Genomic DNA, 72,089 nt, shown 5'->3' with positions numbered 1-72,089 from the left:
GGAAGACAGGATTAACTCTCCTTTGTCTACATTTGAATTGAATCAACAAGATTGAACACAGGTAAGAAGCTAACAAGGTACTTAGAGAACTCACAAGTCACTTACTGAGAGAGCTCCAACCTTTTAACTCAGTCCCAAACTTGTGAATATGATGATCAGAGTTTAAACCCTCAGAAACTCAATCAGCCAGGAATCTGTGAACCTTTGTGATGAGTATTCACCCCCCCCCCCAGAAGATGAGAAATGGTTCCTATGAGCACGGCCCCCTGAGCAGTGCTAGACAATTTGGAAACTGTGACTGGCCCCTGTGAAGAGAGATAGGGACAAAAATTCAATATAAAAGCCATGAATTCTTCAGTTTGAGTCAGTCTTGAGGAGATAGACTCCTGACTGGAGAGTGTTTTCAAGGGAGCTTCACTGGAGACTGTGCATTGGATCGAGGGCTTAGAGCTTGGCTTCAACTTGGATCCTGACTCCTAGACTACTTTGCGAGGGGAGTGAAAGGTTGACTACTTTCCTAGTTTCTGGAGAGACTAGCTTCCATCTTGGAGGAAGCTGTATGGTTACTGACTACAGGCCTTCCTGGTTGAGAGCTAATTAACTTCTGCCTGGATTAAGATAGGATGGATAACCTCTCTAATCCCCTCACATTTCTCTTCTTTATTGTTTCTTCTCTATTTGTAAATAAAGTTCTGACTCAAAGTATAATAAATATTGGTGAACACATAATTTCATAAAAGTATTGTCCAACCATTAAATTCAACCTTTATAGTTCCAGATATAGAACTGTAAAAGAACATAGGAGGAATGCACCACATAAAAGGGAGCTGAGTTGCCTTTCTTCCTGAGAGTCTCCTTCAGGCCTTGTTATTTGTTTTCAGTTGTTTCCCATGATTTACAGAACTTCACCACCCTGGGCCACAGAACTGCAGGCCTAACCCTCTACTGCTGCTCTTGCTATGGGCGTGTGGCAGCCCCTGCAAGGGTCCAGAACACCAGATCACTCCATCAGAACTTGGGTCCTCAGCTGAGACCAAGCTGAAAACTTCTGTGCATGTACCCTCATTAAAGGGAGTCTCTGAATCTACCAGTGAACTTTGATCCAATATCGATCCTGACCACCATGTTGCTGTACCCTGGCCAGGGTACAGATCTCCTGTATGACAGAGCAGTCCAAGCCTAGAACTCCATCATACCACAAAGTTGAAGATTGTAATATTCTTCTCTAAGACTACACACACACATGTATACACACATATATGTTCCCTTTTCTTTCTCATATAGTATGTGGAGTCCGCGGTACATCTTTGCCACCTATCTACCTGCCACCAAACTCTTACCTTTGGCAGCAGTCACACACACACCAGTAAACTAAGCCTCAAACATGTCTGAGTGTTAGGTAGATGTCTCCCCAAAGAATGTGAAGACTTCCTCAGCTGAATGGGCAGATGAGAACAATTTCTTACAACAGTCATGAAGGCAGTGGTTGAGGCAGGGCTGGGTTTTAGGGCTCTTAGAGTTTGGTTAGACATTTTAAAAAGCCAGGGTCTTCCACTTTGCAACCGAAATATTCTAAGTCTGGGAGCAGGAGGGCAAACAGCTCTCATTCCTAGCCACTTTTTCTTTAAGAGAAATGGGCTGTCTTAAGATCACACTCAACCATCTGAGCCTTTCCCACTAAATCCTGGCTACAAAAAGGCTGTCACCAATAGTGAATATTGAGGAAATCTATTTACTCAACCAAACCCAAACCACAAAATAGATGAATTGCAAAAATTAGAGTATGGAAAACATGGCTCCCCAACTGGGATCAAGCGATTTAAGTTCAACCAACAGTCAGGTTTTCCATATCATCCTGGGGAAAAGTCTCAGAAGTCTTTAGAGAAGCCAATGGAAATCAGTGGATATACTGAGGAGCTAGCTATCTCTACATATCTGTAAGAGATCTTTCTTTCTCCTTTCTGGTGACTTTTCATAAGAAAGAACAAAGAGGGAACAGCCAGGTGATTTAGTGGATTGAGAGCCAGGTTCAAATCTGGCCTCAGACATTTCTAAGCTGTGTGACCCTGGGCATGTCCTGACCCATCCCAGTTGGGCCCCTGGGCACCTCCTGACCCAGGCAGGCTGTCTCTGGTGTTCACCCTCTGCAGGAACTTCCTAGTCTTCACTGCTCAGCCTGATATGGCCTTCAAGGCTTGGTTCAAGCCCTGCCTTTTCCCTGCCACCTTCCCCAACCAGCCAACCACACCTTCTGCAAGAATCCCTCTCGATGATCCCAGACTCTCCTGCTCATAGCTCCTGGCTGCCTGTCGTCTCACTTCTTTCTGATGGCTAGTGGCAATTTGTTTCCTTCTTTGAAAACTTCCAATTGCTTAGAGATAGTATCATTATAGATGTTGATCATAAGGTTGTTTTGGCTTTCTTCATGCACTGCTTTTCCTTCCTATAGAAACAAATTAATCTTTTTTCACAGTTTCATGTTATGTCTCATTAAGACTTTTCCCCATCATATGTGTAAAAGATTTCATATCATCTTTTATATTTTTGATGAGGATTTTCTAAAACTCGTTATGAATCCATTTGGACATTATGGCTCTGCTATGACAGGATCATCTGCTTCCTTTTCTCACCAAACTGCTTTCCAGTTTTCCAACAGTTTATTATTAATCAAAACCTTCTCCCATGTTTTGTGAGTTTGGTCTATCCAACTCCAGAATAATACCCAATATGGCAAGTGTCATAGTTCTATCTCATCATTATCTAGTCAGATTTCAGATCTTTTTCTATACTTTGTCAATATTTGCCAATTTTGCCTTGCTGTTCTCACTTCCTTACATGTTTATATACTATCTTCTTACATTTTTATCTAGTTTAATGAAGCTTAAGTGCTATTTGGATTGGATAAAACTCTCTAGATTGATTCATTTGAGTACCATCATCATCTTTATCGTGTGTATGCAGTATTTTTATCTTTTACTGCACCTGTGATTTAATGTGTACTGAGATCCTGGTAAGGAATTTTCTTTACCGTTGAGGCACCTTCTTTGCAGTTTTTAGTCTTAGAGCTTTGGAGGGACTGAGTTATTAAGTGATTTACCCAGGATCATTCAAATTTGTCAGAAGGAGAACTTGAACTCAGATCTTTAGGACTAGAAGACCAACTTTTTACCAATTTTGACATGCTGCCTAATGGTATTATTGAATATATTTTACATAATTAAATTTTAAAAATATTTTATGTCCCCAATTATATGTAACAACAATATTCAATGTTTCCTCAAAATTATAAGGTCCAAGTTGTCTCCCTTCTTCCCTTCCCTCTCCCCTCCCCAGAGGGTTAGCAATTTGATCTGGGTTATACATACATGTATTGTCATGCAAATCATACTTCCCATATTGGTCACTGTTGTAAGAGAATAGTCATATAAAACCACATCCCCAAAATAAAAACACAAAGAAAGTGAAAAATAGAATGCTTTGATCTGTATTCCAAGTCCCACAGTTCTTTCTCTGGAGGTGGATAGCATTCTTTATCATAAGTCCTTCAGAATTGTCCTGGATTATTACATGGCTGGGAATAGCTAAATCTCTCACAGTTAATCACCATGAGTTATTGATGTTACTGTGTACAATATTCTGCTGGTTCAATTTATTTCACTCTACATCAGTTCATTTTGGTATAATTCTTTCTGAAGTCATGCTGCTCATCATTTCTTATAGCACAATAGTATTCCATTAACATCATACCCCACTGTCCGTTCAGCCATTCCCCAATTGATGGATATCCCATCGATTTTGACTTCTTTTCTATCATAAAGAGTTGTAAATATTTTTGTACAAGTAGGTCCTTTTTGCTGGGGGCCATCAGTCCATGACGCCTTGACAGAATCACTCATGGTAGCTGGGGAGGCCACACAGTGTCCTTGGAGAGATGTGACTGCCCACTCTATCCCCCCTGCATGACTTCTTCCATCAATGCCCCTTACCTATGAATTGACATGATTATTATCCCCCCAGTCTCAAAAGGAATAATGCAAGAGCAAAGCACCTGTACCCTAATTCTCCTAAACATCACCAAAAGAGCAGACCCTCAAACCCAATCCCAAAAGACTATCATGGGTTACTTTTTACTTAGGTACATAATTCCCAGCAAAACCGCAGCTACAGGCCAAGCCAAAAACTCTCCCACCTACAGAAGCCTCTTCTCATGAAGGCAGCACACAAATCAGTCATAGAGGCCCAAGCGATAAGTACAAGTACATCAAGCTTCAGTATGACTCAGTGACTCGATCCCACAAATCAGTAACTCCCTAGAAGCCACCAGTCTAAATTTGAATTGTGTTCCCAGACCCCTCAGCCTCCATGATATGATTGGTGAATTGTCTTCTATGAACTGCTGATTAATTATTCCATTGTATTAAAAGCAATCCATAATTTTCCTTGATTGATTGTAAGCTCAAAACTTCTCACAAGGTAATGAGAAAATTAAGCCACCTGTGACAGAAATCATTGATCTTGTGTGCAACCTTTATTCTGTCTGTAATCACAATACAAGAATATAGAATGTTAAACAAGTGATTTGTTAAAAGTTGATGTATCACTTTTCCAATTATCTCTCTTTGATTTGTGTGTCTGCGTGCCAAGAATATGGATATAAAATAATCCCAAGCCTGGAAATGTCGGAGCAGCTGAGATGCAAAGCAGTCCCATGGCCATAATGATTACGCTGTCTTATGTTTGTTATTTATTTTATTTTATTTATTTTGACTGATCCTTTGCCACTTGTCGGGAACCCTAGAGTTGCGAGTGGGGCTGGACCATGACCTCGGCACCTTTTCTCTCCCCTTTTTTTATATCACTGGAACAGACCTAGTAATGGTATTAAGGGATCAAAGACTGCACAGTTTTATAGTGCATTTGGCATGTAATTGGGAAAAGAGCAAAAGCAGCAGCAGCAACTAGAAATACTTCCAAATTATATCTACCAATTGTTATTCTCTTAATGTTATTTTCTAATTCCTTTAGCTAACATATTGAGAAGTATGATAACAATGGGAAGCTTGAATTTCCTATTGTCCTTACTAGGAACTCTTCTTTTCTTTTCCCCATTATAAGCAGTTCTTTTTGCATTTCTATAATCAATGTCGATTTAGAGCATTTTTTTTCACATGACTTTAGATAGTTGTGATTTCTTCTTCTGAAAAGTGCTTATTCATATCCTTTGGCCATTTTTCAATTGGGGAATGCCTTACAGTCATACAAATTTGGCTTATTTCTCTATGTATTTCAGAAATGAGGCTTTTATCAGAGAATTTTGCTGTAATATTTTTTAGTTATGATTCCTATGTATTTCCCTCCATCCAATTTTCCCTATTTATCCTTCTCTCTCCTTTCACCCTATCCCTACTCAAAAAATATTTTGCTTCTGAACACCTCGTCCCCTAGTTCACACTTCCTTTAGAACCTCCTTCTATTTTCTTCCCTTCCTACTTTCATGTAGAGCAAGATTAAGATTTCTAAATCCAGCTAAGTATGCATATTATTCCCTCTTTGAGCCAATTCTCTTGAGAGTAAGGTTCGAGCATTGCCCACTAACCCCAATCTTCCTCTCTACTTTATATATAGTAATAAAATATGGCACTAGTGGTTCAGAGTCAGTTTTCCCTGGCAGGCTTTCGCTCCGGAAAGGCTGTGGTCAAGCTGGCTGCCCAGCAAACTTCCATATCCTAGAGCCAGGGTCTCCATGGCTTTGGAAAGAAAGGGAAGGTATAAGGGTGGTCATGACACAAATGTCTAGAGTGCCCTTGGGACTGTTAGTACAAACTTGCTGCCAGCAGCATGTAATGGAGCTGCAATCAGTGAGCATCAGTTCCTGGTTGTCCCTAACCTTTTGGATGTCCGAATTATAAAGCCAGCTGTCATTGTTTATGTCTTATATAAAATACTTTTGAGAAATTAAAGGGGTTGTAGAGAAAGAAAAGATCTGTTTGTCACGTTGTTCATATGACCATCTTTGCTTCTTCATAAAAGGCTCTCTATACTTGTTCTCTGTCCATGGTAGTTTGATCAGTCCCATGAGTCCAATTATCTTTAATGTAGAAACATAGCATATAAAGATGCTTTTCTCCATAGCCCAACTCTTCTTCCAAATTTGCTGTTTCTCTTGAGCAACATTATCCTTTACCTTGATTAGAATTTCTTTTATCAGTTAAAATCTTACCTTATGCCAGAGTTCTTTCCTAGTTCCAATCAAAACCAGTGCCTCCACTTGCCCTCTATGTCTTGGATGAGCATCATTGGAATGTGAGCTCTTTCCGTGAGGTGACTGTTTTTGTCTTTAGAAGCCTAGTCCTTCACCAGTTCTGGGCACACTTACTAATAATTGTTGATGTGCTGACCATCCTAATAATATATGAAAATATAGTGGTGTCCCTACGTCTCTATGCCACAAGGAAGCGTGTTGGTATTTTCTACATGACCTTCACTATTTCTCCAATTACTTTAATTTATGTTTAATGTTCTCTTTATTTAAGATAGACAGATAGACAGACAGATATATAGATAGATGGACAGACAGACATAGATAGATAGACAGACAGATATAGATAGACTGACAGACAGAGAGAGAGAGAGAGAGAGAGAGAGAGAGATCCAACTAACAAATCTAACAGACATTTATTAGGCATCCTATGCAAGGCACTCAATTAGATACAAAGAGAAAAACAAGTCTCCACCATCAAGGAGCTTCCATACAAAATTCTATTTCCTCACCTGAATCTACGTATGAAAAGTCACCTCCAAGAAAAGCTGCACATTTCTATATTCACACTTACTACTGCCAAGGAATGAGAAATGTGTGGTTGCCCTCCAATCCCGGGAAAAGTGGCTTCCCTCTTTCAAATACATCTTGAAAGCTTGAGGGGGTAAAAGCTGGGACAATCACTAATCCTAGAGCAAATTAAACAGCAAGAGGCATTCTCCTTGGACTCTATGGCTTTAAGGATAAACTTTTTAATAGACCTCATTGTTCATGACCAAAGTTCCTGTGTCTAGATGAGGAGAATGAATGTAAGAGCATTTATTAAGCACTTAAATGCTATGTGCTGGCAACACAAATAAAAAAGTGGAATGTCTCTGATCTCAGAAATTCACATTCTAATCAGGGAGACACCATATCAAAAGTTTGAGCTACAAGTCCCATGTTCCTTAGGGTACAACAGTAAAACAAGATGGTACGGCACATTCTCTAATGTGATTTCCATGGATGAAACCACATTCATTTCTAATGTTAAATCATTTGACCATGTCAAGGACTCTGGTGGTGAGAACCTGCTTTTCTGAATCCTCAGCAGTGGTTGTTATAGTTGCAAAAGCAGTTTGCCAGGTGGCATCTCCCCAAGGATTGCTATCTTGGTTAACAGGGAACAAGGGCTAAGCTAGAAGTGGTGGTCTGCGTGGCAGTGCTATTTCCAGAAATCTAGGGCCCGGAATCCTGGGCAATCTGCATTCTCACAGGAGTGAGGATGGTGATCCAAGTGGTGGTGGCATGACTCCCCTGACATGTGATCTCCTGTCTTCTCTTCAGGGTGCTTTGCCACTTCCGCTAAATTGGCTTTCTTGCCACATAGGTACCAATTGGTGGAGGTCACTGGCTCCTTTTGATTTGTCCTGCTACACTGGATGACAGCTATGGGGCTGGGCTAGAAGCAGAGTCTGTGGAGGCCTCCTAGTGCTAGGGCTCTCGCTGCCTGATACTGATAAACGACGCGTAAGTCCACTGGGCATTACATGTTTTCTTGATTTGAACCCATTGCTTTGTTGATAGTATTTGCATTCGAGTGTCCATTTAGAGTCTATCCTCTGTCATGTCCCCTCAACCTCTGTATTCAGGCAGTTGCTTTTTCTCGGTGTTTCCAATTCCATAGTTTATCCTTTGCTTATGAATGGTGTTTTTTTCTCCTGGATCCCTGCAAGTTGTTCAGGGACATTACACCGCCACTAATGGAGAAGTCCATTACGTTCGGTTATACCACCGTGTATCAGTCTCTGTGTACAATGTTCTCCTGGTTCTGCTCCTCTCGCTCTGCATCACTTCCTGGAGGTCATTCCAGTCTCCATGGAACTTCTCCACTTTATTATTCCTTTTAGCACAATAGTACTCCATCACCAACATATACCACACTTTGTTCAGCCATTCCCCAATTGTTGGGCATCCCCTCGTTTTCCAGTTTTGGGCCACCACAAAGAGCGCAGCTATGAATATTTTTGTACAAGTCTTTGTGTCCATTATCTCTTTGGGGTACAGACCCAGCAGTGCTATGGCTGGGTAAAAGGGTAGATATTCTTTTGTCGCCCTTTGGGCATAGTTCCAAATTGCCCTCCAGAATGGTTGGATCAGTTCACAGCTCCACCAGCAATGAATTAATGTCCCTACTTTGCCACATCCCCTCCAGCATTCATTACTTTCCTTTGCTGTTATGTTAGCCAATCTGCTAGGTGTGAGGTGATACCTCAGAGTTGTTTTGATTTGCATGTCTCTGATTATAAGAGATGTAGAACACTTCTTCATGTGCTTGTTGATAGTTTTGATTTCTTTATCTGAGAACTGCCTATCCATTTCCCTTGCCCATTTATCAATTGGAGAATGGCTTGATTTTTTGTACAATTGATTTAGCTCATTATAAATATGAGTAATTATACCTTTGTCAGAGGTTTCTATGAAGATTTTTCCCCAATTTGTTGTTTCCCTTCTGATTTTAGTTATATTGGTTTTGTTTGTACAAAAGCTTTTTAGTTTGATGTAGTCAAAATTATTTATTTTACATTTTGTGATTCTTTCTATATCTTGCTTGGTTTTAAAGCCTTTCCCCTCCCAAAGGTCTGACATGTATACTATTCTGTGTTTACCCAATTTACTTATGGTTTCCTTTTTTATGTTTAAGTCACTCACCCATTTTGAATTTATCTTGGTGTAGGGTGTGAGGTGTTGATCTATTCCTAGTCTCTCCCACACTGTCTTCCAATTTTCCCAGCAGTTTTTATCGAATAGTGGATTTTTGTCCCAAAAGCTGGGATCTTTGGGTTTATCGTATACTGTCTTGCTGAGGTCGCTTTCCCCCAGTCTATTCCACTGATCTTCCTTTCTGTTTCTTAGCCAGTACCAAATTGTTTTGATGACTGCTGCTTTGTAATATAATTTTAGGTCAGGGACTGCTAGGCCCCCATCATATGTGTTTTTTTTCATTATTTCCCTGGATATCCTTGATCTTTTGTTCTTCCAAATGAACTTTGTTATGGTTTTTTCTAAATCAGTGAAGAAGTATTTTGGTAGTTCAATGGGTATGGCACTAAATAGATAAATAAGTTTGGGTAGGATGGTCATTTTTATTATATTGGCTCATCCTATCCATGAGCAGTTAATGTTTTTCCATTTGTTCAAGTCTAGTTTTAGTTGTGTGGCGAGTGTTTTGTAGTTGTGTTCATATAGTTCCTGTGTTTGTCTCGGGAGGTAGATTCCTAGGTATTTTATTTTGTCTAAGGTGATTTTGAATGGGATTTCTCTTTCTAGTTCTTGCTGCTGAGCTGTGTTGGAGATATATAGAAAAGCTGATGATTTATGTGGGTTTATTTTGTATCCTGCAACTTTGCTAAAGTTGTTGATTATTTCAATTAGCTTTTTGGTTGAATCTCTAGGATTCTTTAAGTAGATCATCATGTCATCCGCAAAGAGTGATAACTTGGTCTCCTCCTTGCCTATTTTGATGCCTTCAATTCCTTTATCCTCTCTAATTGCTACTGCTAGTGTTTCTAGTACAATGTCAAATAGTAGAGGTGATAATGGGCATCCTTGTTTCACTCCTGATCTTATTGGGAATGCATCTAGTTTATCCCCATTGCAGATGATATTAGCTGTTGGTTTTAGATATATACTGTTTATTATTTTTAGGAATGACCCTTCTATTCCTATGCTTTCTAGTGTTTTTAATAGGAATGGGTGTTGTATTTTATCAAAGGCTTTTTCTGCATCTATTGAGATAATCATGTGGTTCTTGCTAGTTTGCTTGTTGATGTGGTCAATTATGTGGATGGTTTTCCTAATATTGAACCAGCCCTGCATCCCTGGTATGAATCCTACTTGATCATGGTGAATGATCCTTCTGATCACTTGCTGGAGTCTTTTTGCTAGTATCCTATTTAAGATTTTTGCATCTATATTCATTAGGGAGATTGGCCTATAGTTTTCTTTCTCTGTTTTTGACCTGCCTGGTTTTGGAATCAGTACCATGTTTGTGTCGTAAAAGGAGTTTGGTAGAACTCCCTCTTTGCTTATTATGTCAAATAGTTTGTATAGTATTGGGATTAACTGTTCTCTGAATGTTTGATAGAATTCACAGGTGAATCCATAAGGCCCTGGGGATTTTTTCTTAGGAAGTTCTTTGATGGCTTGTTGGATTTCAATTTCTGATATGGGATTATTTAGGAATTCTATTTCCTCTTCTGTTGGTCTAGGCAGTTTGTATTTTTGTATATATTCATCCATTTCTCCTAAATTGGTGTATTTATTGCCATATAATTGGGCAAAGTAATTTCTAATGATTGCCTTAATTTCCTCTTCATCGGAGGTGCTGTCCCCCTTTTCATCTTTAATGCTGTGAATTTGCTTTTCTTCCTTCCTTTTTTTAATTAGATTGACCAGTACCTTGTCTATTTTGTTTGTTTTTTCAAAGTACCAGCTTCTTGTCTCATTTATTAAATCAATAGTTCTATCACTTTCGATTTTATTAATTTCTCCCTTAATTTTTAGGATTTCTAATTTGGTTTTCTGCTGGGGGTTTTTAATTTGATCGCTTTCCAGTTTTTTCATTTGCATTTCCAATTGATTGATCTCTGCTCTCCCTTGTTTGTTAATATAAGCATTCAGGGATATGAATTTACCTCTGATTACTGCTTTGGCTGCATCCCAAAAGGTTTGAAAGGATGTTTCGCCATTGTCATTTTCCTCGATGAAATTATTAATTGTTTCTATGATTTCTTCTTTAACTAAACGGTTTTGGAGTATCATATTGTTTAATTTCCAATTGGTTTTAGATTTGGTTTTCCATGTACCATTACTAATCATTATTTTTATTGCCTTGTGATCTGAGAAGGCTGCATTCATTATTTCTGCTTTTCTGCATTTGTGTGCTATGTTTCTGTGACCTAATGTAGGGTCAATTTTTGTGAATGTGCCATGTGGTGCTGAGAAGAAGGTGTATTCCTTTTTATCCCTATTTATTTTTCTCCATATGTCTATTAATTCTAATTTTTCTAAGATTTCATTCACTTCTTTTACCTCTTTCTTATTTATTTTTTGATTTGATTTATCTAAATTTGATAATGGTTGGTTTAAGTCTCCCACTAGTATGGTTTTATTGTCTATTTCTTCCTTCAATTCTCCTAGTTTCTCCATTAGAAATTTGGGTGCTATATTATTTGGTGCATACATATTGATTAATGATATTTCCTCATTGTCTAGAGTCCTTTTTAACAAAATATAATTACCTTCCCTATCCCTTTTGATCAGGTCTATTTTTGCATTGGCTTTATCAGATATCATGATTACCACTCCTGCCTTCTTTCTATCAGTTGAGGCCCAGAAGGTCTTACTCCATCCTTTAATTCTGACCTTGTGGGTGTCAACCCGCCTCATGTGTGTTTCTTGAAGACAACATATGGTAGGGTTTTGGATTCTAATCCATTCTGCTATTTGTCTGCGTTTTATGGGTGAGTTCATCCCATTCACGTTCAAAGTTATGATTGTCATTTGTGGACTCCCTGGCATTTTGATTGCCTTCCCTAATTCTAACCTTTTCTTCTTTGGCTCTACCTTTTAGTCCAGTGATTTACTTTGAAACAGTCCCCCTTGTCCCCTCCCTTGATGTTTCCCTTTTTAGTCCCTCCCTTTTTGTTCCCTCCCCCTCCCCCCTCTCTTTCCCTCCCTTTTTGTTCTCCCTCTCCCCCTCCCCCCCTTGGTTTTCCCTTCTCCTTACCCTTGTTGGGTAAGATAGAATTCAAGATCCCAATGGATCTGGATGTTTTTCCCTCTCAGAGTTGATTTCCCTGAGATTGAGGTTTAAGTAACCCCCCCCCTCTTCCTCTCCTTCTTATAGGAGTTTTCTTCCCCTCCCCTTCCCATGTGAATCTTTGTGTGAGAACAATTATTCTATTTGGTCTTTCTTTACCCCCTATTTATACATTACATTTTCCCCACATATTAGTATACATAGATTGATATAAATGTAGTCCTTATAGAAGAGAGTTTGAGTAAAAGAAGAAGATAACATTTTCCCCTTTCCTTAATATTTACCTTTTCAGGTATTCCTTGCTCTTTGATTTTCGGTATCAAACTTTCCACAGAGCTCTGGTCTTTTCTTTGCAAAAAGTTGGAAGTCTTCTATTTTGTTGAATGCCCATACTTTCCCTTGGAAGTATATAGTCAGTTTTGCTGGGTAGCTGATTCTTGTTTGGAGACCCAGCTCTCTTGCCTTTCTGAAGATCATGTTCCATGTCTTACGATCATTCAGAGTAGAACTTGCAAGGTCTTGTGTGACCCTGATTGGCATTCCTTTATATATAAATTGTCTTTTTCTGGCTTCCTGTAGGATTTTTTCTTTTGTTTGATAGCTTTGGAATTTGGCAATTACATTCCTGGGAGTTGTCTTTTGGGGGTTTAGTGTAGAAGGTGTTCTGTGAGCTCTGTCAGTGGCTGTATTGCCCCCTTGTTCTAGAATCTCTGGGCAATTTTCTTTGATTATATCTTGTATCACCATATCCAGTTTGGTGTTTATTTCTGGCTTTTCTGGGAGTCCAATTATTCTTAAATTATCCCTTCTCCCTCTATTTTCCAGATCTATCACCTTGTCGGTGAGATATTTTATTTTCTCTTCTAATTTCTTGGTATTTTGGCTTTGCTTTATTAATTCTTGCTCTTTTACACGATCGTTGTCTTCCAGCTGCCTGATTCTGGCCTTTAAAGCCTGGTTTTCCTTTTCAGTTTCATCACACCAGTTTTGTAGATGCGTGAATTTCTTTTGCATTATTTCCAACTTTTCCTCCCAGAAGGCTTCCATCTTTTTGGTCATTTCTGATTCGAATTCTTCATAGGTTTGTGGAGAGTTTCCATTTCCTTTGGAAGGTTTTGGAGCATTTTCTTGTATATTATCTTCTATCTGCTCTGTATTTTGTATTTTGGCTCCATAGAATGTGTCCAAAGTCGCCCCTTTCTTCTTATTTTTCTTGGTATTTTGGGGCTTCTGTGCTTCTGTGGAGTTTGCCATCTCTGAATGTGGAGGATTAGCTTTTCTTATCTCTGTCTGGTGTTCAGAGGCTTTAGTCCTGGGCAGATGGTTCTATGAGCTTTCCCTGGGTTAAACTGAATATGCCTCACTGGAACTGGAATGGAAGGGTCGGACCACGTTGCTTTCCGGAAGTTGCCTTCAGAATCGCTGGCGGTGAGGCTGTTTCGTCGGCCTGCGGGGGGATGGGCTGCAGCTAAGCCAAGCTCCGAGGGCAGGGACTTTCTCTGAGACTTGGATAGCAGGATCCAGCCCGTGAGGCTGTCTTGCTCCAGGCAGTGACTTTCACTGGGACTCGGATAGAAGGCCCTGAGGGTTGTTGTTCCGAGGACCCTGCTCTCTGAGCCAGGCCGGGCTGCGGCTTCCGGGAGCCTTGGACTCTGCGCTCCTACCCCTGAGGTCCGAGGGATCTCGGGTTCTGGCTTTTGAGGGGAGCCGTACCTTTTGATCCGGGTCCAGGTCCAGGAGGAGGGTTCCCAGGGTCTGTGCTGTTGATCGTTTTGAATTTCGGAGCCTTAGGAGCTTATAGATTGAGATCGGTCGGGAAGGGTTTTCCGGAGATCTGAACTTTAGCTTTCTCTAAGCCGCCATCTTAACCGGAAGTCCAGATGTGGGCTTTTAAAAAAATACTATGTATAAGATTTCTGGAAACAACTCTGTATATAGTTTTCTTTTCCCCCAAGGACATATTTTAGTCAGAATTACCTCTTCAGAGAAGAAAGCTCTTACAACTATTCTCTACTGTCAGATTGTACAAATTCTATCAAGAGCAGAAACATTTTTCTCCCCACAGTCCTGCCAATATTTGATTGGATTGTTTTTAAGTAACTCCTTTCAGTTGTTTGTGATTTGGGAGTAAAGAGCTTGGAGATCTTTGCAGAATACTCAGAGAAAGTTTAGTTCTTATAGATTCTGCTCTTGGGATATTTTGGAAGTTTCTACAATCAGACCTTCCACTGACATCCTCAATTCAAGTCCTCCCACCCTCAAAAGCCTTTACCTTCTGTCTTAGTAGTCATTCTAATAAATGATCAACAAGAACTAGATATCTAGGGTTGTGACATGCCCACAGTCACATAGTTAAGAAGTGCCTAAACCCAGATTTGTACCCAGGTCCTCCTGACTCTAGACCATCCCTGGTGTCTTAGCTTCTATTCTGATGATTGTGGGAAGGCCTTTAATCAGAGTTCCACCCTCCTTCAACACCAGAGAATTCATACTGGTGAGAAGCCATTTCAATGTCATGATTGTGGGAAGGCCTTTAATCAGAATTCCCACCTCCTTCAGCACCAAAGAATTCATACTGGTGAGAAGCCATTTAAATGTAATGATTGTGGGAAGGCCTTTAATTGGATTTCCAACCTCCATAAACACCAGAGAATTCATACTGGTGAGAAGCCATTTCAATGTAATGATTGTGGGAAGACCTTTAATCAGAATTCCAACCTCTCTGTTCACCAAAGAATTCATACTAGTGAGAGGCCATTTCAATGTAATGATTGTGGGAAGGCCATTATTCGGAGTTCCATCCTCCTTCAATACGAGAGAATTCATACTGGTGAGAAGCCATTTCAATGTTAAGGTACTGGGAAGGCCTTTAATCAGAATTCCAACATCTATGTTCACCAAAGAATTCATAATAGTGAGAGGCTATTTAAATGTAATGATTGTGGGAAGGCCTTTAAACAGAGTTCCCACCTCCTTCAACACCAAAGAATTCATACTGGTGAGAAGCCATTTCAATGTCATGATTGCCTCCACTTGCCCTCTATATCTTGGATGAGCATCATTGGAATGTGAGCTCCTTCCGTGAGGTGACTGTTTTTGTCTTTAGAAGCCTAGTCCTTCACCAGTTCTGGGCACACTTACTAATAATCGTTGATGTGCTGACCATCCTAATAATACATGAAAATATAGTGGTGTCCCTACGTCTCTATACCACAAGGAAGCGTGTTGGTATTTTCTACATAACCTTCACTATATCTCCAATTACTTTAACTTCTGTTTAATGCTCTCTTTACTTAAGATAGACAAATAGACATACAGATATATAGATAGATGGACAGGCAGACATAGATAGATAGACAGACAGATATAGATAGACAGACAAACAGAGAGAGAGAGAAAGAGAGAGAGAGAGAGAGAGAGAGAGAGAGAGAGAGAGAGAGAGAGAGAGAGAGAGAGAGAGAGAGAGAGAGAGAGATCCAAATAACAAATCTAACAGACATTTATTAGGCATCCTATGCAAGGCACTCAATTAGATACAAAGAGAAAAACAAGTCTCCACCATCAAGGAGCTTCCATACAAAATTCTACTTCCTCACCTGAATCTATCTATGAAAAGTCACCTCCAAGAAAAGCTGCACATTTCTATATTCACACTTACTACTGCCAAGGAATGAGAAATGTGTGGTTGCCCTCCAATCCCGGGAAAAGTGGCTTCCCTCTTTCAAATACATCTTGAAAGCTTGAGGGGGTAAAAGCTGGGACAATCGCTAATCCTAGAGCAAATTAAACAGCAAGAGGCATTCTCCTTGGACTCTATGGCTTTAAGGATAAACTTTTTAATAGACCTCATTGTTCATGACCAAAGTTCCTGTGTCTAGATGAGGACAATGAATGAAAGAGCATTTATTAAGCACTTAAATGCTATGTGCTGGCAACACAAATAAAAAAGTGGAATGTCTCTGATCTCAGAAATTCACATTCTAATCAGGGAGACACCATATCAAAAGTTTGAGCTACAAGTCCCATGTTCCTTAGGGTACAACAGTAAAACAAGATGGTACGGCACATTCTCTAATGTGATTTCCATGGATGAAACCACATTCATTTCTAATGTTAAATCATTTGACCATGTCAAGGACTCTGCTGGTGAGAACCTGCTTTTCTGAATCCTCAGTCGTGGTTGTTATAGTTGCAAAAGCAGTTTGCCAGGTGGCATCTCCCCAAGGATTGCTATCTTGGTTAACAGGGAACAATGGCTAAGCTAGAAGTAGTGGTCTGCATGGCAGTGCTATTTCCAGAAATCTAGGGCCCGGAATCCTGGGCAATCTGCACTCTCACAGGAGTGAGGATGGTGATCCAAGAGGTGGTGGCATGACTCCCCTGACATGTGATCTCCTGTCTTCTCTTCAGGGTGCTTTGCCACTTCCGCTAAATTGGCTTTCTTGCCCCATAGGTACCAATTGGTGGAGGTCACTGGCTCCTTTTGATTTGTCCTGCTACACTGGATGACAGCTATGGGGCTGGGCTAGAAGCAGAGTCTGTGGAGGCCTCCTAGTGCTAGGGCTCTCGCTGCCTGATACTGATAAATGGGGTTGTTCCTTCATTGATGGGGACTAAAGAATTGAAAGAACTGGGTCTCTATGCAATCTATTTATTTCACCATAAGATGAATAAACAATTGGGAAGAACTTTCAGTAATTCACTCAACATTCTTTTTAATACCTACAATCTTGTAAGCCCTCTCCTCACTTTGCATTACACTGTGTTGATTCTTTAATATGCCTGCATGTTCCAAATGGCTTTTGCTCTATTGCATGACAGTTTCCATTGAATTGAAGTACTGATTTGCATAACCATTTCCCAATCTGGGGTCCTTACACTATTTCCAGATGTGGGCTTTTAAAAAAATACTATATATAAGACTTCTGGAAACAAATTTGTATATAGTTTTCTTTTCCCCCAAGGACATATTTTAGTCAGAATTTCCTCTTCAGAGAAGAAAGCTCTTACAACTATTCTCTATTTTCAGATTGTACAAATTCTATCAATAGCAGAAACATTTTTCTCCCCACAGTCCTGCCAATATTTGATTGGATTGTTTTTAAGTAACTCCTTTCAGTTGTTTGTGATTTGGGAGTAAAGAGCTTGGAGATCTTTGCAGAATACTCAGAGAAAGTTTAGTTCTTATAGATTCTGCTCTTGGGATATTTTGGAAGTTTCTAAAATCAGACCTTCCACTGACATCCTCAATTCAAGTCCTCCCACCCTCAAAAGCCTTTACCTTCTGTCTTAGTAATCATTCTAATAAATGAGCAACAAGAACTAGATATCTAGGGTTGTGACATGCCCACAGTCACATAGTTAAGAAGTGCCTAAACCCAGATTTGTACCCAGGTCCTCCTGACTCTAGAACATCCCTGGTGTCTTAGCTTGTATTCTGAAAGGCAATTTTTTATGCATAAGTTTGAAGAACATGATTACTAGATTCCAAACCATGCCTTTTAGGATTTATACAAATTAGGCTCTTCAAGACTTTTTGCTTATAATCTTATGATTTTTGAAGTCTTCATGATATCAGTTCTATTTTTGTTGTTTAAAGAGCTTTATTTCTATCCTTCTGGAGTTTGAAAATTTTATACAGATTTTGTGCATATGATTTTGTGTCTTTTTCCTGTTTTAAGTGTTACTGCTAATTCTTCGTAGCTATGAAGGATATTCTTCAACATAATCTTCAAGTTGAATTCTTCACAAATGGCCATTTTGGGTAGGTTGGAGAACCCAATTCATTCTCAACAACAGATTTCCCTCTGCCTTTGTATAAATCCTAGTATACCTCATCAGGTTTTTGCCCCTCTTCGGCACCTGGCACCTCCTCCTTACCCTGGTCATCTTTGTATACATCATCCTAGATATCATCAGGCTTAGAAAGTAGGGATAAGTTTCCCCTGCTCCTCGCCTTGCCTATCAAGTGACTTCTACCAACAAGATTATTCAACCAATCCACATCCCTCTATTTTTATCACTGTCTTAGATTATTTCACAAGTTGTGATATTCTTGAGTTATAAAAGAAGTCTTCTCACAAGTGGGTTCCTTTAGTCTTGACCAGAAGTTCGGCTTTATTATAAGACTGGCACTGGTGTGTAAACCTTAAAATTTCTTAGACTTATAAATGTTGGAAATTTCACCATTGGGAAATTTCATACTTGAAAATTTTCCTATTGAGAGTGGGAACTCTATTGGAATGTGAACCCCATTCGCATGGGAGGTTCTTCCTCCTTCCTTCTTAAGATTACTTTAGGACAGAAACCTTTTGCTGAACAATGGAAAGGGCTTTGACCTATGCTTAAGCATAGAACAGGAATTTCTTTGAGTCATGATTGATTTTAGAATTGATACAATGGAGATACTTGGAATGACAGAACCAGGTCTTGGAAATTGCAATCTCCACCCTACTCAGTCCTAACAGGATTTAGGAAGGGCTGCAGCATAGATCAAAATTTAATTATTCCAATCTCTACCCTACTCAGGGTAACAGGATTTAGAAAGGGCTGTACCAAAAGATAAAGAATTAATTATTTGAGAATATGACCTTCAACAGACATGTGCAAAGCCACAGACCTCTGGGCGGTACTGGGTTAAGCTAGAGCCTCCATTGGCACAGGGAAAATGATGGACAGTAATTGGTAAATGTGAGAACTGAGGGGAGGGAACTTGGATGGTTTCCTTAAAGATAGAGGGGTCTGAGGACTGAGGGGTTTGTTGGAGAGTTTTGGCTCTGAGTGGTTGGAGAAGTGCTCTGAGAAGCTTGCTCTGAAGGAAGCTGGAGGTGGAGGCCCTTGAGACTGTTTCTCCATTTTGGACACGTGAGTAATAGGGACTGATCTCCTTTCTTTGCCCCAGCTCTCTAAGGGCTTGGGCCTTTTGGCCCAGCCTAAACAGAAGGGGTATTTAAGCTCTATTCCCTTCTCTCCCCTTTCTCTCTCTCTCTCTCTCTCTCTCTCTCTCTCTCTCTCTCTCTCTCTCTCTCTCTCTTTCTCTCTCTCTCTCTCTCTCTCTAATTCCTTTCTTCCTCCTGTTTTAATTAAACTCTATAAAAGGTTGACGGCTGACTTGAGTTTTCATTTAGGAATTACATAGCTGAATTCCTTGGCGACCTTAAATGAATATATATATATATATCAGTCTTTTAATATTATTTCCTTGTCACAGGTGCAATACTATTTCTTTTTGGTTTGGAGACTTGGTTTCCCTTATTTGCATTCCTACAGTTAGAAATTATACAACACTTTACTGAATGAATGTGGGGAAAATTTCACTGACAGGTCACCATTTTCTCACCATCAGAGAATTCATACTTAAGTTTTATCTTGAGTATGAATTCTCTGATGATGAGAAAATATGACCTGTGTGTGAAGTTTTCCCCACATTCACTCATTACATTTATAAGGTTTCTCTTCAGTATGAATTTTCTGATGTTGAGAGGATAAACTGTCACTGAAAGATTTTCCACAATCAATAAACTTATAAGACTTTGGTCCTATACGAATTCTCTGATGTTTCATAAGGGAAGAGCTGGTACTAAAAGCTTTGCCACATCTACTACATTCATAGGGTTTCTCACCAGGATGAACTCTCAGGTGTAGAACCAGTAATGCATTCTGCCTGAAGGTGTAACCACATTCATTACTCTTAAAGGGTTTTTTCTCCAGGATGAATTCTCTGATGATGAGAAAGAGAAGAACTATCACTAAAAGATTTTCCACAAGTACATTTATAAAGTTTCTCTCCAGTGTGAATTCCCTGGTGTCGAGTAAAAGATGAACTGTCACTGAAAGATTTTCTACAATCATTGCATTTATTGGGCTTCTCTCCTGTATGAATACTCTGATGCTTAGTAAAAGAAGAGCTATCACCCAAGGCTTTGCCACGCCCACTCCATTCATAGGGTTTCTCACCAGTGTGCATCCTCTGATGTAGTATCAGAAATACATTCTGCCTGAACGCTTTGCCACATTCATTACAATTAAAGGGATTTTCTCCAGTATGAATTCTCTGGTGGGGAGAAAGGGATGACTGTGTGTGAATGCTGCACCACATTCAGAACATTTGTAGGGCTTCTCTCCAGTATGAATTCTCTGATGTTGAGCGAGAGACAAACTGTCAATGAAGGATGTTCCACAGTCACTGCATTTATAAGGTTTCTCTCCTGTATGGATTCTCTGATGTTTAGTACGAGAAGAGCCATCATTGAAAGCTTTACAGCATTAATTGCATTCATAAGGTTTCTCTACAGTATCAACTCTTTGATGTAGTTTTAGAGATGAAATTTACTTAAAACTTTCCCACACTCTTTACATTTATAGTGTTTCCCTCCAGTACACATTCCCTGATGTTGAGTTAAGAACTTACTGTGTAGGAATGCTTCCTCAAATTCATTATGTTTGTAGGATTTCTCTCCAGTAGCTATTTTATTACATAGAGCTGAAGAGTAATTAAATTCTGTCTTACAAACATTTTTGTTACAACGTCTCTTTCTTGAGATTCTATGTTTTTAATTACTTCTGAATACTGTTTAAAGTTATTCCCACGTATATCATATTTATGAATACTCTTTCCTAAAGAAATGTCTCTTTCTATAACAATGCTTGACTTATGAAGGAAATTCTTCCCAAATATATCACATTCACAAATTTTTATTTTATAAGGTATGTTCTTGTGGCTGATGGTTATTTGCCTCAAATTCCTTTCATGGGTCTCCTTTGGACTCCTGAATCTGCCATCACATTCCCAGTATGGTCCCAAATTGGAGTCCCATAAGTCATATTCTGCAAGTCTTCCCTGGGATAAGTCTTTCAAGGAAGTACCTTGCTTTGAAACTGAGTTCTTGGTCTCAAGTCTAGCCTCCCAATTTATGGGGAAACAAATCATTGGAGTAAAAGCCCATGTTCATATTGGAGATATTTTCTCCTCACTCAGATTAAAAATAACATTTCCTCACAAACATCACGTGAAATATTTAGACTGAGTAACATCCACATTTACAGATATAGAAAAGCCAGGGGAGACAGGGATTATTAGAAGGAGAAAGACTAAGTAATAGAAGTTCAAGGAAGGGAGGAATAAAAATAATCTGTAATAGCAAAAAAAAGGGGGGGTGGACATAAGGAAGGTGAGGCTCCAATTGACTATTAGAAGATGTAGAAGATGTAGAGTATGTGGATTACTGGAGAAGGAGCAGGACAGTTGAGGCAGGAGGCATACTCCTGTTTGTCGGTATATGAAAGAGGTTAGCTTAGATGAGAAAGAGAGTGTCCTTTCAGTAATAAAAAGTTTAAAGCAGGCAAAAGATAAGATACCATTACTAGAGAACTGCAAGGTTGTATTATCACAAGTCTGAAAAAAAAAAGACAAATGGGTGGTCTGACCATATTCAAGAAAACCAAGGGCTCCAAGTCCTACCTTCAACACATAATGGTTGAGGGAATGGCAGGAAAGAAAAGATGAGAAAGTCAGGCAGGTGATTTGATGACAATAGGTCTATGGGAACAAACTAATGTCTGAAAGTCTGGGCCCCCTCTCCAGGACTAGTAGACTGAGTAAAACTACACACCTAATACTCCAAAGACTGAGGAACAGAGCTATTGACTACAATAACTACTATCCACTTGTCTTCTCCCTTGTTACTTGGATATGTGTTTCTTGGTACTTCTTTCTCTGCTGTCCATGATACTTCTTGTTCCAACAGGGAAATCACTTCTGCTTTGGACAGCAGAAGCCTTGTTCATGAGTTTTTTAAAAAAGAAATGAAACAGAGTTCGAGAGAAGTATCAGTCTCACAATTTAATCCTAGCTAATCTTCATTAGGAGAAAGAAGGCATGATAGGAAAGCTCCAAGAGTGACAGATTTTTAAATTTTATTCTTATATTTCATTTTACAAAAAATTGGTAATTTACCAATAAGAAATTTCCAAATTATTCAAAGTTACAACATTCAAATTTTCTTCTTCCCTCCCCCTTCACAGAGCTGGCAGGCCAGCAAGCAATTCACTCTGGGTCATACACATATCATCACATTTTCCTTTCCCAACTTAGGAAACACGCATGACCCTCTTTTGGGGTTTTTGTAGATTGTTTAACTCTGGGAAGACCAAAGAAAAAACTGATCTTTGGTTTGGACTCTGAGTCTGTTAAGGTTCAGAGTCCTAACTTGATTCTTGTTGAGACTTGACCAGTAGACTTTCCTATTTTATAATTTGAAGGTGAAGTTGAGAAATATAAGGATAATAGCAGTAGTTTTTGTTTAGATAATATAAATTTGGGTTTGTCAGAACAAAGAGGACTAGTGTAACCTTCAAATCACAGGAGAAGTGGTTCACCCTGGAATCTGGGAGTTTATTTGGGTGGATTTAGAATCTCTTAGAATTAGAAGTCCTTTATTTATCCTTATATAGTTCAATAAACATTTTATGTTTATAATAAGAGTCTCTTTAACATCCTTGCACCTCGGTCTGACGGGAAGTTCACATTTGAGCTTCACTTCATCACTGAGGATACTTTTGATTATATTTATCAAAAGTATTGGAACAGTTTTAAAAAGTTTTGAACCTATATAGAAACAGTTTTTCCAGCTAAATATTTTCTTTATTTTGTAAACCTTAAAATTTCTTAGACTTATAAATGTTGGAAATTTCACCATTGGGAAATTTCATACTTGAAAATTTTCCTATTGATAGTGAGAACTCTATTGGAATGTGAACCCCATTGGCATGGGAGGTTCCTCCTCCTCCCTTCTTAAGATTACTTTAGGACAGAAACCTTTTGCTGAACAATGGAAAGGGCTTTGACCTATGCTTAAGCATAGAACAGGAATTTCTTTGAGTCATGATTGATTTTAGAATGGATACAATAGAGATACTTGGAATGACAGAACCAGGTCTTCGAAATTACAATCTCCACCCTACTCAGTCCTAACAGGATTTAGGAAGGGCTGCAGCATAGATCAAAATTTAATTATTCCAATCTCTACCCTACTCAGGGTAACAGGATTTAGGAAGGACTGTAGCAAAGGATCAAGTTTGATTATTTGAGAATATGACCTTTAACAGACATGTGCAAAGCCACAGACATCTTGGCGGTCCTGGGTTAAGCTAGAGCCACCATTGGCACAGGGAAGACATGGACAGTGATTGGTAGATGTGAGAACTGAGGGGAGGGAACATGGATGGTTTCCTTAAAGAGAGAGGGGTCTGAGGACTGAGGCGGTTGGTTGGAGAGTTTTGGCTCTGAGTGGTTGGAGAGGTGCTCTGAGAAGATTGCTCTGAAGGAAGCTGGAGGTGGAGGCCCCTGAGACTGTTTCTCCATTTTGGTCACGTGAGTAATAGGGACTGATCTCTTTCTTTGCCTCAGCTATCTAAGGGCTTGAGCCTTTTGGCCCAGCCTAAACAGAAGGGGGTATTTAAGCCCTATTCCCTTCTCTCCCTTTTCTCTCTCCCTCTCTCTCTTTATCTCTAATACCTTTCTTCATCCTCTTTGTAATTAAACTTTATAAAAGGTTGACGGCTGACTTGAGTTTTCATTTAGGAATTACATAGCTGAATTCCTTGGCGACCTTAAATTAATATATATCAGTCTTTTAAAGTGATTTCCTTGTCACAATTTTTACACTGGATTTCAAGTGGAAGTCTAGCACCATTAATGGAAACAATCCATCCTTCTAGAGGGTCTAGATTCTCCTCTAATTAAACTCCTAAACAGAAAACAGACTCATATGCACGTAAACCCTTGTGGCACATGCATACGCAAAGGCATAGAATTCCAGTCCAAGGATTCTAAACCACAGAGGATCCCAGAATCAGAGGTGGAAGGGACCTTCCCTCTAATTCTGACTCTTTACAACATCCCCAAAGGGGGGTAATTCACATTCCAGATGCTAACCTTCCCCAACAACTCCTTTTGGGCATCTCTCATATTCAGGATGGTTTCTTTCCATGTCAGAAAGATCTTCCCTTCCCTCTTTTCTTGCCAAGGCACATTCCCATGAACCTTCTACTTTCCTGGGTTAGAGGGACAGCAAAGAGACTGAAAAAAAATTTTGAGAAATTTTTATTAATTAATTTAGAATATCATTCCATGGTTACATGATTCACACTCTTTCCCTCCTCTCCTTCTACCTTCCTCCCATAGCCAACAAGCAGTTTCACTGGGTTTTATATATAATGTGAAGAGTGAAATATTGAGGGAACTGATTTACTCATGAAGGGAAATCCAAAATCAGAGAACTTATGCAGAGTATGTAGAAAATGACTCCTCAAAGGGGAGCAAGTTATCTGAGTTCAACCAAGAGACAGGCCTTCAGTATCATCCAGATGTATTAAAAATAGATGATCTGTGGAGCTATTTCTAGTTGCAGTAAATGATATACTCTGCTTCTGATTAGAGAGATACTGGGGAAAACTCAGGAAGCCCAATTGTAATGGAGATAGAGGTACTTCTGAGAGATAGAGAGATACTATTAGAGAGAGATATTCTAGGGTTGCCTATTGATCACTACTGATGTCTAATTGATTATTTTTCCTAAGCTCCTCCTCCCTCAATCCCTCCCTTCACCACCCTATTCTGTAGCCTTGTCTGATTTTGCCTTTGGCTTCGCACCACCCCCCTGAGTGGACTATAAGATTAATGAGGAAAAACTCTTTTCTCTTCCTTTTTCAAGTAAGGGGGTTTATTGGGAACAACAGGATGGAGAACTGAGGTAAGATGAGGTGAGAGGGATAAAGTGTTCCCTCATCTCTAAGGAAGGTTAGGAGGATTTTGGGAAATGTCAGTTCTGTCACAGCTGTGACACAAGTCTGTCAAGGAGATATGAAGGACAATTGATTTTCTTCTGTCTTCTTCTAATCAGCCCAGTATATAACAGTCAATGACCAACATCAGCCACACCAAAGCCTCAGCCTAGGTCAGAAGCCAAGGCAGTCTCTCAGTTCATCCCCTGGCCATGCTCCACCTGATATTCCTGGGAACATTCTATTTGAAATGTTCTTTCTTGATTGACATCTGAGGTCCTTTACTCTCTGTCTCCCATGCATGGAATTATCTCTTCCTTCATGACTCTTCCACATTGCGGAAAACTCCCAGAAGTCTTTAGGGAAGCAAATGGAAAATGGGGATAGACTAAGAATCCAACTTCCCCAACCTGTCTTTAAGAGATCTCTCTTTCTCCTTCCTGCAGTCAGTTTCAAAGAGTCTATCACCATGAGTGCTTGTCTCCAAGAAGGAATGAAAAACACTTCTTATCTGCAAAAGTCTTCTACTGATTCTGACTCTCAGGTGGGCACAACATTGGGTTTTCAACACCAATTAGTAGAGCCACATGAAGACAACCACAAGGACTCATGACAAGAAGGGCCCTCTGCCTCCAGAGAAGGAGCTGATGGAGTCTGGATGCAGACTTCCTTTTTTCTTTGCTCAGATTCTCTTCCACTCAGTGATGAGTATGGGGAACAGTTTGACAGTATTGCTTCTGTACACTCCATATCAGATTGCTTGCCCACTCTTACAGGGAAATTAGCAGGAATAAGAGATCCTGCAAGGCAGAAGAGCAAGGTTCCAGAACTCTGGAGAGTGACAGGCAGTTCCTTCTGAGAGGGACAGTTGAGCAGCCAGGAGTTGAGTTTCTGTCTAGTTCTTCTAGGAAGGATGTAGAGAGCTAGATATTCTCTCTCCTGTGGCTTTCCTGGTGATCCAGTCTGTTCTTGTGGGTCCCTGCTACTGCTGAGACTGATTTCCAACAGAGATGCTCAAGACTCCAGAGGACAACTGTCAGCGAGACCTTCCTTTGAATCCTGTTCCTGCTACCTTCAATTCCTCCCCACTTTTATATATTAACTAAGGGGGTTTCATTTCACTAGATGAAGCAAGTAGATTTGTAGGTAGTGAAGTATTAAATGGCGGAGGTAACCACTTGACTTGGGTTTTAGATAGATCATCCCAAATCCCTTCCTTCCCTTATCTGAAAATGAACTATTGTCTTAGTTAGATTTATATACATTATTTCAGTAGAGTTATTTCACCACTCAGAGAAGGGAAGGGGAAGAAGGGAGAGATGCTGTGATTCTTCCACACTCTGCCCTTCTCAAAAGGCATACTGGCTGCACTTTCCTGTCCTTTTCCTGGTCTCTCTCTTTCTCGTTGCTAGTCTCCCTAGCAGGCTAACTCTCACTCTCCAAGGCTACAATGGCCCTCAGATCCAATCAGACATGGCAGCTGAAGTAGCCAGAAACAGACATGCTCCAATCAGATTCTCCTCCAGCAGCAGGGATCCCCCACCAGCTCATCCACGCCACTCACAAGACTCCTGGCCAAGAGCAATTCTTTAGGGACACAAAAGACACAAGTGAGCAGGTGAAAAGTGGAACCAACGGATCACAGCCCCACCAAGCCAAACACCAAACCATTCCGGAGCACCGTAGGTGCCTTTCCAAAGAGACAGCCCAGTATATTTCATTTCCAAAAAGATTGCAGGAACCAGAAACAGAATCAATTCGACACAAAAGCCAGGATGGATGTAAAAAGAACTTTGACAAGGCCTGAGGATACATCCCAATGTAAGAGAGCACAAGTGCAGCCAGAGGAGAGATTGAAAGACCTGGAGAGATGGAAAGAAACAGCTTTAGCCAAGAGACACTCGAGGACTTTTCAACAACTCACTGCCAAGAAGGGTCTGAGCAGCAGTTAATCCCAGAACAACAATGATTTTAGAACACGATCACTCTGTGTTAAACCTGGTCTATGTTGAACCCTGTGTTGTCCTCTGGTGTTGTCTTATCTGGTGTGCACAAACAAAAAAACCAGGATTGAGCCTAAGAGAACTCTGATCAGAATAAGTAGAGCCCCAAACAAGAAAGTTGTTTGAGGTTATGGATTATATATGAATGAAATCAGAATGCTAATAAGAACACGTTTTTATCTCAACTGTAATGTATAAGATTTCTGATAAAAGGGTTTATGGAAATCACACCACTGGGATATTTTTACTTAAAGTCATAAAGGGAAAGATGATTAAATACCCCCCAAAATGATTTCATATTCATACGGAGTATTTAATCATTGATGAGAACATTCTAAATGCTGCTACGAGGCATTTTCATGACTGTAAAAACAAAAGGGGGACAGTAAATCTAATATAGGCAATGGACTTGATTATTGATTAAAAACTGATTTCAGATACTCTGCTTACTGTGCTCACAAAGTATCCTCAGTTTATATCAGTGAAGTGAAACTCATAAATGAACATTTCAGGGCCAGGCACAAGGATGATAAAGAGACTCTTGTTATCAAAAATAAAATATATGTTGAAATATATAAGAATAAAAGGATTTCTAACTCAAAGGGATTCCAACTCCACCCAAATGAAACACCCTGGTTCCACAAAGATCTGCTTCTCCTGTGTTTCACAGGCTACATTAATCCTCCCTGATCTGACTAACCCAAATTTATACTATCTAAATAAAAACTACCACTATTATCCTGATAAATCTTAACTTTGCCTTCAAATTATAAAAAGGCAAAGGATAGCTGGTTGAGTCTCAACAAGAACCAAGTCAGGACCCTGAGCCTTAGCAGACTCAGAGTCCAAACCAAAGACTAGATTTTTCTTTGGTCTTCTCAGAGTTAAACATTCTATAAAGACAGTAATTGATAGTCAATAGTACTGCACTCAGTCAAAGGTCATCATTAAGTCCTGAGTCCCCCCTCACTCTGGAAAGCAAAGAAGTCACTGTAATACCAAGACTGAAAGTACCACACTTGCCTTTCTCCAAGTTACACAGAAGAGATTAGCAATCACCGTTTCTCAGCTTGCTTACCTCTATAATAGCAACCCTGGTAATGCTCATGTGTGGAGTCATTTTCATAAACATTATCCTGTGGGAGAGTAGCACATCCAGCCCCCCAGGAGTGTTGTTGTGCTTAGGATATTTCTCTCTATAAACGTCTTTCTTTTAGTCACAATAAAGGAAGTCATAGCCCCAGTCATGGTGCCATGATTCTTCCCCCTGGTCCTTCTCAAAAGGCATGCTGGCTTCACCTTTCTGGTCCTTCTCCTTATCTCACTCTTTCTCTCTAGCTGCTAGTTTTCCTAGCTGGCTCACTCTCACTCTCCATGGCTACAACAGCCCTCAGATCCAATCACTCATCACCAGTCTCCCACACATGACTCCCATAGAGAGGGGAAAACAATTTGACTCAAAAAAAATTTTTAAAGAAAGTTTAGAATCATTTTTACATTTAATTAAGGGAAAAAATAGAATGTGATTTTTAAAAATGTACCAGGCTGGGCCCAAAATCTGCTACTTAGATAAAGAAATCAAAACCTTCTCAAGGTCTATGCCATCTGCTCAGGGAAGTAAATAAGCCCTAAATTAAGGGGAAATTCCACCACCTGGAGGTGATCACGATGGGGCAGGGCAGAGCTGAGGCCTGGAATAAAGGCAGAACTCCCAGAGCTTCAGAACCTTGGGAGGAAAGAGGCCAGATAAGGAAGTGAGAGGTACCAGGCCTACACTTTCTGATGGAGACTTCCTCAGGCAGCCCTCAGCCTGGATGAGTCTTTTTAGGTGGGAGCTCTTGCTCTGTCCCACTGAACTGAACCTGAGGTTACTCTATTGAGCTTCAGGGCCTTCTGGGGTCTGTTCCTGCTGTGGGTGAGTCTGCCCCATTTTCTCCTCCTCCTCCTCAAGTCCTCCTTGCTTCAGTCCCTCACCCCAAGCTCTCAGAGGGGTCTCCTCCTGCCTTAATGAGGACCAATGACCTAGAACAAGGTAGCTGAGGGTCACCCCTGATTGCAGAGGAAAGGAGGCCCTGGATTCCTCAGGGGCCTTAGTTCCCCAATGAAACCCTTATCTATGAAACCTCTGGTAGGTGCTACTCCCAGTTGGAGGTGATGGGGAATCAAAGGCCAAAGGCAAATAGAACCTTTCCTTTAGGAGTTTCCCATTTACCCTAAGGCAAACAGATAAGAATGTAGGGAATGGGAAGGGACCTCAATACTAAGAAGGGCCAGGGGAACCAGGAGATATTCCCTTGGGTATCCTGTTAATCCTATGTATAGCTTCCTTGGTATGTTTTTGTTTGAATGTTGTCTCCTGTGAGCTTCCTCAGGGAGGAGCCATTTTTTACCTCTTTCTTGGATGTCCAGCACTTAGCATAATACAAAGCTCATAATAAGCTCTCAAGACATGTCCACTGATCTATTTTTCATGTTTAGAGTGTTATCAAATCGGTTACAACTTGACATAGAAAATTTAGAAACTTCAGAAGCAGATTTAGAGATAATAGATAAATTAATGGATAAATAAAATATCGACAGCAAGTCTATTCTATGCTGGGCTGTACTGAGCACTTTATAATACTACCATCTCTTAAGATCCTCACAACAATCCTAAGAGGTAGGTTGCCACTTTACCATTGAGGAAATTGAGTCAGCAGAGGTAAAGTGACTTGGCCAGGGTCACCCAGCTAGGAAGAGTTTGAAGCCCAGATTTGAACTCAAATCTTTCTGACTTTAGGCCTTTGTGAACTCTTCCCTTCACCATCACTTCACTGCCACTAGATTAGGAGGGACCTTATCTGCAATTGGCAGATGAGTGCTGAGGGCCATCAGTGCACGAGACAGAGTCACTCGTGGTAGCTGGGAGACCACAGAGTGTCCTTGGCGAGACGTGATTACCCACCCAACCCCCTTTTACATGACCTCTTTCATCAATGCCCCTCACCTATGAATTCACATGATTATTATTCCCCCTAGTCTCAAAAGAAATAATAAAAGAACGAAGCACAAGTGCCCTAATTCTCCAAAACATCACCAAAATGTCAGACCCTCAAACCCAATCCCAAAGAGACTGTCATGGGTTACCTTTTACTTAGGAACATAATTCCCAGAAAACCTCATCTACAGGCCAAGCCCAAAACTTTCTCATGAAGTCGGCACCCAAATCAGTCAAAGAGGCCCAAAGATAAGTACATCAAGCTTCCGTGTGACTCAGGAACTCCCTAGAAGCCACCAGTCTAAATCTGAATTGTGTTCCCAGACCCCACAGCCTCCATGATATGATTGTTGAGTTTTCTTCTAAGAACTGCTGATTAATTATTCCATTTTATTAAAAGCAAGACATAATTTTCCTTGATTGTTAGCTCAAAACTTCTCACAGGGTGAGAAAATTAAGCCACCTGTGACAAAATCATTGATCTTCTGTGCAACCTTTATTCTGTCTGTAATCACAATACAAGAATATAGAATGTTAATCAAGTCATTTGTTAAAAGATAATGTATTGGGGCAGCTGGGTAGCTCAGTGGATTGAGAGCCTAGAAATGGGAGGACTTAGCTTCAAATATGGGCTCAGACACTTCCCAGCTGTGTGACCCTGGGCAAGTCACTTGACCCCCATTGCCTAGCCCATACCACTCTTCTGCCTTGGAGCCAATACACAGTATTGAATCCAAGAAGAAAGGTAAGTGTTAAAAAAAAAGTTAATGTATCACTTTTCCAATTATCTCTCTTTGATTTTGTGTATCTGCATGCCAACAGAATGGGTATAAAAATAAAGATTAGACATGGAGAAAGCAGAGCAGCAGTCAGATGCAAAGCAATCCCATGGCTGTTATGATTAAGCTCTCTTCTGTTTGTTATTTTTTTTTGACTGATCGTTCATCACTCCGGAATACCCTGGAGTCTTGGACTTCGCCCATGACACCAGTTGACCCAGTGACTACTAAGTAGGTAGTCTAATAGTTGAAGCCAGATTTCCTGACTCCTAAACTAGGGTTCTCTTTAGGCCACAGTGCTGCTTCCTATGACTGATGGTGGAGTCTGACTTGACTCTCCTATCCCAATCAGACCTTGCCATTCTCCTACTCAAGAAATGCCAGTGACTCCCATTTGCTCTGGAATTCATGGGTCCAACTATGTGACCCTGAGCAAGTCACCTAATCACCACTGTCTAGAATTTCCTGCTCTTTTCCTTTGGAACCGATACACAGTACTGATTCTGAGAGGGAAGGGAAGGGTTTAAAAAACAAAGAATTCATGAGTCTTCCTCTGTTCAGCATTGATAGGCCTCTCTACCTCATTCCAACTTCCTTTTACACAGTGTTTATTCATTACAATCATTCAGTTGTCCTTCTGATATTTCCCCTAATCGTCCTTCATCCTTGAACTCTTTTGGTAGTTCTCATGGCTTGGATTCCCAAATCTCTGATCACTCCTCATTACCCACCTCCTTCAATTCCTTCCTAGCTCTGTGTTGCCCATGGATCATGGCCACTTTTCCCTCCTAGTTCTGTTGACCTTCTCTGCCTTTTCCCCATGAGTTCAGGCTATGTTTGAGAGAACTCAAGGACATTCCTCTTAGGGCTATTGTCACTGTGGGGTATGTGCCTGGTTTTTCTCAGCTACAAGGGTCCCGTTCCCCTAGAAGAGGCCACAGAGGAAATTTGTGTTTTTCATTTCATCTCTTTCAGACTGGGAGTCCAGGTCTAAGACCAAGAAGGAAACTCCAAAATAAGGCATTCCTGAGGAAGAAGGAAGCAAAAGGATTGGTCTTGCATTCTGCTTTTGGAGAAGTAGAAATTGATGAAAACAAATTCTGTGGAGAAATCAGAGAAACCAGGAGTCACATTTGGGCCATTTCATCTTTACTCATTTCAGAAAAGTACCAACATGTATACTGGAGAGAAATTCTACAAGTGCCCCCAATGTAGGAAAGCTTTTAATAAAAGCTCAAAACTCATTTTACATCAGAGAATTCATGTTGGAGAAAACCCTTATGAATGCAATGACTGTGGGAAAGGTTTCCGTCATAGGTCAAAACTTAACATACATCGGAGGGCACATACTAGAAAAAATCCTTATCAATGCAATGACTGTGGGAAAATGTTTATTAATGACTCAAAACTCATTTTACATCAGAGGATTCATATTGGTGAGAAGCCTTTTAAATGTAATGATTGTGGGAAAGTCTTCAGTCACAGGTCAAAACTCATTATACACCAGAGAATTCATACTGGTGAGAAGCCATTTAAATGTGATGATTGTGGGAAGGCCTTTAATCAGAATTCCAACCTCTCTGTTCACCAAAGAATTCATACTAGTGAGAGGCCGTTTCAATGTAATGATTGTGGTAAGGCCTTTAATCGGAGTTCCCACCTCCTTCAACACCAGAGAATTCATACTGGTGAGAAGCCATTTAAATGTGATGATTGTGGGAAGGCCTTTAATCAGAGTTCCCACCTCCTTCAACACCAGAGAATTCATACTGGTGAGAAGCCATTTCAATGTCATGGTACTGGGAAGGCCTTTAATCCGAATTCCAACATCTCTATTCACCAAAGAATTCATAATATTGAGAGGCTATTTAAATGTAATGATTGTGGGAAAGCCTTTAAACAGAGTTCCCACCTCCTTCAACACCAAAGAATTCATACTGGTGAGAAGCCATTTCAATGTCATGATTGTGGGAAGGCCTTTAATCAGAATTTCAACCTCTCTGTTCACCAAAGAATACATACTGGTGAGAAGCCATTTCAATGTCATGATTGTGGGAAGGCCTTTAATCAGAATTCCCACCTCCATCGGCACCAGAGAATTCATACTGGTGAGAAGCCTTTTAAATGTAATGATTGTGAGAAGGCCTTTAATCGGAGTTCCCACCTCCTTCAACACCAGAGAATTCATACTGGTGAGAAGCCTTTTAAATGTCATGATTGTGAGAAGGCCTTTAATCGGAGTTCCCACCTCCTTCAACACCAGAGAATTCATACTGGTGAGAAGCCATTTAAATGTGATGATTGTGAGAAGGCCTTTAATCGGAGTTCCCACCTCCTTCAACACCAGAGAATTCATACTGGTGAGAAGCCTTTTAAATGTAATGATTGTGAGAAGGCCTTTAATCAGAGTTCCCACCTCCTTCAACACCAGAGAATTCATACTGGTGAGAAGCCTTTTAAATGTGATGATTGTGAGAAGGCCTTTAATCAGAGTTCCAACCTCCTTCAACACCAGAGAATTCATACTGGTGAGAAGCCATTTAAATGTGATGATTGTGGGAAGGCCTTTAATCAGAATTCCCACCTCCTTCAGCACCAGAGTATTCATACTGGTGAGAAGCCTTTTAAATGTAATGATTGTGAGAAGGCCTTTAATGGGAGTTCTACCCTCCTTAAACACCAGAGAATTCATACTGGTGAGAAGCCATTTCAATGTCATGATTGTGGGAAGGCCTTTAATCAGAATTCCCACCTCCTTCAGCACCAGAGAATTCATACTGGTGAGAAGCCATTTCAATGTCATGATTGTGGGAAGGCCTTTAATCAGAGTTCCAACCTCCTTCAACATCAGAGAATTCATACTGGTGAGAAGCCATTTAAATGTAATGATTGTGGGAAGGCCTTTAATCGGAGTTCAAATTTAATTGTCCATCAGAGAATTCATACTGGAAAGCTCATTAAAAAATCATGAATGTGGTAAAGATTTCAATAAGAGAACAAACTTCCTGGTAAATCAGAGAATTCACATTGGTGAGGAACCTTATAAATGTGAAGGCTGTGAGAAAGTCCTCAGTTTTCAGTCATATTTTCTTGACCATCAGAGGGCCCATATTGGTGAGAAACTTTAGTAATGTGATGAATATGCCAAAGGGCTCTGTAAGCATCTAGTACTCATTGATCATCTGATCATGTTAGATATAAACCTTTTCCGTACGCTTCTTGTGAGAATGTTTTGGTACAAAATACAAAATTTTCTACATTAGAAAACTTGTGCTGAAAAAAAACTTTCATTTGAAAAAAAAGTTTCATTTGGCTGTATGATAATCATGAAATGCGTTTCTGTTATGTAGCCCAATAATGAATTCAATTTTTTATTTCATTCTTTACCCCATTTTTGACACTCAGATAATACAAACCATTTATATTTATTAGTTTTATTAATATATTTTCTCCTCTCATTTATTCCCACTTTTATATAGGATTGATATTTATCTTTACATATTACAAACAAGGAAATGCTTTCTAGTTTGAATGTCACTTCATCTTGATATTAATATTCTAATTTCTGACGTATAATAAAATGTGATTTTTAGAATAATTGCTTATTTTAAAAATAGGGATTGTTTATCTTCAATGGTTTTTAAAACTCATAAGTGTTTTTGTTAATTGAGACATTCCACATGTCTTATTTTAATAAGAAATTCAAACTATTTCTAAAATTTTAGGAATTTCAGTTTATTTTCAATAATTTTCTTTTTATTCTTTTTGTCAATCCCATCATTCATTTATTCATTTATAGAAAAAACATATAATGGGGACAGTAAATGGACAAGTTCAGTAGCAGGAATAAGGGAACATTGCTGAACAGAATATGTCCTCTGTTGGTATATCCATACAATATCTGCACATTAGGTGGATTGTCTGTAAAGGGCTGAGGAAGAAGAGATGAGTTTGGATCTGTACTACTAGGGGCAGATGCAGACTAGTAGTAAATGGGAAGAATTGGGTGTTTAAGGAAATGATAGATTTCCAGATAATGGAGGTAGATAGTTTTGAGGGATGTTAAGATCAAGCATATAATCAACTTTATGGATGGCTAAGTCACCAAGACAATGTTAACTTGGATGTGGAGAGACTAAAGAAATGGGCGGCCAGCCCATTAGAGGGGGTATCACTATGGATTCTTCAGACTCGTAGATGAGAAGGCGATTGAGTTGGAGGAAAAAATGATGTTGTGAGCACTGGAATCGAAGAGAAGGGAAAGAAGTCTCTCAGTTTTGATGGGTTTTCCCCCCTACTATATTGCAATTCTCTCCATTTGCTTTACAAGTTGCACTTGAATGGTTCCTTCTGTCCATGGATGAATACCAGTAGTGAGGAGGTGCCAGTTTTGTAAAAAGTTTTCCAAATGATTTTAATTCCAGGTTTCCAAGCAGGCTTCACAGTGTCTTTTGGAGTGGGAGAACTTGGCAATATTCCAGAGAGATTTTTCCATTTTTTCCCAGAAGATGCATTTAGACAAATCGTATAGACTTCCTCATCTTACAAGGGCAGCCTTCATACACCTTACAGCTAATTTGGGGAGGAGGCAGAGAACTTTTCCAAGTAGGGGCCCTACTCTCCCCACATTCTTTGTTGTCCCTATAATCCATGAAAGTGAAAGATTCATAAGACCTGGCAAGAGAAGATGGGAAGGGCGGATTTCCTCCATTGATGAAAACCATATAACATGAGAGCTGCCCACAGACGGTAGAAGTGGCTTGGTGGGATAGGGTAGAGGGAAGTTGTTTCTTCACAGGTTAGTAACAGAGAAGTAACTGATCCCTCTTTGGGGATGTTGCACAGGGTCGGGAGAAGATAACTTCCAGCTCCAACTCTAGGATTCTCTGTGGTTCAGGATCTTTGGGCTAGATTCAGTCCTGGGGAGTACAACTGTTTCTGTGCTATATGGCTGGCTGTGTATATCAATCCATTTCCTGTCCAAGAGTTTCATTTGAGGGTAGTCTAGCCCCTCTAGAGGCCAAAGGTTGTTCTCCCATCCATGGGAGGTGTTAAATTTATTTGTGCTTGTGACTGAAGTATATTAATTAGGCCTTTGCCAGGGAATTAAATTCTAAATCTCAAGATGAATTACTAAAGTAAATGGAATTTATGATTTATTTATTTACAATTAGGGGAAGATTATATAGAGAGAGACAGAGACAGAGAGACATCAGGATTGGGCTTATTCTGATATCAGTTAGAATTTCTAAGGCCCGGGGGAGGGGTGGGGGGATGAATTCAAATTCTAATAAATATATTCAAGTCAGTTAGGGAATTTTTTATTTTGGTTTAATTAATATAGAGGGAAGGAATTAAGAAGAGAGAGGGAAAAGGGTATAAGATTTCTCCAGCCAAGCCTGAGCCAAGCTCTTCAGAGATCTTGCAATCATGAGGCCTCCTCCCAAGATGAGGGACCTCCAAGGAGGAAAAAAAAGGAATCAGCCTAAACTCCAAGAGAGCTCAGGAAACAGGCTTCACCTGACCCACAATATTAAGCTTCTCCCAGTTACTGTATCAAGGACACTCATCATCATACCGGGACAATAGCTGCAGCCATGCCAAGATGCCCAGCACACTGCCACAAGCCACCTCTCCACCAAAAGAGAGCTGGCAAGAGGAAGTGCCGTGAATATATAGACTTTTTTTAATATCACTTCCTGCATCTCACATGTACCAATGGTAGCTTAAGCTTGACTTAGGACAGCCTAGGGCATCTGTCAGTTGTTTCAGATTTGTCACTTGATGGCACATATCAAAGAAGGGGTGTAGACATTCCCATTTTGTTAGGATTTCCCAGAAAGTGCCCTCCTACTCCAGGCAGTCACACACAGCAGAATGTGGGCCTCTTGGCAAAGGGAGAAAGGACTACAGAGAAGGCCCAGAGATTCTTCCCTCTCTGACTGTCCAGCAGAAGCTGAAGGGCCCTTTTCCCTCCTATACTATTAAGGTTTTGGACCTGAGTAATGTAATATTTATAGAGGAAATGGGTGGGATATGAAGAACAGGAGATGCTACAGGTTTTGGGACAGAGAATGGAGGAGTTGAGGGGAGAGAGGAAATATGGCTGCTGATGAGGGAATAGGAGATATGCCCTGCTGAGGCTATTTTTGAAAATGATAGCCTGAGGGGACATCTTCTCTATTTGGATTGATGTTTGATATACCCCAGAGCAGGAAGGCATGGGACACTCCTGAGGCACAAGGCTCCCTCCAGTCTTAGTTGCCCTGCCGGGGTCAAGGACTATTGATTGTTGAATAACTGTCCTGAGATTCAGCTCCCTCTATGTCCCCTGAAATGACAGTCCTCTTATCTGACTGCAAAGATAAATTTTAATAACAATGTTGGATTGGGGAAGGTATCAGGGAAGAAGAGGGATTTCCCTAGATGAGGTTTGAGTCTCTCTCAGCTTTTGAGCTGAGGCCAGGTCTCACAGAGGGATGGAGGGTTTCTTTTATTCCTGTCTATGCAATTCTGTGCTAGTTTTCTTAAATTCAAAGTCTTAGCAGTAGACAGCAAGAGGAAGAAAAGTTCTGATCTTCAGAGGTGGTTGGGCCTGTTTCTTCGGGCTGATGCCCCTAAATACTGGCCTTACAATCCAAACTGTTTCCACTGAGTCCTTTTGTCTGATGAATATGATCACAGTGATCCAGGTAGAGCACACAGTTGGGAAATTTGTGAATAGAGGCACTTCTATCTAGAAACAGGAAGAGAGTGCTCCTCACACTCAACCATCTGAGCCTTTCCCACTAAATCCTGGCTACAAAAAGGCTGTCACCAATAGTGAATATTGAGGAAATCTATTTACTCAACCAAACCCAAACCACAAAATAGATGAATTGCAAAAATTAGAGTATGGAAAACATGGCTCCCCAACTGGGATCAAGCTATTTAAATTCAACCAACAGTCAAGTTTTCCATATCATCCTGGGGAAAATTCTCAGAAGTCTTTAGAGAAGCCAATGGAAATCAGTGGAAATCAGTGGATATACTGAGGAGCTAGCTATCTCTACATATCTGAAGGAGATCTCTGTTTCTCCTATCTGGTGACTTTTTATAAGAAAGAACAAAGAGGGAACAGCCAGGTGATTTAGTGGATTGAGAAACAGGTTCAAATCTGGCCTCAGACATTTCTAAGCTGTGTGACCCTGGGCATGTCCTGACCCATCCCAGTTGGGCCCCTGGGCACCTCCTGACCCAGGCAGGCTGTCTCTGGTGTTCACCCTCTGCAGGGACTGCCTGGTCTTCACTGCTCAGCCTGACATGGCCTTCAAGGCTTGGTTCAAGCCCTGCCTTTTCCCTGCCACCTTCCCCAACCAGCCAACCACACCTTCTGCAAGACTCCCTCTCAGATGATCCCAGACTCTCCTGCTCATAGCTCCTGGCTGCCTGTCATCTCACTTCTTATACTTATACACTTAATGTGTACTGAGCTCCTGGTAAGGAATTTTCTTTACCGTTGAGGCACCTTCTTTGCAATTTTTAGTCTTAGAGCTTCGGAGGGACTGAGTTATTAAGTGATTTATCCAGGATCATTCAAATTTGTCAGAAGGAGAACTTGAACTCAGATCTTTAGGGCTAGAAGAACAACTTTTTACCAATTTTGACATGCTGCCTAATGGTATTATTGAATATATTTTACATATTTAAATTTTAAAAATATTTTATGTCCCCAATTATATGTAACAACAATATTCAATGTTTCCTCAAAATTATAAGGTCCAAACTGTCTCCCTTCTTCCCTTCCCTCTCCCCTCCCCAGAGGGTGAGCAATTTGATCTGGGTTATATATACATGTATTGTCATGCAAATCATACTTCCCATATTGGTCACTGTTGTAAGAGAATAGTCATATAAAACCACATCCCCAAAATAAAAACACAAAGAAAGTGAAAAATAGAATGCTTTGATCTGTATTCCAACTCCCACAGTTCTTTCCCTGCAGGTGGATAGCATTCTTTATCATAAATCCTTCAGAATTCTCCTGGATTATTAAATGGCTGCGAATAGCTAAATCAATCACAGTTAATCACCATGAGTTATTCTTGTTACTGTGTACAATATTCTGCTGGTTCAATTTATTTCACTCTACATCAGTTCATTTTGGTATAATTCTTTCTGAAGTCATGCTGCTCATCATTTCTTATAGCACAATAGTATTCCATTAACATCATACCCCACTATCTGTTCAGCCATTCCCCAATTGATGGATATCCCATCAATTTTCACTTCTTTGCTATCATAAAGAGTTGTAAATATTTTTGTACAAGTAGGTCCTTTTTGCTGGGAGCCATCAGTCCATGACGCCTTGTGTGACAAGGAAATCACTTTTAAAAGACTGATATATATTAATTTAAGGTTGCCAAGGAATTCAGCTATGTAATTCCTAAATGAAAACTCAAGTCAGCCGTCAACCTTTTATAGAGTTTAATTACAGACAGGAGGAAGAAAGGAATTAGAGATAGAGAGAGAGGGGGAGAGAGAAATGGGGAGAGAAGGGAATAGGGCTTAAATACCCCTTCTGTTTAGGCTGGGCCAAAAGGCCCAAGCCCTTAGATAGCTGGGGCAAAGAAAAGAGATCAGTCCCTATTACTCACGTGACCAAAATGGAGAAACAGTCTCAGAGGCCCCCACCTTCAGCTTCCTTCAGAGCAAGCTTCTCAGAGCACCTCTCCAACCACTCAGCGCCAAAACTCTCCAACCCCCCTCCCAGTCCTCAGACCCCTCTCTCTTTAAGGAAACCATCCACGTTGCCTCCCCTCAGTTCTCACATCTACCAATCACCTGTCCATCATTTTCCCTGTGCCAATGGTGGCTCTAGCTTAACCCAGGACCACCCAGAGGTCTGAGCTTTGCACATGTCTGTTGGAGGTCATATTCTCAAATAATTAAATTTTGATCTATGCTGCAGCCCTTCCTAAATCCTGTTAGAACTGAGTGGGGTAGAAATTGGATTTTCCAAGACCTGATTCTGTCATTCCCAGTATCTCTATTGTATCAATTCTAAAATCAATCATGACTCAAAGAAATTCCTGTTCTGTGCTTAAGCATAGGTCAAAGCCTTTTCCATTGTTCAGCAAAAGGTTTCTGTCCTAAAGTAATCTTAAGAAGGGAGGAGAAGGAACCTCCCATGCCAATGGGGTTCACATTCCGATACACTATCAGAAAGAAATTTTCCAAGTATGAAATTTCCCAATGGTAAAATTTCCAATATTTATAAGTCTAAGAAATTTTAAGGTTTACAATCCCCCCTGATGATCATTGGGAGACTAGTCTCCCCATTGATCATTTAACATAATCATTTTGTAGTTCTAAATTCACTTCTAACTAAAGATATACACAATATTCAATTTTCTAAGAGAAATTAGAATAGTGAGAGAGGAAATAGAAAAGAAAAGAATGCAAAACCAATGTTTGCTAGGAGCATTGACAGAAAGCCAAATTAGGGGCAGTCCCTTTTGGCATAAATGTGTACAGTTACAATAAATGTTCAATCAAAAGTTCAGTCCAATCAATCACATCCAAAGTTCATTCTTGATCTTCTTGATGAAGTGTAGGGTTTCAGCATCTTTCTGCAACAGTTCATTCTCTGGATATAAAAGTTTCAAGCTTCTTTCTTGAAGATCTTTTCTCAAACAGAATCAAAATCTTTGAATTTTTTTATAAAAGTAAAATCTTAAACAAAATTCTTGGATTTTTATAAAAATACAATCTCAAACGAAAAAAAATTCAAAAATTCTTAGATTTTAAATTAAAATACAATCCCCCCTGAAGTATTTAAAAAAAATCAAGTTTAGCTCAGAATGCAATGTTCAGTTATGGGGGTGTATGGGTCAATTATCAAAAGAATAGAAAAATAAGAAAAAACATAAGAAAAATTCAAAATAGGTCTTGTATAGGTCCAGTTTAAAGTAATTTCTATCCCACAAGTATGTAGGACAGAATGCAGTAATATTTCACTTAGCCATTTGTAGCCAAGACTACAGGAAGTTGCCATAATATAAGAAGAAAAGAATTAGAATTCTATTTTGATGGGGAAATGTCATTCCCTTGTCTGATTTTTTCCTCAGGGATATAGGGAGCCAGCATGATAGTCAAGCTTTGTACTTGTTTGAGTACTTCACAAAGAGTGTAGATACAAGGAAGTCCTACGACTTAAACATAAGTTAAGCTTCGCAACCTCGAGTCTCACTTTAATATTTCTTGTGTGCTCTATTCGCACTATTCAGGTTTAGTCTGTGCTCCTTGTTTTTATCCCTTTTCCTGGAATCAGACACAAACTTTAATCACAGTCCTATAATATTTTATCAATAAATGGCAGGTTCCCATAGTTTAAAGCTTTTAGGCATATATTGATATTATAGCAAGAGTATATATATTAACTTGTATTACTGCAGGGAAAAAATATTAATATTAATTATGTGTACCTTCAGTACAAAAAATGAGAAAAAATATCAAATATTCTGATCAAAAAATAAAGGAAAAGAAATAAGAAAAATAAGAAAAAAATCAGTAATTCAATATATTCTTAAAAAAAACAGCATCCATTTGTCTATGGATTATTATCTCCAATTCATATGATAAGTCACAATTCATATGATAGGATAGAGTCAATCAGTCTCAGCAGAAGATGCTTTCTTCACATGTGAGCAGTGAATCCAAGAGTCTTTTTCTCCAATCTTTATAGATGTTGGAGTAAATAATATTTGGAATGGTCCTTCCCATGAAGGTTGAGTTGCTCCAGTTCACTTGAAATTTTTGATATGAACTTTATCTCCTGGGTTCAGGTCATGGAGAGAAAAGTCTAGTGGTCCGGCTTGTACTGCAGCTCCGGATTCATGAAGTTCACGTAGTTTGTGCTGTAACTCCTGTATATAGGAAGCAATAGTAATATCTCCCCCTGAATAGCGATGTATAAGCCGGGGAGAAAGGCTTGGCCTGTATAGGTGGATGTCCAAAAAGCATCTCAAATGGTGAAATATGTAAGTCTCCTCTAGACCTGCTTCTAAGATAAAATAGGCGGATGTCCAAAAAGCATCTCAAATGGTGAAATATGTAAGTCTCCTGTAGGCCTGCTTCTAAAAAAAAAATTCTCCAGAGGGAGAATTTCAGGCCATTTTAAATGGGTCTAAGTGCATAATTTGCCAATCATAGTCTTAAGTTCTCTATTCATCCTCTCCACTTTGCCTGAGCTCTGGGGGTGATATGGAACATGGAATTTTGGAGTTATCCCCAAGCAAGAATATATTTGATTTAAGACTGAATTGGTAAAATGACTCCCTGTATCCGAGTCAATACGTGCTGGCAGGCCAAAACGAGGAATAATTTCTTTTAAAGGTATCTTTGCAACAAAATCTGCTGTGGCTCGGGTCGTAGGAAATGCTTCCGGCCATCTGGTTAGTTGATCTACAATTACTAGACAAAATTTATAACGTCCAGCCTTTGGCATCTTTATGAATTCTATCTGTAGATGTTCAAAAGTTGTGTAAGCCAGAGGACGTCCCCCAAAGGCTTTTCCACGATATGCATGTTGGATATATGCCTGGTAGATAGGGCAGGCTGAACATACTTTAGAGGCTATAGTAGTTATACCAGGGGCTATCTGTACTCTCTTGACAGAGTCCACGATGCCCTGGGTGCCAAAATGACCATTTTTATGAATAGATTGGCAAATTTGGTTATAGAAACTTCTAGGGAGCAGGGGTTTTCCTTCAGATGACACCCATACTCCATTAATTTGTTTTGCTTTAAATTTTTGTTTCCATTTTTCCACTTCCTTTTCATTATAGGAGAGTGATAAATTTAAATTATCAGTGGTTGTTAATGTTAAAATTAATCCAGGTCCTTATATGGCTGCTAGTTTTGCAGCGGCATCTGCTCGGTCATTTCCTCTAGAGACAGGGTCAGAGCCACCTGTATGGGCAGAGCAATGAACTACAGCTAGGGCTTTAGGCAGTTTGAGAGCAGAAAGAACTTCATTAATAATTTCTGCATTAGCTATGGATTTTCCAGCTGAGGTTAAAAATCCTCTTTGGAGCCATAGCATCCCGACTGAGTGACAAATGCCGAAAGCATATCTAGAATCCGTATAAATTGTTGCCTTTTTATCCTTGGCAATTACACAAGCTTGTGTTAGAGCTATGAGTTCTGCTCCTTGAGCACTAATGTTAGAAGGTAGTGAAGCTGACCATTCAGTGGCAAATTCTGAGACTTCGGTAGCTCCAGTGTAACGTATGCCATCCCTCATAAAAGAGGAACCGTCAGTAAATAAAATCAGATCTGCATTGTCTAAGAGAGTGTCCAAGAGATTATCTCGAGGCTTTTCTGCCATGGACACTAATGTTTCACAGTTATGTAATGGTTCTCCTGAAGTAGGTAAATCTGGAAGCAAGGTGGCAGGGTTAAGAGTTGAACAGCGTTTCAAGGTAATATTTTCACTATTTAATAAGGTTATTTCATACCTTGTAATTCTCTGATCCGAGAATGCCTGTGTTCTATGTTTTATCAATAATGCTTCTATCTCATGTGGGCAGATTATTGTTAATGGACATCCCAATACTAAATCAACGGTTTTGTTACTAGTAAGGCTGTAGCAGCTACTCCTGTAAGGCATGGTGGTATTCCTGCTGCTACTGGGTCTAGTTGGGCAGAATAATAAGCAATTGGGCGCTGAGAAGGTCCCAAAGTCTGAGTTAACACACCAGAGGCCACTCCTCTTCACTCATGCACATATAAAGTAAATGGCTTGTTGTAATCTGGGATGCCTAGAGCAGGGGCAGACATGATAGCCTTTTTTAGATCTGATAGAGCTGACAAATGTTCAGGCTCTAATTTGAGGGGTTCAGGAACCGAATCCCTTGTTAATGTTGTAAGGGGTTTAAAGATTTCCCCATAGCAAGGAATCCATTCTCTACAAAACCCTGTTGCTCCTAAAATTGCTTTCAGCTGTTTCTTAGTGGTAGGAGCACTCAATTTTTGAATATTTGAATTTGAAGGTGAAGTTGAGAAGTATAAGGATAATAGCAGTAGTTTTGTTTAGATAATATAAATTTGGGTTAGTCAGATCAGGGAGGAGTAGTGTAGCCTGCAAAACACAGGAGAAGTGGTTCCTCCTGGAATCTGGGAGTTTATTTGGGTGGATTTAGAATCTCTTAGAATTAGAAGTCCTTTATTTATCCTTATATAGTTCAATAAACATTTTATGTTTATAATAAGAGTCTCTTTAGCATCCTTGCACCTGGGCCTGATGGGAAGTTCACATTTGAGCTTTACTTCATCACTGAGGATACTTTTGATTACATCTATCAAAAGTATTGGAACAGTTTTAAAAAGTTTTGAACCTATATAGAAACAGTTTTTCCAGCTAAATATTTTCTTTATTTTTACACTGGCTTTCAAGTGGAAGTCTAACACCATTAAGGGAAACAATCCTTCCTTCTGGAGGGTCTAGATTCTCCTCTAATTAAACTCCTAAACAGAAAACAGACTCATGTGCACGTATACCCTTGTGGCACATGCATACACAAAGGCATAGAATTCTAGTCCAAGGGTTCTAAACCACAGAGGATCCCAGAATCAGAGGTGGAAGGGACCTTCCCTCTAATTCTGACTCTTTACAACATCCCCAAAGGGGGGTAATTCACATTCCAGATGCTAACCTTCCCCAACAACTCCTTTTGGGCAGCTCTCATATTCAGGATGGTTTCTTTCCATGTCAGAAAGATCTTCCCTTCCCTCTTTTCTTGCCAAGGCACATTCCCATCAACCTTCTACTTTCCTGGGTTAGAGGGACAGCAAAGAGACTGAAAAAAATTTTTCAGAAATTTTCATTAATTAATTTAGAATATTTTTCCATGGTTACATGATTCACACTCTTTCCCTCCTCTCCTTCTACCTCCCTCCCATAGCCAACAGGTAATTCCACTGGGTTTTATATATAATGTGAAGAGTGAAATATTGAGGGAACTGATTTACTCATGAAGGGAAATCCAAAATCAGAGAACTTATGCAGAGTATGTAGAAAATGACTCCTCAAAGGGGAGCAAGTTATCTGAGTTCAACCAAGAGACAGGCCTTCAGTATCATGCAGGTGTATTAAAAAGAGATGATCTGTGGAGCTATTTATAGTTGCTGTAAATGATATACTCTGCTTCTGACTAGAGAGATACTGGGGAAAACTCAGGAAGCCCAGTTGTAATGGAGATAGAGGTACTTCTGAGAGATAGAGAGATACTATTAGAGAGAGATATTCTAGGGTTGCCTATTGATCACTACTGATGTCTAATTGATTATTTTTCCTAAGCTCCTCCTTCCTCAATCCCTCCCTTCACCACCCTATTCTGAAGCCTTTGGCTTCCCAACCACCACTGCCCCCCCCCCCCGAGTGGACTATAGGATTTATGAGGAAAAACTCTTTTCTCTTCCTCTTTCAAGTAAGGGGGTTTATTGGGAACAACAGGATGGAGAACTGAGGTAAGATGAGGTGAGAGGGATAAGGTGTTCCCTAATCTCTAAGGAAGGTTAGGAGGATTTTGGGAAATGTCAGTTCTGTCACAGCTGTGACACAAGTCTGTCAAGGAGATATGAAGGACAATTGATTTCCTTCTGTCTTCTTCTAATCAGCCCAGTATATAACAATCAATGACCAACATCAGCCACACCAAAGCCTCAGCCTAGGTCAGAAACCAAGCCAGTCTGCCCTTGGTCAGAAGCCAAGGCAGTCCCTCAGTTCATCCCCTGGCCATGCTCCACCTGACATTCCTGGGAACATTCTATTTGAAATGTTCTTTCTTGATTGACATCTGAGGTCCTTTACTCTCTGTCTTCCATGAATGTAATTATCTCTTCCTTCATGCCTCTTCCACATTGGGGAAAACTCCCAGAAGTCTTTAGGGAAGCAAATGGAAAATGGGGATAGACTAAGAATCCAACTTCCCCTACCTGTCTTTAAGAGATCTCTCTTTCTCCTCCCTGCAGTCAGTTTCAAAGAGTCTATCACCATGAGTGCTTGTCTCCAAGAAGGAATGAAAAACACTTCTTATCTGCAAAAGTCTTCTACTGATTGTGACTCTCAGGTGGGCACAATGTTGGCTTTTCAACACCAATTAGTAGAGCCACATGAAGACAACCAAAGGACTCATGATAAGAAGGGCCCTCTGCCTCCAGAGAAGGAGCTGATGGATCTGGATGCAGACTTTCTTTTTTCTTTGCTCAGATTCTCTTCCACTCAGTGATGAGTATGGGGAACAGTTTGACAGTATTGCTTCTGTACACTCCATATCAGATTGCTTGCCCACTGTTACAGGGAAATTAGCAGGAATAAGAGATCCTGCATGGCAGAAGAGCAAGGTTCCAGAACTCTGGAGAGTGACAGGCAGTTCCTTCTGAGAGGGACAGTTGAGCAGCCAGGAGTTGAGTTTCTGTCTAGTTCTTCTGGGAAGGATGTAGAGAGCTAGATATTCTCTCTCCTGTGGCTTTCCTGGTGATCCAGTCTGTTCTTGTGGGTCCCTGCTACTGCTGAGACTGATTTCCAACAGAGATGCTCAAGACTCCAGAGGACAACTGTCAGCGAGACCTTCCTTTGAATCCTGGTCCTGCTACCTTCAATTCCTTCCCACTTTTATATATTAACTAAGGGGGTTTCATTTCACTAGATGAAGCAAGTAGATTTGTAGGTAGTGAAGTATTAAATGGTGGAGGTAACCACTTGACTTGGGTTTTAGATAGATCATCCCAAATCCCTTCCTTCCCTTATCTGAAAATGAACTATTATCTGAGTTAGATTTATATGCATTATTTCAGTAGATTTATTTCACCACTCAGAGAAGGGGAAGGGGAAGAAGGGAGAGATGCTGTGATTCTTCCACACTCTGCCCTTCTCAGAAGGCATACTGGCTGCACTTTCCTGTCCTTTTCCTGGTCTCTCTCTTTCTCGTTGCTAGTCTCCCTAGCAGGCTAACTCTCACTCTCCAAGGCTACAATGGCCCTCAGATCCAATCACACATGGCAGCTGAAGTAGCCAGAAGCACACATGCTCCAATCAGATTCTCCTCGAGCAGCAGGGATCCCCCACCAGCTCATCCACGTCACTCACAAGACCCTGGTTCCACAAAGATCTGCTTCTCCTGTGTTTCACAGGCTACACTAATCCTCCCTGATCTGACTAACCCAAATTTATACTATCTAAATAAAAACTACCACTATTATTCTGATAAATCTTAACTGTGCCTTCAAATTATAAAAAAGCAAAGGATAGCTGGTTGAGTCTCAATAAGAACCAAGTCCGGACTCTGAGCCTTAGCAGACTCAGAGTCCAAACCAAAGACCACATCTTTCTTTGGTCTTCTCAGAGTTAAACAATCTATAAAGGCAGTAATTGATAGTCAATAGTACTGCACTCAGTCAAAGGTCATCATTAAGTCCTGAGTCCCCCCTCACTCTGGAAAGCAAAGAAGTCATTGTAATACCAAGACTGAAAGTACCACATTTCCCTTTCTCCAAGATACACAGAAGAGATTAGCAATCACAGTTTCTCAGCTTGCTTACCTCTATAATAGCAACCCTGGTAATGCTCATGTGTGGAGTCATTTTCATAAACATTATCCTGTGGGAGAGTAGCACATCCAGCCACTCAATGTTGTTGTGCTTAGGATTTTTCTCTCTATAAAAGACTTTCTTTTAGTCACAATAAAGGAAGTCATAGCCCCAGTCATGGTGCCATGATCCTTTCCCCTGGTCGTTCTCAAAAGGCATGCTGGCTTCACCTTTCTGGTCCTTCTCCTTATCTCATTCTTTCTCTCTAGCTGCTAGTTTTCCTAGCTGACTAACTCTCACTCTCCATGGCTACAACAGCCCTCAGATCCAATTACTCATCACTAGTCTCCGACACATGACCCCCATAGAGTGGGGAAAACAATTTGACTCAAAAAAATTTTAAAGGTGCTTAAAAATCATTTTTACATTTAATTAAGTGAAAAAATAGAATGTGATTTTTAAAAATGTACCAGGCTGGGCACAAAATCTGCTTCTTAGATAAAGAAATCAAAACCTTCTCAAGGTCTATGCCATCTCCCCAGAGAAGTAAATAAGCCCTAAATTAAGGGAATTGAATCAACAAGATTGAACACAGGTAAGAAGCTAACAAGGGACTTAGAGAACTCACAAGTCACTTACTGATAGAGCTCCACCCTTTTAACTCAGTCCCAAACTTGTGAATATGATGATCAGAGTTTAAACCCTCAGAAACTCAATCAGCCAGGAATCTGTGAACCTTTGTGATGAGTATTCACCCCCCTCCCCAGAAGATGAGAAATGGTTCCTATGAGCACTGCCCCCTGAGCAGTGCTGGACAATTTAGAAACTGTGACTGGCCCCTGTGAAGAGAGATAGGGACAAAAATTCACTATAAAAGCCATGAATTCTTCAGTTTGAGTCAGTCTTGAGGAGATAGAATCCTGACTGGAGAGAGTTTTCAAGGGAGCTTCACTGGAGACTGTGCATTGGATCGACAGCTTAGAGCTCCGCTTCAACTTGGACCCTGACTCCTAGACTACTTTGCGAGGGGAGTGAAAGGTGGACTCCTTTCCTAGTTTCTGGAGAGACTAGCTTCCATCTTGCAGGAAGCGGTATGGTTACTGACTACAGGCCTTCCTGGTTGAGAGCTAATTAACTTCTGCCTGGATTAAGATAGGATGGATAACCTCTCTAATCCCCTCACATTTCTCTTCTTTATTGTTTCTTCTCTATTTGTAAATAAAGTTCTGACTCAAAGTATAATAAATATTGGTGAACACATAATTTCATAAAAGTATTGTCCAACCATTAAATTCAACCTTTATAGTTCCAGATATAGAACTGTAAAAGAACATAGGAGGAATGCACCACATAAAAGGCAGCTGAGTTGCCTTTCTTCCTGAGAGTCTCCTTCAGGCCTTGTTATTTGTTTTCAGTTGTTTCCCATGATTTACAGAACTTCACCACTCTGGGCCACAGAACTGCAGGTCTAACCCTCTACTGCTGCTCTTGCTATGGGCGTGTGGCAGCCCCTGCAAGGGTCAAGAACACCAGATCACTCCATCAGAACTTGGGTCCTCAGCTGAGACCAAGCTGAAAACTTCTGTGCATGTACCCTCATTAAAGGGAGTCTCTGAATCTACCAGTGAACTTTGATCCAATATCGATCCTGACCACCATGTTGCTGTACCCTGGCCAGGGTACAGATCTCCTGTATGACAGAGCAGTCCAAGCCTAGAACTCCATCATACCACAAAGTTGAAGATTGTAATATTCTTCTCTAAGACTACACACACACATGTATACACACATATATGTTCCCTTTTCTTTCTCATATAGTATGTGGAGTCCGCAGTATATCTTTGCCACCTATCTACCTGCCACCAAACTCTTACCTTTGGCAGCAGTGACACACACACCAGTAAACTAAGCCTCAAACTTGTCTGAGTGTTAGGTAGATGTCTCCCCAAAGAATGTGAAGACTTCCTCAGCTGAATGGGCAGATGAGAACCATTTCTTACAACAGCCATGAAGGCAGTGGTTGAGGCAGGGATGGGTTTTAGGGCTCTTAGAGTTTGGTTAGACATTTAAAAAAGCCAGGGTCTTCCACTTTGCAACCGAAATATTCTACGTCTGGGAGCAGGAGGGCAAACAGCTCTCATTCCTAGCCACTTTTTCTTTAAGAGAAATGGGCTGTCTTAAGATCACACTCAACCATCTGAGCCTTTCCCACTAAATCCTGGCTACAAAAAGGCTGTCACCACTAGTGAATATTGAGGAAATCTATTTACTCAACCAAACCCAAACCACAAAATAGATGAATTGCAAAAATTAGAGTATGGAAAAAATGGCTCCCCAACTGGGATCAAGCGATTTAAGTTCAACCAACAGTCAGGTTTTCCATATCATCCTGGGGAAAATTCTCAGAAGTCTTTAGAGAAGCCAATGGAAATCAGTGGATATACAGAGGAGCTAGCTATCTCTACATATCTGTAGGAGATCTCTATTTCTCCTTTCTGGTGACTTTTTATAAGAAAGAACAATGAGGGAACAGCCAGGTGATTTAGTGGATTGAGAGCCAGGTTCAAATCTGGCCTCAGACATTTCTAAGCTGTGTGACCCTGGGCATGTCCTGACCCATCCCAGTTGGTCCCCTGGGCACCTCCTGACCCAGGCAGGCTGTCTGTCTCTGGTGTTCACCCTCTGCAGGGACTGCCTGGTCTTCACTGCTCAGCCTTACATGGCTTTCAAGGCTTGGTTCAAGCCCTGCCTTTTCCCTGCCACCTTCCCCAACCAGCCAACCACACCTTCTGCAAGACTCCCTCTCAGATGATCCCAGACTCTCCTGCTCATAGCTCCTGGCTGCCTGTCGTCTCACTTCTTTCTGATGGCTAGTAGCAATTTGTTTCCTCCTTTGAAAACTTCCAATTGCTTAGAGAAATTATCATTATAGATGTTGATCATAAGGTAGTTTTGGTTTTCTTCATGCACTGCTTTTCCTTCCTATAGAAACAAATTAATCTTCTTTCACAGTTTCATGTTATGTCTCATTAAGACTTTTCCCCATCATATGTGTAAAAGATTTCATATCATCTTTTATATTTTTGATGAGGATTTTCTAAAACTCGTCATGAATCCATTTGGACATTATGGCTCTGCTATGACACGATCATCTGCTTCCTTTTCTCACCAAACTGCTTTCCAGTTTTCCAACAGTTGATTTTTAATCAAAATCTTCTCCCATGTTTTCTGAGTTTGGGTCTATCCAACACCAGAATAATACCCAGTATGGCAAGTGTCATAGTTCTATCTCATCATTATCTAGTCAGATTTCAGATCTTTTTCTATACTTTGTCAATATTTGCCAATTTTGCCTTGCTGTTCTCACTTCCTTACATGTTTACATACTATCTTCTTACATTTTTATCTAGTTTAATGAAGCTTAAGTGCTATTTTGATTGGATAAAACTCTCTAGATTGATCCATTTGAGTACCATCATCATCTTTATCATGTGTATGCAGTATTTTTATCTTTTACTGCACCTGTGATTTAATGTGTACTGAGCTCCTGGTAAGGAATTTTCTTTACCGTTGAGGCACCTTCTTTGCAATTTTTAGTCTTAGAGCTTTGGAGGGACTGAGTTATTAAGTGATTTACCCAGGATCATTCAAATTTGTCAGAAGTTGAACTTGAACTCAGATCTGTAGGACTAGAAGACCAACTTTTTACCAATTTTTACATGCTGCCTAATGGTATTATTGAATATATTTTACATATTTAAATTTTAAAAATATTTTATGTCCCCAATTTTATGTAACAACAATATTCAATGTTTCCTCAAAATTATAAGGTCCAAACTGTCTCCCTTCTTCCCTTCCCTCTCCCCTCCACAGAGGGTGAGCAATTTGATCTGGGTTATACATACATGTATTGTCATGCAAATCATACTTCCCATATTGGTCACTGTTGTAAGAGAATAGTCATATAAAACCACATCCCCAAAATAAAAACACAAAGAAAGTGTAAAATAGAATGCTTTGATCTGTATTCCAACTCCCACAGTTCTTTCTCTGGAGGTGGATAGCATTCTTTATCATAAGTCCTTCAGAATTGTCCTGGGTTATTACATGGCTGGGAATAGCTAAATCTCTCACAGTTAATCACATGAGTTATTCTTGTTACTGTGTACAATATTCTGCTGGTTCAATTTATTTCACTCTACATCAGTTCACTTTGGTATAATTCTTCCTGAAGTCATGCTGCTCATCATTTCTTATAGCAAGATAGTATTCCATTAACATCATACCCCACTGTCTGTTCAGCCATTCCCCAATTGATGGATATCCCATCAATTTTCACTTCTTTGCTATCATAAAGAGTTGTAAATATTTTTGTACAAGTAGGTCCTTTTTGCTGGGGACCATCAGTCCATGAAGCCTTGACAGAATCACTCATGGTAGCTGGGGAGGCCACAGAGTGGTCCTTGGAGAGATGTGACTGCCCACTCTATCCCCCTTGCATGACTTCTTCCATCAATGCCCCTTACCTATGAATTGACATGATTATTATTCCCCCAGTCTTAAAAGAAATAATGCAAGAGCAAAGCACATGTACCCTAATTCTCCTAAACATCACCAAAAGATCAGACCCTCAAACCCAATCCCAAAGGGACTATCATGGGTTACCTTTTACTTAGGTACATAATTCCCAGCAAAACCGCAGCTACAGGCCAAGCCAAAAACTCTCCCACATACAGAAGCCTCTTCTCATGAAGGCAGCACACAAATCAGTCATAGAGGCCCAAGCGATAAGTACAAGTACATCAAGCTTCAGTATGCCTCAGTGACTCGATCCCAGAAATCAGTAACTCCCTAGAAGCCACCAGTCTAAATTTGAATTGTCTTCCCAGACCCCTCAGCCTCCATGATATGATTGTTGAATTGTCTTCTATGAACTGCTGATTAATTATTCCATTTTATTAAAAGCAATACATAATTTTCCTTGATTGATTGTAAGCTCAAAACTTCTCACAAGGCAATGAGAAAATTAAGTCACCTGTGACAGAAATCATTTATCTTGTGCGCAACCTTTATTCTGTCTGTAATCACAATACAAGAATATAGAATGTTAATCAAGTGATTTGTTAAAAGCAGTCCTATGACCATAATGATTAAGCTGTCTAATGTTTGTTATTTATTTTATTTTTTTTATTTTGACTGATCATTCGCCACCTGTCGGGAACTCTGGAGTTGCAAGTGGGGCTGGACCACGACCGCGGCACCTTTAATCTCCCCTTTTTTTATATCACTGGAACAGACCTAGTAATGGTATCAAGGGATCAAAGACTGCACAGTTTTATAATGCATTGGGCATGTAATTGGGAAAAGAGCAAAAACAGCAGCAGCAACTAGAAATACTTCCAAATTATATCTAGCAATAGTTATTCTCCTAATATTATTTAATAATTCCTTTAGCTAACATATTGAGAAGTATGATAACAATGGGGAGCTTGAATTTCCTATTGTCCTTACTAGGAACTCTTCTTTTCTTTTCCCCATTATAAGCATTTCTTTTTGCATTTCTATAATCAATGTCGATTTAGAGCATTTTTTATTCCACGTGACTTTAGATAGTTGTGATTTCTTCTTCTGAAAAGTGCTTATTCATATCCTTTGGCCATTTTTCAATTGGGGAATGTCTTACAGTCTTACCAATTTGGCTTATTTCTCTATGTATTTCAGAAATGAGGCTTTCATCAGAGAATTTTGCTGTAATATTTTTTTAGTTATGATTCCTATGTATTTCCCTTCATCCAATTTTCCCTATTTATCCTTCTCTCTCCTTTCACCCTATCCCTACTCAAAAAATATTTTGCTTCTGAACACCTCGTCCCCTAGTTCACACTTCCTTTAGAACCTCCTTCTATTTTCTTCCCTTCCTACTTTCATGTAGAGCAAGATTAAGATTTCTAAATCCAGCTAAGTATGCATATTATTCCCTCTTTCAGACAATTCTCTTGAGAGTAAGGTTCGAGCATTGCCCACTAACCCCAATCTTCCTCTCTACTTTATATATAGTAATAAAATATGGCACTAGTGGTTCAGAGTCAGTTTTCCCTGGCAGGCTTTCGCTCCGGAAGGGCTGTGGTCAAGCTGCTGCCCAGCAAACTTCCATATCCTAGAGCCAGGGTCTCCATGGCTTTGGACAGAAAGGGAAGGTATAAGGGTGGTCATGACACAAATGTCTAGAGTGCCCTTGGGTCTGTTAGTACAAACTTGCTGCCAGCAGCATGTAATGGAGCTGGAATCAGTGAGCATCAGTTCCTGGTGGTCCCTAACCTTTTGGATGTCCCAATTATAAAGCCAGCTGTCACTGCTTTATGTCTTATATAAAATACTTTTGAGAGATTAAAGGGGTTGTAGAGAAAGAAAAGAACTGTTTGTCATGCTGTTCATATGAGCATCTTTGCTTCTTCATGAAAGGCTCTCTATACTTGTTCTCTGTCCATGGTAGTTTGATCAGTCCCATGAGTTCAATTATCTTTAATGTAGAAACATTGCATATAAAGATGCTTTTCTCCATAGCCCATCTCTTCTTCCAAATTTGCTGGTTCTCTTGAGCAACATTATCCTTTACCTTGATTAGAATTTCTTTTATCAGTTAAAATCTTATCTTATGCCAGAGTTCTTTCCTAGTTCCAATCAAAACCAGTGCCTCCACTTGCCCTCTATGTCTTGGATGAGCATCATTGGAATGTGAGCTCTTTCCGTTAGGTGACTGTTTTTGTCTTTAGAAGCCTAGTCCTTCACCAGTTCTGGGCACACTTACTAATAATTGTTGATGTGCTGACCATCCTAATAATATATGAAAATATAGTGGTGTCCCTACATCTCTATGCCACAAGGAAGCGTGTTGGTATTGTCTACATGACCTTCACTATTTCTCCAATTACTTTAATTTATGTTTAATGTTCTCTTTATTTAAGATAGACAGATAGACAGACAGATATATAGATAGATGGACAGACAGACATAGATAGATAGACAGACAGATATATATAGATAGACTGACAGAGAGAGAGAGAGAGAGAGAGAGAGAGAGAGAGAGAGAGAGAGAGAGAGAGAGAGAGAGAGATCCAACTACCAAATCTAAACGACATTTATTAGGCATCCTATGCAAGGCACTCAATTAGATCCAAAGAGAAAAACAAGTCTCCACCATCAAGGAGCTTCCATACAAAATTCTATTTCCTCACCTGAATCTATCTATGAAAAGTCACCTCCAAGAAAGGCTGCACATTTCTATATTCACACTTACTAATGCCAAGGAATCAGAAATGTGTGGTTGCCCTCCAATCCCGGGAAAAGTGGCTTCCCTCTTTCAAATACATCTTGAAAGCTTGAGGGGGTAAAAGCTGGGACAATCACTAATCCTAGAGCAAATTAAACAGCAAGAGGCATTCTCCTTGGACTCTATGGCTTTAATAGACTTTTTTTTAGACTTTTTAATAGACCTCATTTTTCATGACCAAAGTTCCTGTGTCTAGATGAGGAGAATGAATAAAAGAGCATTTATTAAGCACTTAAATGCTATGTGCTGGCAACACAAATAAAAAAGTGGAATGTCTCTGATCTCAGAAATTCACATTCTAATCAGGGAGACACCATATCAAAAGTTTGAGCTAAAAGTTCCATGTTCCTCAGGGTACAACAGTAAAACAAGATGGTACAGCACATTCTCTAATGTGATTTCCATGGATGAAACCACATTCATTTCTAATGTTAAGTCATTTGACCATGTCAAGGACTCTGGTGGTGAGAACCTGCTTTTCTGAATCCTCAGTCGTGGTTGTTATAGTTGCAAAAGCAGTTCGTCAGGTGGCATCTCCCCAAGGATTGCTATCTTGGTTAACAGGGAACAAGGGCTAAACTAGAAGTGGTGGTCTGCATGTCAGTGCTATTTCCAGAAATCTAGGGCTGGGAATCCTGGGCAATCTGCATTCTCACAGGAGTGAGGATGGTGATCCAAGTGGTGGTGGCATGACTCCCCTGACATGTGATCTCCTGTCTTCTCTTCAGGGTGCTTTGCCACTTCTGCTAAATTGGCTTTCTTGCCCCATAGGTACCAATTGGTGAAGGTCACTGGCCCCCTTTGATTAGTTCTGCTACACTGGATGACAGCTATGGGGCTGGGCTAAAAGCAGAGTCTGTGGAGGCCTCCTAGTGCTAGGGCTCTAGCTGCCTGATACTGATAAATGGGGTTGTTCCTTCATTGATGGGGACTAAAGAATTGAAAGAACTGGGTCTCTATTCAATCTATTTATTTCACCATAAGATGAATAAACAATTGGGAAGAACTTTCAGTAATTCACTCAACATTCTTTTTAATACCTACAATCTTGTAAGCCCTCTCCTCACTTTGCATTACTCTGTGTTGATTCTTTAATATGCCTGCATATTCCTCATGGCTTTTGCTCTATGGCATGACAGTTTCCATTGAATTGAAGTACTGATTTGCATAACCATTTCCCAATCTGGGATCCTTACACTATTTCCAGATGTGGGCTTTTAAAAAAATACTATATATAAGACTTCTGGAAACAACTTTGTATAGAGTTTTCATTTCCCCCAAGGACATATTTTAGTCAAAATTACCTCTTCAGAGAAGAAAGCTCTTACAACTATTCTCTATTGTCAGATTGTACAAATTCTATCAATAGCAGAAACAATTTTCCCCCCACAGTCCTGCCAATATTTGATTGGATTGTTTTTAAGTAACTCCTTTCATTTTTTTGTGATTTGGGAGTAAAGAGCTTGGAGATCTTTGCAGAATACTCAGAGAAAGTTTAGTTCTTATAGATTCTGCTCTTGGGATATTTTGGAAGTTTCTACAATCAGACCTTCCACTGACATCCTCAATTCAAGTCCTCCCACCCTCAAAAGCCTTTACCTTCTGTCTTAGTAGTCATTCTAATAAATGAGCAACAAGAACTAGATATCTAGGGTTGTGACATGCCCACAGTCACATAGTTAAGAAGTGCCTAAACCCAGATTTGTACCCAGGTCCTCCTGACTCTAGACCATCCCAGGTGTCTTAGATTCTATTCTGAAAGGCAATTTTTTATGCATAAGTTTGAAGAACATGATTACTAGATTCCAAACCATGCCTTTTAGGATTTATACAAATTAGGCTCTTCATGACTTTTAGCTTATAATCTTATGATTTTTGAAGTCTTCATGATGTCAGTTCTATTTTTGTTGTTTAAAGAGCTTTATCTCTATCCTTCTGGAGTTTGAAAATTATATACAGATTTTGTGCATATGATTTTGTGTCATTTTCCTGTTTTAAGTGTTACTGCTAATTCTTCTTAGCTATGAAGGATATTCTTCAACATAATCTTCAAGTTGAATTCTTCACAAATGGCCATTTTGGGTAGGTTGGAGAACCCCAATTCATTCTCAACAACAGATTTCCCTCTGCCTTTGTATAAATCCTAGAATACCTCATCAGGTTTTTGCCCCTCTTCGGCACCTGGCACCTCCTCCTTACCCTGGTCATCTTTGTATACATCATCCTAGACATCATCAGGCTTAGAAAGTAGGGATCAGTTTCCCCTGCTCCTCGCCTTGCCTATCAATTGACTTCTACCAACAAGATTATTCAACCCATCCACATCCCTCTATTTTTATCACTGTCTTAGATTATTTCACAAGTTGTGATATTCTTGAGTTATAAAAGAAGTCTTCTCACAAGTGGGGTCCTTTAGTCTTGACCAGAAGTCCGGCTTTATTATAAGACTGGCACTTGTGCAATAAACCTATTTCTTTTTGGCTTGGAGACTTGGTTTCCCTTATTTGCATTCCTACAGTTAGAAATTATACAACACTTTACTGAATGAATGTGGGGAAAACTTCACACACAGGTCACCTTTTTCTCACCATCTGAAAATTCATACTTAAATTTTATCTTGACTCTGAATTCTCTGATGATGAGAAAAAGATGACCTGTTTGTGAAGTTTTCCCCACATTCACTCATTACATTGATAAGGTTTCTCTTCAGTGTGAATTTTCTGATGTTGAGAGGATAAACTGTCATTGAAAGATTTTCCACAATCAATAAATTTATAAGACTTTGGTCCTATACGAATTCTCTGATGCTTCATAAGGGAAGAGCTGGTACTAAAAGCTTTGCCACATCTACTACATTCATAGGGTTTCTCACCAGGATGAACTCTCAGGTGTAGAACCAGATATGCATTTTGCCTGAAGGTGTAACCACATTCATTACACTTAAAGGGTTTTTTCCTCCAGGATGAATTCTCTGATGATGAGAAAGAGAAGAACTATCACTAAAAGATTTTCCACAAGTACATTTATAAGGTTTCTCTCCAGTGTGAATTCTCTGGTGTCGAGTAAAAGATGAACTGTCACTGAAAGATTTTCTACAATCATTGCATTTATTGGGCTTCTCTCCTGTATGAATACTCTGATGCTTAGTAAAAGAAGAGCTATCACCAAAGGCTTTGCCACGCCCACTCCATTCATAGGGTTTCTCACCAGTGTGCATACTCTGATGTAGTATCAGAAGTGCATTCTGCCTGAACGCTTTGCCACATTCATTACACTTAAAGGGTTTTTCTCCAGTATGAATTCTCTGGTGGGGAGAAAGGGATGACTGTGTGTGAATGCTGCACCACATTCAGAACATTTGTAGGGCTTCTCTGCGAGAGACGAACAGTCAATGAAGGATGTTCCAGAGTCACTACATGTATAAGGTTTGTCTCCTGTATGGATTCTCTGATGTTTAGTACGAGAAGAGCCATCATTGAAAGCTTTACCACATTCATTGCATTCATAAGGTTTCTCTCCAGTATCAACTCTTTGATGTAGTTTAAGAGATGAAATTTACTTAAAACTTTCCCACACTCCTTGCATTTATAGTGTTTCCCTCCAGTACACATTCCCTGATGTTGAGTTAAGAACTTACTGTGTAGGAATGCTTCCTCAAATTCATTATGTTTCCAGGATTTCTCTCCAGTAGCTATTTTATTACATAGAGCTGAAGAGTAATTAAATTCTTTCTTACAAACATTTTTGTTACAATGTCTCTTTCTTGAGATTCTATGTTTTTAATTGCTTCTGAATACTGTTTAAAGTTATTCCCACGTATATCATATTTATGAATACTCTTTCCTAGAGAAATGTCTCTTTCTATAACAATGCTTGACTTATGAAGGAAATTCTTCCCATATATATCACATTCACAAATTCTTATTTTATAAGGTATGTTCTTGTGGCTGATTGTTATTTGCCTCAAATTCCTTTCATGGGTCTCCTGTGGCCTCTGGAATCTGCCATCACATTCCCAGTATGGTCCCAAATTGGAGTCCCATAAGTCATATTCTGCAAGTCTTCCCTGGGATAAGTCTTTCAAAGAAGTACCTTGCTTTGCAACTGAGTTCTTGGTCTCAAGTCTAGCCTCCCAATTTATGGGGAAACAAATCATTGGAGGAAAAGCCCATGTTCATATTGGAGATATTTTCTCCTCACTCAGATTAAAAATAACATTTCCTCACAAATATCTGGTGAAATATTTAGACTGAGTGTAATGGGGAAATTTAAGGCTTCAGGGAGAAGGTTATAATATAGTAATGGTTACAAGATTTATATAATATTTAATAATGGCCGCCAAGGAATTTACTTATGAAATTCCTAAAATGAAACACTCAAGTCAGAATGAGGTTTATGGAGGTTTAATCACACTGGGAGTGGGGAAAAGGTTAGGGAGAGAAGGAGAGAAGAGAAAAGGGAAAGAGGCTACTCAACCTCTGACCAAGGCAGAGGGAGTTTAGGCCTAAAGGCCCAGGTGGAAAGAACCAGTCCTTAACTCACGTGACCGATCTGAAGGAAAGCTGTCTGCGGGCGTCCTCTCTCTCCAAGCTCCTAACACCAACTCCCCTCCTAGCTCTCTCCACAGGAAGTTCCGCCAATCTCAGAGGCTGTTCCCTACCTCTCTTCCTGTGTCTCACAAATCCAATGGTTGGCTCTAGCTTGGCTTAGGACAGCCCAGGTGGGCAGTTAGTTATTTCTGATTAGTCATTGACTAGCGCATGCCCGTGTAGGTGGGTGTGCACAATTTTTGGGTGCTAGACCAAGATGGAGACTTTTAAAATTCACATGAGTAACATCCACATTTACAGATATATAAAAGCCAGGGGAGACAGGGATTATTAGAAGGAGATAGACTAAGTAATAGAAGTTCAAGGAAGGGAGGAATAAAAATAATCTGTAATAGCAAAAAAAAAGGGGGGGTGGACATAAGGAAGGTGAGGCTCGAATTGACTATTAGAAGATGTAGAAGATGTAGATTATGTGGATTATTGGAGAAGGAGCAGGACAGTTGAGGCAGGAGGCATACTCCTGTTTGTCAGTATATGAAAGAGGTTAGCTTAGATGAGAAAGAGAGTGTCCTTTCAGTAATAAAAAGTTTAAAGCAGGCAAAAGATAAGATACCATTACTAGAGAACTGCAAGGTTGTATTATCACAAGTCTGAAAAAAAAAAGACAAATGGGTGGTCTGACCATATTCAAGAAAACCAAGGGCTCCAAGTCCTACCTTCAACACATAATGGTTGAGGGAATGGCAGGAAAGAAAAGATGAGAAAGTCAGGCAGGTGATTTGATGGCAATAGGTCTATGGGAACAAACTAATGTCTGAAAGTCTGAGGCCCCCTCTCCAGGACTAGTAGACTGAGTAAAACTACACACCTAATACTCCAAAGACTGAGGAACAGAGCTATTGACTCCAATAACTACTATCCACTTGTCTTCTCCCTTGCTTACTTGGATATGTGTTTCTTGGTATTTCTTTCTCTGCTGTCCATGATACTTCTTGTTCCAAAAGGGAAATCACTTCTGCTTTGGACACCAGAAGACTTGTTCATGAGTTTTTTAAAAAAGAAATGTAACGGAGTTGGAGAAAAGTGTGGAGTCATTCTCACAATTTAATCCTAGCTAATCTTCATTAGGAGAAAGAAGGCATGATAGGAAAGCTCCAAGAGTGACAGATTTTTAAAATTTATTCTTATATTTCATTTTACAAAAAATTGGTAATTTACCAATAAGAAATTTCCAAATCATTCAAAGTTACAAGATTCAAAATTTTTTTTTCCCTCCCCTTTCACAGGCTGGCAGAGAAGCAAAATATTCAATCATCACGTTTTCCTTTCCCAACTTAGGAAACACTCATGACCTTCTATTGGGGTTTTTGTAGATTGTTTAACTCTGGGAAGACCAAAGAAAAAACTGATCTTTGGTTTGGACTCTGAGTCTGTTAAGGTTCAGAGTCCTAACTTGATTCTTGTTGAGACTTAACCAGTAGACTTTGCTATTTTATAATTTGAAGGTGAAGTTGAGAAGTATAAGGATAATAGCAGTAGTTTTTGTTTAGATAATATAAATTTGGGTTAGTCAGATCAGGGAGGAGTAGTGTAGCCTGCAAAAAACAGGAAAACTGGTTCCTCCTGGAATCTGGGAGATTATTTGGGTGGATTTAAAATCTCTTAGAATTAGAAGTCCTTTATTTATCCTTATATAGTTCAATAAACATTTTATGTTTATAAAAAGAGTCTCTTTAGAATCCTTTCACTTGGGCCTGACGGGAAGTTCACATTTGAGCTTCACTTCATCGCTGAGGATACTTTTGATTACATCTATCAAAAGTATTGGAACAGTTTTAAAAAGTTTTGAACCTATATAGAAACAGTTTTTCCAGCTAAATATTTTCTTTATTTTTACACTGGCTTTCAAGTGGAAGTCTAATACCATTAAGGGAAACAATCCTTCCTTCTGGAGGGTCTAGATTCTCCTCTAATTAAACCCCTAAACAGAAAACAGACTCATATGCACATATACCCTTGTGGCACATGCATACCCAAAGGCATAGAATTCTAGTCCAAGGATTATAAACCACAGAGGATCCCAGAATCAGAGGTGGAAGGGACCTTCCCTCTAATTCTGAGTCTTTACAACATCCCCAAAGGGGGGTAATTCACATTCCAGATGCTAACCTTCCCCAACAACTCCTTTTGGGCAGTCAATTCTGTCACAGCTGTGACACAAATCTGTCAAGGAGATATGAAGGACAATTGATTTTCTTCTGTCTTCTTCTAATCAGCCCAGTATATAGCAATCAATGACCGACATCAGCCACACCAAAGCCTCAGCCTCGGTCAGAAACCAAGCCAGTCTCCCCTTGGTCAGAAGCCAAGGCAGTCTCTCAGTTCATCCCCTGGCCATGCTCCACCTGACATTCCTGGGAACATTCTATTTGAAATGTTCTTTCTTGATTGACATCTGAGGTCCTTTACTCTCTGTCTCCCATGCATGGAATTATCTCTTCCTTCATGCCTCTTCCACATTGCGGAAAACTCCCAGAAGTCTTTAGGGAAGCAAATGGAAAATGGGGATAGACTAAGAATCCAACGTCCCCTACCTGTCTTTAAGAGATCTCTCTTTCTCTTTCCTGCAGACAGTTTCAAAGAGTCTATCACCATGAGTGCTTGTCTCCAAGAAGGAATGAAAAACACTTCTTATCTGCAAAAGTCTTCTACTGATTCTGACTCTCAGGTGGGCACAACATTGGCTTTCCAACACCAATTAGTAGAGCCACATGCAAGACAACCACAAGGACTCAGGACAAGAAGGACCCTCTGCCTCCAGAGAAGGAGCTGATGGATCTGGATGCAGACTTCCTTTTTTCTTTGCTCAGATTCTCTTCCACTCAGTGATGAGTATGGGGAACAGTTTGACAGTATTCCTTCTGTACACTCCATATCAGATTGCTTGCCCACTGTTACAGGGAAATTAGCAGGAATAAGAGATCCTGCAAGGCAGAAGAGCAAGGTTCCAGAACTCTGGAGAGTGACAGGCAGTTCCTTCTGAGAGGGACAGTTGAGCAGCCAGGAGTTGAGTTTCTGTCTGGTTTTTCTGGGAAGGATGTAGAGAGCTAGATATTCTCTCTCCTGTGGCTTTCCTGGTGATCCAGTCTGTTCTTGTGGGTCCGTGCTACTGCTGAGACTGATTTCCAACAGAGATGCTCAAGACTCCAGAGGACAACTGTCAGTGAGACCTTCCTTTGAATCCTGTTCCTGCTACCTGCAATTCCTTCCCACTTTTATATATTAACTAAGGGGGTTTCATTTCACTAGATGAAGCAAGTAGATTTGTAGGTAGTGAAGTATTAAATGGTGGAGGTAACCACTTGACTTGGGTTTTAGATAGATCATCCCAAATCCCTTCCTTCCCTTATCTGAAAATGAACTATTGTCTTAGTTAGATTTATATGCATTATTTCAGTAGATTTATTTCACCACTCAGAGAAGGGGAAGGGGAAGAAGGGAGAGATGCTGTGATTCTTCCACACTCTGCCCTTCTCAGAAGGCATACTGGCTGCACTTTCCTGTCCTTTTCCTGGTCTCTCTCTTTCTCGTTGCTAGTCTCCCTAGCAGGCTAACTCTCACTCTCCAAGGCTACAATGGCCCTCAGATCCAATCACACATGGTAGCTGAAGTAGCCAGAAACAGACATGCTCCAATCAGATTCTCCTCGAGCAGCAGGGATCCCCCACCAGCTCATCCACGCCACTCACAGGACTCCTGGCCAAGAGCAATTCTTTAGGGACACAAAAGACACAAGTGAGCAGGTGAAAAGTGGAACCAACGGATCACAGCCCCACCAAGCTAAACACCAAACCATTCCGGAGCACCGTAGGTGCCTTTCCAAAGAGTCAGCCCAGTATATTTCATTTCCAAAAAGATTGCAGGAACCAGAAACAGAATCAATTCGACACAAAAGCCAGGATGGATGTAAAAAGAACTTTGACAAGGCCTGAAGATACATCCCAATGTAAGAGAGCTCAAGTGCAGCCAGAGGAGAGATTGAAAGACCTGGAGAGATGGAAAGAAACAGCTTTAGCCAAGAGACACTCGAGGACTTTTCAACAACTCACTGCCAAGAAGGGTCTGAGCAGCAGTTAATCCCAGAACAACAATGATTTTAGAACACGATCACTCTGTGTTAAACCTGGTCTATGTTGAACCCTGTGTTGTCCTCTGGTGTTGTCTTATCTGGTGTGCACAAACAAAAAAACCAGGATTGAGCCTAAGAGAACTCTGATCAGAATAAGTAGAGCCCCAACAAGAAAGTTGTTTGAGGTTATGGATTATATATGAATGAAATCAGAATACTAATAAGAACAGGTTTTTATCTCAACTTTAATATATAAGATTTCTGATAAAAGGGTTTATGGAAATCACACCACTGGGATATTTTTACTTAAAGTCATAAAGTGAAAGATGATTAAATACCCCCCAAATGATTTCATATTCATACCGAGTATTTAATCATTGATGAGAACAATCTAAATGCTGCTACGAGGCATTTTCATGACTGTAAAAACAAAAGGGGGACAGTAAATCTAATATAGTCAATGGACTTGATTATTGATTAAAAATGATTTCAGATACTCTGCTTCCTGTGCTCACAAAGTATCCTCAGTTTATATCAGTGAAGTGAAACTCATAAATGAACATTTCAGGGCCAGGCACAAGGATGCTAAAGAGACTCTGGTTATCAAAAATAAAATATATGTTGAAATATATAAGAATAAAAGGATTTCTAACTCTAAGGGATTCCAACTCCACCCAAATAAAACTCCCTGGTTCCAGAAGAAACGGCTCATCCTCTGTTTCACAGACTATACTAATCCTTCCTATCTGACTAACCCAAATTTATACTATCTAAATAAAAACTACCACTATTATCCTGATAAATCTTAACTTTGCCTTCAAATTATAAAAAAGCAAAGGATGGCTGGTGGAGTCTCAACAAGAACCAAGTCAGGACTCTGAGCCTTAGCAGACTCAGAGTCCAAACCAAAGAGTAGATTTTTCTTTGGTCTTCTCAGAGTTAAACAATCTATGAAGGCAGTAATTGATAGTCAATAGTACTGCACTCAGTCAAAGGTCATCATTAAGTCCTGAGTCCCCCCTCACTCTGGAAAGCAAAGAAGTCATTGTAAAACCAAGACTGAAAGTACCACACTTCCCTTTCTCCAAGTTACACAGAAGAGATTAGCAATCACAGTTTCTCAGCTTGCTTACCTCTATAATAGCAACCCTGGTAATGCTCATGTGTGGAGTCATTTTCATAAACATTATCCTGTGGGAGAGTAGCACATCCAGCCCCCAGGAATGTTGTTGTGCTTAGGATTTTTCTCTCTATAAAAGACTTTCTTTTAGTCACAATAAAGGAAGTCATAGCCCCAGTCATGGTGCCATGATTCTTCCCCTGGTCCTTCTCAAAAGGCATGCTGGCTTCACCTTTCTGGTCCTTCTCCTTATCTCACTCTTTCTCTCTAGCTGCTAGTTTTCCTAGCTGGCTCACTCTCACTCTCCATGGCTACAACAGCCCTCAGATCTAATCACTCATCACCAGTCTCCCACACATGACCCCCATAGAGAGGAAAAAACAACTTGACTCAAAGAAATTTTAAAGGAGGTTAAAAATCATTTTTACATTTAATTAAGGGAAAAAAACAGAATGTGATTTTTAAAAATGTACCAGGCTGGGCCCCAAATCTGCTACTTAGATAAAGAAATCAAAACCTTCTCAAGGTCTATGCCATCTCCCGAGGGAAGTAAATAAGCACTGAATTAAGGGAAAATTCCACCACCTGGAGGTGATCAAGATGGGGCAGGGCAGAGCTGAGGCCTGGAATAAAGGCAGAACTCCCAGAGCTTCAGAACCTTGGGAGGAAAGAGGCCAGATAAGGAAGTGAGAGGTACCAGGCCTACACTTTCTGATGGAGACTTCCTCAGGCAGCCCTCAGCCTGGATGAGTCTTTTTAGGTGGGAGCTCTTGTTCTGTCCCACTGAACTGAACCTGAGGTTACTCTATTGAGCTTCAGGGCCTTCTGGGGTCTGTTCCTGCTGTGGGTGAGTCTGCCCCATTTTCTCCTCCTCCTCCTCAAGTCCTCCTTGCTTCAGTCCCTCACCCCAAGCTCTCAGAGGGGTCTCCTCCTGCCTTAATGAGGACCAATGACCTAGAACAAGGTAGCTGAGGGTCACCCCTGATTGCAGAGGAAAGGAGGCCCTGGATTCCTCAGGGGCCTTAGTTCCCCAAAGAAACCCTTATCTATGAAACCTCTGGTAGGTGCTACTCCCAGTTGGAGGTGATGGGCAATCAAAGGCCAAAGGCAAATAGAACCTTTCCTTTAGGAGTTTCCCATTTACCCTAAGACAAACAGATAAGAATGTAGGGAATGGGAAGGGACCTCAATACTAAGAAGGGCCAGGGGAACCAGGAGATATTCCCTTGGGTGTCCTGTTAATCCTGTGTATAGCTTCCTTGGTATGTTTTTGTTTGAATGTTGTCTCCTGTGAGCTTCCTCAGGGAGGAGCCATTTTTTACCTCTTTCTTGGATGTCCAGCACTTAGCATAGAACACAGCTTATAATAAGCTCTCAAGACATGTCCACTGATCTATTTTTCATGTTTAGAGTGTTATTAAATCAGTTACAACTTGACATAGAAAATTTAGAAACTTCAGAAGCAGATTTAGAGATAATAGATAAATTAATTGATAAATAAAATATCGACAGCAAGTCTATTCTATGCTGGGCTGTACTGAGCACTTTTTAATGCCATCTCTTAAGATCCTCACAACAATCCTAAGAGGTAGGTTGTCACTTTACCAGTGAGGAAACTGAGTCAGCAGAGGTAAAGTGACTTGGCCAGGGTCACCCAACTAGGAAGAGTCTGAGGCCAAATTTGAACTCAAATCTTTCTGACTTTAGGCCCTTGTGAACTCTTCCCTTCACCATCACTTCACTGCTACTAGATTAGGAGTGACATTATCTGCAATTAGCAGGGGAAATAAGAGAAGTCAGTGATTGACCCAGTGTCTACTAAGTAGTTAGTCTAATAGTTGAAGCCAGATTTCCTGACTCCTAAACTAGGGTTCTCTTTAGGCCACAGTGCTGCTTCCTATGACTGATGGTGGAGTCTGACTTGACTCTCCTTTCCCAATCAGACCATGCCATTCTCCTACTCAAGAAATGCCAGTGACTCCCATTTGCTCTGGAATTCATGGGTCCAACTATGTGACCCTGAGCAAGTCACCTAATCACCACAGTCTAGTCTTTCCTGCTCTTTTCCTTTGGAACCGATACACAGTACTGATTCTGAGAGGGAAGGGAAGGCTTTAAAAAACAAAGAATTCATGAGTCTTCCTCTGTTCAGCATTGATAGGCCTCTCTACCTCATTCCAACTTCCTTTTACACAGTGTTTATTCATTACAATTATTCAGTTGTCCTTCTGATATTTCCCCTCATCGTCCTTCATCCTTGAACTCTTTTGGTAGTTCTCATGGCTTGGATTCCTGAATCTCTGATCACTCCTCATTACCCACCTCCTTCAATTCCTTCCTAGCTCTGTGTTGCCCATGGATCATGGCCACTTTTCCCTCCTAGTTCTGTTGACCTTCTCTGCCTTTTCCCCATGAGTTCAGGCTATGTTTGAGAGAACTCAAGGACATTCCTCTTAGGGCTATTGTCACTGTGGGGTATGTGCCTGGTTTTTCTCAGCTACAAGGGTCCCGTTCCCCTAGAAGCGGCCACAAAGGAAATTTGTGTATTTCATTTCATCTCTTTCAGACTGGGAGTCCAGGTCTAAGAGCAAGAAGGAAACTCCAATATAAGGCATTCCTGAGGAAGAAGGAAGCAAAAGGATTGGTCTTGCATTCTGCTTTTGGAGAATTAGAAATTGATGAAAACAAATTCTGTGGAGAAATCAGAGAAACCAGGAGTCACATTTGGGGCATTTCATCTTTACTCATTTCAGAAAAGTACCAACATGTATACTGGAGAGAAATTCTACAAGTGTCCTCAATGTAGGAAAGCTTTTAATAAAAGCTCAAAACTCATTTTACATCAGAGAATTCATGTTGGAGAAAACACTTATGAATGCAATGTCTGTGGGAAAGGTTTCCATCATAGGTCAAAACTTAGCATACATCAGAGGGCACATACTAGAAAAAATCCTTATCAATGCAATGACTGTGGGAAAATGTTTATTAATGACTCAAAACTTATTTTACATCAGAGGATTCATACTGGTGAGAAGCCTTTTAAATGTAATGATTGTGGGAAAGTCTTCAGTCATAGGTCAAAACTTATTATACACCAGAGAATTCATACTGGTGAGAAGTCATTTAAATGTGATGATTGTGGGAAGGCCTTTAATCAGAGTTGACACCTCCTTCAACACCAGAGAATTCATACTGGTGAGAAGCCTTTTAAATGTCATGATTGTGGGAAGGCCTTTAATCAGAGTTCCAACCTCCTTCAGCACCAGACAATTCATACTGGTGAGAAGCCAATTCAATGTAGTGATTGTGGGAAGGCCTTTAATCGGAGTTCCCACCTCTTTCAACACCAGAGAATTCATACTGGTGAGAAGCCATTTAAATGCGATGATTGTGGGAAGGCCTTTCATCAGAATTCCCACCTCCTTCAACACCAGAGAATTCATACTGGTGAGAAGCCATTTCTATGTCATGATTGTGGGAAGACCTTTAATTGGATTTCCAACCTCCTTCAACATCAGAGAATTCATACTGGTGAGAAGCCATTTAAATGTAGTGATTGTGGGAAGGCCTTTAATCAGAATTCCAACCTCTTTAAACACCAGAGAATTCATACTGGTGAGAAGCCATTTAATTGTAATGATTGTGGGAAGGCCTTTAATCAGAGTTCAAATTTAATTGTCCATCAGAGAATTCATACTGAAAAGGTTATTAAAAAATCATGAATGTGGTAAAGATTTCAATAAGAGAACAAATTTCCTGGTACATCAGAGAATTCACACTGGTGAGGAACCATATAAATGTGAAGGCTGTGAGAAAGTCCTCAGTTTTCAGTCATATTTTCTTGACCATCAGAGGGCCCATATTGGTGAGAAACTTTAGTAATGTGATGAATATGCCAAAGGGCCCTGTAAGCATCTAGTACTCATTGATCATCTGATCATGTTAGATATAAACCTTTTCCGTACGCTTCTTGTGAGAATGTTTTGGTACGAAACACAAAATTTTCTACACTAGAAAACACGTGCTGAAAAAAAAAACAACTTAGGTCCACAAGTTTCATTTGGCTGTATGATTATCATGAAATGTGTTTCTGTTTAGTAGCATAATAATGAATTCAATTTTTTATTTCATTCTTTACCTCATTTTTGACAATCAAATACAAACCATTTATATTTATTATTTTTATAAATATATTTCCTCCTCTCAGTTATTCCTAGTTTTACATGGGATTGATATTTATCTTTACATATTTCAAGCAAGGTAATGTGTTCTAGTTTGAATGTCACTTCATCTAGATGTTAATATTGCAATTTCTGTCTTATAATAAAATATTATTTTTACAATATTTGCTTATTTTTAAACTAGGGATATTGTGTATCATTTATCTTCAATGATTTATAAAAATCATAAGTTTTTTGTTGCATGAGACATTCTACGTGACTTATTTTAATAAGAAATTCAAACTATTTCTAAAATGTTAGGAATTTCAGTTTATTTTCGATAATTTTCTTTTCATGATTTTTGTTAATTCCATCATTCATCTACAGCAAAGCCCTTTAATGGGTAAGGTAAATGGACAAGTTCAATAGACTTTTATTTGAGGGGAGTCTAGCCCCTCTAGAGGCCAAAGGTTGTTCTCCCATCCATGGGAGGTGTTAAATTTATTTGTGGTTGAGATGGAAATATTAATTAGGTGGTCGCCAGGGATTTAAATTCTAAATCCCAAAACGTATTACTCAAGTAAATAGAATTTATGGTAGTTTATTTATAATAGAGGGAATATATATATATGTATATGTATATGTATATATATATATGTATGTATACAGAGAGAGAGAGAGGGAGAGAGAGATCTGGCTTCTTCTGATATCAGAATTTCTAAGCCCCAGCCAGGAGAAAAAAGTCTCAAAACGATGGGACTCTCTCAGAAGTTTAGACCTCTGAAAAAGGCATGGTCACTAAGTCAGCCTTTCACTCACCAATGGTGACCATCTAAAAGGAAAAGCAGTCTGAGGTCTCCGGCCTGAGTTCCTTCAGGGGTCCAGTTCCTCGGGTCCAACACCAAGTCAGAGAATCCTCCATCCAACTCGAATCTTGAATCAAAATATCTTCTTCTGGCCTCTGATCTTCTTAAAGATCTTTTTCTCTTGTGTCACCTCCCCTAAATTTCACACAAATCACAGGATGCTACTCTCCAGGACTGCCCACTCTTTAGTTCATACCTTCTTTGGTTTGAGTAAACCTTTTTTAATTATTTAACACCTTTTTTGGTTAGATCACTTTTTGTAGCTACTTAACACCTTTTGTATTTAAAATGGGTAGATCTACTTAAAATACTGAGTTACCACCTTTTTGTAGATTAAAGTCTAAAACTACATTGTGTATTACAATTCAATCTTCCCAATAAAGGAAGAGCTAAGTACCTTCATTGTTACAATCAGAGGATGTAAGGGGTAAATGTAGGGGTTCTGACTAATATATTATCCTTATAGTCACCAGGGATTCATTCAAATCCCAATAAAAATATTCAAGTCAGTTTGGGAATTGTATGTTAGTTTAATTAATATAGAGGGAAGGAATGAAGAAGAACAGAGAGGGGAAAGGGTATAAGATTTCTCTGGCCTAGCCTGAGCCAAGGGGAGTTCAGAGACCTTCCAGCCACAAGGCCTCCTCCGAGATGAGGGGCCTCCTAGGAGGATGACGTTTTTAGGAAAGGTAAAGGAAAAAAAGGAATCAGCCTAAACTCCAAGAGAGTTCAGGGAACACGCCTCACCTGACCCACAATATTAAGCTTCTCCCAGTTACTGTATCAAGGACACTCATCACCAAACCGGGACAATAGCTGCAGCCATGCCAAGATGCCAAGATGCCCAGCACACTGCCACAAGCCACCTCTCCACGAAAAGAGAGCTGGCAAGAGGAAGTGGCGTGAATATATAGACTTTTTTTAATATCACTTCCTGCATCTCACATTTATCAATGGTAGCTTAAGCATGACTTAGGACAGCCCAGGGGGTCTGATAGTTGTTTCTAATTTGTCACTTGATAGAACATGTTGGTCATTGGGCATCCTTCTCAACATTTGATCCATAAATACGGGTGTAGACAACCTTGTTTTGTTAGGATTTTAAAGATTTAATCAGGATGGCCAAAATCTAAAATTCACAGGGATTACAATTTAATCTTCACAATAAAAGAAGAGCTAAGTATCTTGATTGTAACAATCAGGGGAGAGCTAAATCCAATCTTCACAGAGGATTTTCCTGTGTGTCCTCAGAGAAGGACCCCTTTCATTCTAGCCAATAAGGCCAGCCTGGAGTGATGGCCAGGTGATCCTACCTGAGCCTGATGTCCCAGAAAGTGCCCTCCTATTCCAGGCAGTCACACACAGAACATAGTCCTCTTGGGAAAGGGAGAAAGGACTGCAGAGAAGCCTGATTCTTTCCTCTCTGTCTGTCTGGCAGAGAGGAACGAGCTAAACTCTGAGCAGAGAGGCTGAAGGAGATGCTCCATTTCCCTCCTGTACTCAGGGGATGAGTAATGTAATATTTATAGGGAAAATGGGTTGAATATAAAGAACAGGGGATACTGAAGGTTTTGTAACAGGGAATGGAGGAGTTGAGGGGAGAGAGGAAATATGGCTGCTGGTGAGGGAAAAGGAGTGAGATGCCCGCTACTGAGAGGCTATTTTTGAAAAATGGGGTTCCCAAGAAATGGGCCACTTATGATAGCCTGAGGAGACATCTTCTCTATTGGATTGATGTGGAAGATATCCCAGAATAGGTAAAAACAGATCCTCCTGAGGAAAAGCCTCCCCCCAGACTTAGTTGCCCAGAAGGGGTCCAATAAGGACCATTGATACTTGAATGAGTATCTTGAGATTCAGCTCCCTCTATGTCCCCTGAAATGATAGTCCTCTTATCTGACTGCGGTTATTTAAATAAAGATAAATTTTAATGACAATGTTGGATTGGGGAAGGTATCAGGGAAGAAGGAAGAGGGATTTCCCTAGATGAGGTTTGAGTCTCTCTCAGCTTTTGAGCTGAGGCCAGGTCTCACAGAGGGATGGAGGGTTTCTTTTATTCCTGTCTATGCTATTCTGTGCTAGTTTTCTTAAATTCAAAGTCTTAGCAGTAGACAGCAAGAGGAAGAAAAGTTCTGATCTTCAGAGGTGGTTGGGCCTGACTCTTCGGGCTGATGCCCCTAAATACTGGCCTTACAATCCAAACTGTTTCCACTGAGTCCTTTTATCCGATGAATATGATCACAAGGATCCAGGTAGAGCACACAGTTGGGAAATTTGTGAATAGAGGCACTTCTATCTAGAAACAGGAAGAGAGTGCTCCTCACACTCAACCATCTGAGCCTTTCCCACTAAATCCTGGCTACAAAAAGGCTGTCACCAATAGTGAATATTGAGGAAATCTATTTACTCAACCAAACCCAAAGCACAAAATAGATGAACTGCAAAAATTAGAGTATGGAAAACATGGCTCCCCAACTGGGATCAAGCTATTTAAGTTCAACCAACAGTCAAGTTTTCCATATCATCCTGGGGAAAATTCTCAGAAGTCTTTAGAGAAGCCAATGGAAATCAGTGGATATCAGTGGATATACAGAGGAACTAGCTATCTCTACATATATGTAAGAGATCTCTCTTTCTCCTTTCTGGTGACATTTTATGAGAAAGTACAAAGAGGGAACAGCCAGGTGATTTAGTGGATTGAGAGCCAGGTTCAAATCTGGCCTCAGACATTTCTAAGCTGTGTGACCCTGGGCATGTC

The 72,089-nt window shown here is 40.1% G+C and overlaps 1 pseudogene; it reads left to right on the top strand.

Annotated features, from left to right (window-relative positions):
• The first annotated feature begins 31,634 nt into the window (after positions 1-31,634).
• Positions 31,635-68,650, top strand: LOC130454042 (zinc finger protein 91-like; annotated as a pseudogene).
• The last annotated feature ends 3,439 nt before the right edge of the window (positions 68,651-72,089 follow it).

Source organism: Monodelphis domestica, chromosome 4 (assembly GCF_027887165.1).
Source record: "Monodelphis domestica isolate mMonDom1 chromosome 4, mMonDom1.pri, whole genome shotgun sequence".
Taxonomy (NCBI): domain Eukaryota; kingdom Metazoa; phylum Chordata; class Mammalia; order Didelphimorphia; family Didelphidae; genus Monodelphis; species Monodelphis domestica.
Note: the sequence above shows the minus strand (reverse complement) of the source record. Positions and strands in the feature narration are given on the sequence as shown.